The sequence below is a fragment of the Sapajus apella genome, unplaced genomic scaffold, assembly GCF_009761245.1.
Source record: "Sapajus apella isolate SASKATOON/1434 unplaced genomic scaffold, GSC_monkey_1.0 scaffold44, whole genome shotgun sequence".
Taxonomy (NCBI): domain Eukaryota; kingdom Metazoa; phylum Chordata; class Mammalia; order Primates; family Cebidae; genus Sapajus; species Sapajus apella.
The window spans coordinates 11,096,463-11,160,237 of NW_022436984.1; the positions used below are offsets into that span (position 1 = coordinate 11,096,463).

The window sequence follows — 63,775 nt, forward strand, 5'->3', positions numbered from 1 at the left end:
CTAAATGCTTTGATTCCTCTTTGTTGCTACATCTTGATTTGTTTTTTCACTGTGACTGCAGTGGAATCAGTCCTCATGGAGCTCTAGGTTATTAGGGCTATGTAACATATTTTTTAGGAGAGCCAGTATAATGTCGGGTGGCCCAATGGTTAATGCCTACTTGGTGGCAGTTTGAAGACCTGGCTGGTCACATCTACAAAGAATAAGATAGGCAAGATCCTAAAAACGAAAATCCTGTCTGGTTTCCTGCTACTGCCATAAGTTCCTGAGGAATATGCCAGGAAAAGAACATGCTACCCACTGACACCTCACATAAGTGCCTATTCCAGGTCACGAACCTGGGCCAATCTGTGGACAAGATGTAAGAAACCTTTGCCTCCTCTGAACTCAGAAGCAGTTGAGATGACATGTTCAGATGCTCTCTCCTGGACTCTACATGGTTTCTGCTTGGTTTTCTAAGAGAAGGAAAAAAGGATGCTGCTTTCCAACAATAAGAAGGCCTCCATCCAATATTATCCCATCAGCTACTAGGAAGGGAAAAGAGATAGCTGATCTCTGTTTTAAGAAAGTTGAGCTTTAAAGGAAGAGGTTCTGAATGAAGTACCCCACTCAGGCTGCTTATCTTCTTTCCTCTTACGATATGGTTTGGCTGTGTCCCCACTCAAATCTCATCTTGAATTGTAGTTCCCATAATCCCCATGTGTCATGGGAGGGACCCAATGGGAGGTAACTGAATCATGGGAGCAGTTACCTCCATGCTGTTATCTTGTTAGTAAGTTCTCATGAGATCTGATGGTTTTATAAGGGGCTTTTCACCTCCTTTTCTCTGCACTTCTCCTTGCTGCCACCATATGAAGAAGGATGTGTTTGCTTCCATTTCTGTCATAAGTTTTCTGAGACAGAAAACTCACAGCCCTGCAGAACTGTGAGTCAATTAAACCTCTTTCCTTTATGTTTAATAAATTACTCAGACTCTGTTATGTCTTTATTAGAAGCATGAGAACAGATTAGTACAGCTAACCCACTGTACCCTTAGCAGCATAGATCTAATTCTACCTTCTTGGTATGAATTGGGGTGTTGGGCAGAGTGAGTGTTCGACTTTCATTTATTCATTGGATTTTATGTTCAGGTTGTGCCACTAGCACAAAGAGTTCATGAAGGGCCTGGTATTACCAGCTTAGGAATTTGGGCTTTATATGGTAAAGGAGAGTTTCTGAAGCTTGTGAATTTGGGACTTTATGGGTTTAGATATTCAGTTAGAGAAGGTTAAAATATTTTTTAACATGGTATCTAAAAAATAGTTTTAGATCCCATCACCTACAAAATTAAAAAAAAAAAAAAAAAAAACGTTGGCAGGTGTCATACTAAAGACAGTGAAATAGTTAGGAATCTGTTGCTATATAATAGAAGCAAGGTATGATGAGGACCTGAATGAATTCAGTGGCAGTGGGACTGGTGAAAAGAGGCTGGACATGAGAAATACTTAGGAGGCAAAAGAAGAGGGTTGCATGAAAAAAGGACTCACCTCCCAGGATGGGTCCTGAAAAGCTGGCTGAACGGTATTGTCACTCACATGCACAGGAAGAGGAGGAGGGAAGCATATTGTTGGTGGTGGTGAACTCAATTTGAAATACGGCAAATTTGGGGTTCTGATAGGCCAGACGAGCAGAGATGTTCAGAGCTCATCTGAATATTCAGGTCTGAAGCCCAGTAGTTGTATCTGGGCAGGAGATAGAGATTCAGGAGTCATCAGTAAATAGCTTGCAGTTGAAGCTGTAAAACCAGACATCACCAAACAGAAGAATGAGAATGACCCCAGGGTGCATGGTAGCAATGGGGTCAGCAGCAGAAGAACCAGGAAGGATTCACAGTGGTGGTGTTGGGGAGAGAGAAGGAAAACCAGAAAGAAGGAAAGTGAGGAGGAGCAGTGCCCAGGAGAGTCAGGTGCTGCAGAGGAGGAAGGGAGGTGAGGTGGGGAACATCTGCGTCTTTAGGAAAGTGGCTCATTGGTGACTGCTGAGCACAGCTTCAGTGAATGGTGGCGGTAGATCCAGAGGAAAGTGACTTCAGTGAATGTGAGGTGAGCAAATGGAGACATTGTTATAAACGCCCCTCTTGAGGTTGTGGAAGTGGCTCACAGACTTGAGACAAAGCTGTGTTTGGTTTTCAGAGCGAGGGGCTTGAGCATATTCTCTGCAGAAGCCCCATCAGTCAGTGAGACTGGTAAAGACTGTTGTCATGGAGTCAAAGGCAGAGTCTCAGTTCTACTCCTTCTCTTATTTCTGTCACACTCAATACTTTCGCTCGCTCTTAAATCACCAGTTGGCTCCTGGGGCTCCCAGGCTTTCCTGGGTTTGCTCCAGGTTTGTTCACCTCTTGTGTTAGTCTGTTCTCATGCTGCTATGAAAAAATACTCAAGACTGGGTAATTTATAAAGGAAAGAAATTTAATTGACTCACAGTTCTGCAGGGCTGGAGAGGCCTCAGGAAACTTGCAGTCATGGCAGAAGGGGAAGCAAACATATTTTTCTTCACGTGTCAGCAGGAGAGAGAAGTGCAGAGCAAAGAGAGAAAACCCCTTATAAAACCATCAGATATTGTGAGAACTCACTATCATGAGAACAGCATGAGGGTAACCGCCCCATGATTCAATTACCTCCCACTGGCTCCCTCCCACGACACGTGGGGATTATGGGAACTTTAAATTCAAAATGAGATTTGGGTGGGGACACAGCCAAACCATATCTCTCCTGCTAGAGATAAACGATTTGCTGTGCTCCATCACTGCTACCCCTCACTGCCACTAGGGCAGTCATGCCTCACCTGGTGCGACATTTGGTATCCTGACTTCTTCACCCACTTGTGCCTTCAGAGAGGACTTGGAACCCTCAGGAGAGTTGCAGCATAGTCCCGTAAATAGGGGCCAGTGAGATGATGTGCTCTGAGGAGAGGCTTCCCATAATGCAAACCTTGGGTGTCAGATGTGCTATGAGGCCACAGAGGCACTTTACCCTCAGCACCTGTGGCAGGTAGGTGGGGCCTGGGCCAGCCACAACAGCTCTTTTATTTCCCCATAGTGCTGTCCCAATGTCATAATTTTCTTTGTGTTTCACGATGTGGGAAGCACTGCCTGGTGGGGCTTCACCTCCAGCATACTGGCTGTCTCTCTGTCACTTGGCTTCCTGAATGGTATTGAAATGCCCCTTGCATCACTGTTGGGTCTCAGCAAACCCTCTGGCCTCTTCTTCAATTTGCCCTCTGCATACTAGGAAGGCCTATTCAACTTTGCCTGGCATCTGTGTGGAAGAAACACTTCTTAGGCAAAGAGATCCTGGAAGACGATCTCCCTAAAAACAACCGAGCATCCTCTCTGCAGTCTTTCTGCTTCTCTTTCGTTGTTATCTGGATGACAGAGATTGAATCTGGCCTCTGCCCATATCAAATGCTGTCTAGGGCTGGAAACAAGCCTCAAAACCTGTTTAAAATACTTTATTTCCCTCCATCTGCCCTAAGTCTGCCCACTATGAATATGCTTGACTAAGGTTACCCCCAGCAATCAACTGTGAGTGACGGTGACCCTCCTAAAGGTAGTCGACTTAGCCTGTGGGCTCAGGTACCACACCTGTGTCTGATTAGACACTGTGTTACCCCGCCTGAACATGTGCCACATGAAAGCAGCTTTCTCTTGTGCTCTTGTAGCAGGAGATGCTTTCTGGTAATGTTAGTGCAGGGCCAGATTTTTCTCCTGCTGCTTCTGTCCCTGGAATGTTCTCTTCTTCCTTGTCACCAGCCAGAGCACCACTAAATCGGTGTAAACTCCTCATCTTACAAGGAAGACTAAGGTCCAGGGAGATGGGGTCACCCTGGCCTTATCTCCTTAAAGAAGCTAACTCTTCAAAGGGGTCTTCCCTGTTAACCCTCTGTATTAGTTCGCTAGGGCTGCAATTGCCAATACCATGAACTGGGTGACTTAAACAATGGAAACTGATTTTCTCACAGTTTTGGAGGTAGGAAGTCCAAGGTCAAGGTGCAAGCAGGTTTGGTTTCTCCTGAGACCTCTCTTTGGCTTACAGATGGCCACCTTCTTACTGTGTCCTCCCATGGCCTTTCCTCTAAGTGTGCATTCCTAGTGTCTCTTCCCCTTTTTATAACGACATGAGTCCTATCCTATTAGAGACCCGCTCTTATGAGCTCATTCAACCTCAATTACTTCTTCAAAGGCCCTAGCTGCAAATATAGTCCCACAAAGGGCTAGGGCTTCAACATATGAGTTTTAAGGGAACACAATTCAGTCTACCACATTATCCTTAACATTCTCCATTTTTCTGCATTTTAGTGCTTGAGTATTGCATGAGGTTCCTATAATTGCTTTAACAAATTACTAAAAACTCGGTGACTAAAAACAGTAGAAATTTATTGTCTCACAGTTCTAGAGGCCAGAAGTCTGAAATCAGTATCACTGGTCTGAAATCAAGCTGTCAGCAAAGCGGTACTCCCTCCAGAGGCTCTAGGTGGAAATCTGTCCCTTGCCTTTTGCACTTTTTGTGGCTGGCGGTATTCCTTGATTTCTGGATACATCATCACTCCATCCTCTGTAGTCACATTGTCTACTCCTTTTGTCAAATTTCCCTTTGCCACCCCACCTTTTTGTTGTTGTTGAGACAGAGTCTCACTGTGTTACCCAGGCTGGAGTGCAGTAGTGCAATCTTGGATCACTGCAACCTCCAGTTCCCGGGTTCAAGTGATTCTCCTGTCTCAGCCTCCCGAGTAGCTGGGACTACAGGCCCACACCACCATGTCCAGCTAATTTTTTGTATTTTTAGTAGAGGTGGGGTTTCATCATGTTAGCCAGGATGTTCTTGATTTCCTGACCTCGTGATCTGCCTGCCTCATTCTCCCAAAGTGCTGGGATTACAGGCATGAGCCACCTCACCCGGCCCTTTGCCTCTCTCTTATAGGGACAATAGTGATTAGATTTAGAGCCCACCCATATAATCCAGAATAATGCCCCATCTCAAGATCCTTAATCCTATCTGTAAGGTCCCTTTTACCAAGTAAGGTGATTTTATAGGTTCCAGACATTAGAATCTCCTATCTTTGGGGCCCATTATTCCACTGACCTCAAGAGTATTGTTCATAATATATCATTTGATGTTTTACACAGTGGAGTCGACCTACAAGAAGAGCACCTGTTGGATGGGCAGGAGACACAAAGGTGTTTTTGCTGGGCATGTTTGGCAGGATCACACCCTCCATGCCATAATCTAGACCCTTGGCTCTCTCCTCCCCCATGACCTTCGACTGAGGGGAGGAGCTGGGGACTAGCGGGCCAAGGAGTCTCCCTGGGGAGGTGAGGTTTCAGATGATCCGGGTAGGAAGAAAGAAGAGTTTCTCCCATGCATTTTAATCTCATGGCTGGTTAGAGGGGTGAGCACCCCACTCCTGGGAGCCATTTTACTTTGAATACTTTATTTGCTTCTGGTTAGAAGAGTCTCCAGGAGTGTGGGCTCTGGTAAGAAGGCCCTGCTTCCCCTGTCTTACACAACCAGGTCTGCTTCTTGTCTGTGCTTTGCTATCATGACACTTTCACAATTGTTCCTCTCCATTACCTAAGGTACCTGATGAATATTCAACATGTTTATGAAGTCCAAAGCACCAACTGTGTTGAAAATGAACAATTTTAATCAACGGTGAACCTACCATTTTATTTTATTTTTTTTTAAAAAAGGAAATTACTGCATAGTGGAGCTTCACAAACAGTGCTTTATTTAGTCATAGGAGCCATGGTCTGGTACTAGGATGGGAGAACTTTATTGGCTGCTAATCTAATATCTAAGATTGTGTTTGTCTGCCCTTCTTCTTGCCATTTATGGTGAAAAATCTGCCGGAACGCCACAAGTGTTTTGTTTCTTGTTTCTAGTCCTGTCCCAATTTAATTTTCATGCAATGGGAGTCAGGTTTGGAAGATAATTACCAATTACCTTCTCCTACTTTTAACAATGCCCCTGCTTACTGTACAAAGTTGTGTCTGAATATTACTGCTTATTCTGAAAAACTCAATATGTAATTTTTAATGTCGTTTCAAGCTTCCTGAAGTTTCATCTGTTTCTGGGCATTGCTATTGGTTTACCTTAGAATGCAGAAAGAACTTACAAAGGAGACTTCACGAGAAAATCATAATCTCCTCAATGAAATCATGTCACTAAGATGCTATTGTTAAGAGTGCGGGGTGTGAAGCAGAGGAAAGACCAGACAGTGACTTAGAAACATGAGCATTTGGTGTCAAAGGCATTACTGTCTTGAAGCCTTCTGTCCTATGGGATGATTGGAAACATGTCAGTCATTGAGAGTTTTATATTAATCTCCTGTACCATCTAATTTGCTTGATTCAAAATTAGGTATGATTGCAACAGTTGCATGTACTCTTCTGGCACTAGGGAGATCAGCCAACAATAACCTTCATTATATCTTGTGAAGGCCACATTTGCTCTCAAATAAATCTCTTAGAAAAGCTCATCACTGCTTCACTACCCTTTTTTTTTTTTTTTGTCCCAGGCAAAATTATGCCTTACATGAACTCACTCTTCATGCTTTTCCTGGTCTGTCTTGCTCCCTTGCCCCAGGCCAGTTGCTAGAGACTTGTGCTCCCACAGGGGGCATCTGATGAGTGAGTTCACAGTCGTTGTTGGTGGCCTGCAGATGCTGTTACTCCTGGAATTATTCTAGGGGGACTCCATGCCTAATAGGAAGCCTCACCCAAACAAGAACCCATCTCCAAAGGTGGATTTTCCAGCCCTGGGGAAGATGAGTGTAGAAGAAATTGTTTTGAGCAGTACTGTTTTTCTATGGCCATGCAGGTTCTGCCTATTTCACTTGTAACAAAGCTGGCCATGGGTATGAGAATGACATCCTTTGGAGTTTTAATGCACATTTCCTGGTACTTAAAGATGGGAATTTTCTTTATTGTACTTTAAGTTCTGGGGTACATGTGCAGAACATGCAGGTTTGTTACATAGGTATACACATGCCATGGTGGTTGGCTGCATCCATCACCCTGTTATCTACATTAGGTATTTCTCTTAATGCTATCCCTTCCCTAGCCCCCCACCCCCTGACAGTCCCCAGTGTCCTCCCTGTGTCCATATGTTCTCAATGTTCAACTCCCACTTATAAGTAAGAACATGCAGTATTTGGTTTTCTGTTCTTGTGTTAGTTTCTTGAGAATGATGGTTTCCAGCTTCATCGATGTCCCTACAAAGGACATGAACTCATCCTTTTTTATGGCTGCATAGTATTCCATGGTGTATATGTGCCACATTTTCTTTATCCAATCTATCATTGATGGGCATTTGGGTTGGTTCCAAGTCTTTGCTATTGTGAACAGTGCTGCAATAAACATACGTGTGCATGTGTCTTTATAATAGAATGATTTATAATTCTTTGGGTATATACCCAGTAATGGGATTGCTGGGTCAAATGATATTTCTAGTTCTACATCCTTGAGGAATCACCACACTGTCTTCCACAATAGCTGAACCAATTTACACTCAAAGATGGGAATTTTTCTATGGAAGCAGTACCTCAAAGTGTTTCTTTGTTGGGATTTTCAAGACCCAAATGTAATGGAAGAATCTTTTCACTGCAGATGATCCTTGAGTTATGATGGGGGCTACATCCCAATAAACCCATTGTAAGTTGAAAAATATAAGTAGAAAATGTGTTTTCAATTTAGAACCATCCTAAGTTGGGAACCATCTGTATTTTGGTGGCTATTTGTGGTGCCAAACGTTGGGGACTTTGTGCTATGCTAATTAGACCATCTTGCTGACATGCCTAATTGGGTAAGGACTCAAAGTGGGATTGAATGTGAGCTTCCCTGAGGGGTAGACAGTCCAGATATCACCTCTCTGAGGCAGGTCCTCAGAAGTCTGGGGCTTCTGCTCCTCTCTGAGCCTCAGTTTCCTGAGTATGGACTTCAAGGAGTTTGAGAGAACTTCGGGGCTGCTTGTTTCTACTCAATTGAATTTTTTCCTACGTTATATGCCAGAATTGGCCCTCTTGGGTTCTAATGACCCAGGAGACACTTTAATGACATTTGGATTTTCCTGTTTCCTGGGGAGCTTTCTTCCTTAATCCTGGGGACACTCAAAGTATAAGCCAGCCTAGGAAAATATGGGTTGAAAGAAGTTCTTGGGGCCAGGCGCAGTGGCTCATGCCTATAATCCCAGCATTTTGGGAGGCCAAGTTGGGTGGATCATTTGAGGTCAGGAGTTTGAGAGCAGCCTGGCCAACATGGTGAAATCCTGCCTCTACTAAAAATACAAAAATTAGCCAGGCATGGTGGTGGGCACCTGTAGTCCCAGCTGCTCAGGAAGCTGAGGCAGGAGAATCACTGGAACCCAGGAGGCAGAGGTTGCAGTGAGCCGTGATTGTGCTACTGCACTCCAGCCTGGTGACAGTGAGACCCGTCTCAAAAAAGTTTCTGGGGATACTGCTGGTGGGACAGCTATCCAGTGTGTTCAGCCCAGGGACTGTTAATGCCAACCTGCTTCATCTGGAGCTGTTTCAGAGACACTTAGCCCCTCTCACTTCCTTCATCTTCCTAAATGACTTTCCCTGAGCACCTCACATCAGCCTCACGATTGAGGTGTCCCTACTCTTGCCTTCAGGTCTCTGAATGGGCACTATAGACTGGGCATGAGCTTTCACAAAATGCTGGCTAATTTTATACAAACATCTACCCTGGGAACCACTTGTTCAGCAGTCTGATTCCAGGATCTTTTCTTCTTCCACTGGAGTCTTAGAAATGGGTCCCAATCTTTCAGACCTAGATGTGGGCATTTTTTTACTCCAATCCTATTCCTGGACTGTTTTGAGTAGAAACAGTACTAGGATGTGAGTCTATCCTTTGATTTGCTCATAATACTCTTTTCCTTCCAAGAATGTCCCCTCTCCCTAAAATGATCTCAGCAGCCCCTCAAGGTACCTTTTGGGTCCTTCTCTTCCATGAAACTGCTTAATGTTTCTCCCTCCCAACTCAAAGCTCTTTTTTCCCAATCCTTTTGGCAATGAATCATGTGCATACTTTGTGACATACTCCAATAATCACTTTATGGTGAGCATAATATCCACTTCACTTACTCAGCTTTGCTCATTTTGATGTATGGCAGACATCTCTGTCTGCATGATGAGTCTCTGGAATATTAACTATATTCTGCACAACGGCTTTGGTTTGGGCAGATGCTTTTATCTATCACCCGTGTCGATCTGCTTTCCATGAAAGAAATTTGGCTAACCTTCAGAGAGTGGATTTACTGACCTCCATTGGAAGCCAATGGAAGTGACATCATTAATGAATTTTTTTAAAGCAAAAATGGAAGATAATTAAATGCAGCACAGTAGTTGTAAAACAGATTTCATTGTGTTATACATCACTTCATAAAGTAAGCATAGTTTCCATTCTTCCACGTTTTTTGCAGCATTTTACCACAGAATAATGACTCCCTAACAACTCAGCTGAAAAATATTTAGATCTACTTGCTCTAAGAATAAGGTCAACGTTAAACATTCTCAGATGAAAAGCTTGCTGGATGAAATAGTGCACCATCAGAATAAAGCATGCAATATATTTACAGTCAGATGAAACAAGTGTGTCCATAAGTCTACCAGAAAGATCATCTCTTTTTTAGGAAATACATGTATTGCTTAGCCAGTACCAGTAAGTTAACGTGTGTGAATAATTTGGGGTATTCTGGCCTTCTTGAATCTCATACAGCCAAATCAACCAGAAGGTTTCCCCTCCGGGTTGATAGTGTTGAAGCTTCCATTTGGCATCTGGAAGCTTCCCTAATTTTTCTAGATAGGGCTCTGTAGTGGGTGGGGACACAGGGCAGCACCCAATAACCCTGATTCTATGATGTATTGACTTGTCTAAGAAAAAATAGGTCAATCATTCAGATTAATCTGGGAGGCTAATTCTAAAATCGGATTTTGTTTATGAGAATTGCTAGATTTGGGGCTAGGTTGTTAACCTAATTTCCAAAAGCAAAACTCTTACTGGAGTGAAAACCACGTTAGCTCATACTATTGTGTTTATATATTTCATGGTAAAATGATTGTCTCACCAGGTTTCATATTAACAGGAGGATTAGAGCTGTATCATTCAGTATTTTCTTTTGTCTGTTCTAAAATATTTATCAATTCATGGACTTAGGGATTTTTTTCCATTCCAGGACTTCATTTGCAGAGAACCTTTAGAAAAAACAGGTCACTTGCAGTAATATAGAAGGACTAAACTGTGGTTCTGGAGACCCGGGTTCTCTTTGCTGTTCAACCAGTGTAGTCTTTTGTGTGTGCTGTTAACAATGATTTCTGACTCACTGAAATGTATGAATGACTTCATGTTTGTGAAGAGCTAAGTATCCTGATATATTAATCTTTTTAAGCAGATAATTTCAGGTAGAAATAATACAGCTTGTCCTTTGTTAGCTCTCACTAAGGGGAAAAGAAAATCAACCACAAGAGCCTTGACTTCCCCAACAAGAAGGGTCTCTGTTTATACAAATGGCATGGTTTCTTTTCCGGTTATTGGGTCACAGGTGGCTTGCCATTTGCTTTCAGTTTGCAAATCAAGTACATCTTGGGTTTCCTTTTCTTTAAACAAGTAAATATAAATTACGTTAAAGTGGGAGAAGGTTCACAGGATGAGAACATCAATTCAGCTCACAGCAGGTGTGAGTCTAAAGTGCCTCTTTGCAGGAAAGAAAGGCACCACCAGCTGTCCATTTGCTCTCTGGGGAAGGGACTAGGCACTGGAAAGGCTGCCTTGGGAGAAGTGACTCAACAAAATCATTTGTAGGCCGGATGTAGCTTTGTTTCCTCTTTCTAATGGGGCATATTTATTGCCATCTCAATTACACCTAATTCAATTAATAGAAAAAATATATGAAAGGACTTCCAGAAACTAAAATGGCTAACTGTAGGCAGGATGTTCAATTATTTAGACTCCATCAAACAAACCCAGTACTGGCAGGGCTGTTCTCTCCCCAGTACTTACCAGAGAGGGAGAAGAGCTAATGCACAGCCGCGCTCTTCCTCCTCTCATGAAATAACATTTACCTTGAGGTCATGCTACAGATGAAGAGCAAAATGAAAGACTGAATATGGTCAATACTAATTAAAATGGGGGGAGATACTGAAAAAGTCTAAAATTGGCTACAAATAATGAGATACATTGGACTCTTCCTCATTAACAAGATTTAGAATAGACTGGGAAGTTTCTATTTGGAACTGTGAACTGTGATGGGTGTGGTCCAACAGAAAAAGAACACTGCAGAGTCATGGATAATGAAATACAACTGGGAAGTTAAGGAAGGCACGCTATGTCCAACCTGTGGCCCATAGGAAGCCTAACACAAATTTTTAAGCTTTCTTAAAACATTGGTTTTTTTTGTAGTTTTTTTTAAGCTCATCAACTATGGTTTGTGTTAGCGTATTTTACATGTGGCCCAAGAAAATTCTTCCACTGTGGCCCAGGGAACCCAAAATACTGGACACCCCTGCCTAGGGGAACTCGTTCTGTCTACCGGGTTAGTAATCCTAATTGCATTTCACCTGCAGTCCAAAGGTTATTTTAGACGATAGAATTGCAAGAACCCCAAACCCAAAGAAAGAATTGTTGAAGTGGTTGGGAGGAGGTCATTTCTAAGATACATTTCAAGGAGAAATATACGTTTAAGAGAAGTTGCTGGCAGTTATTGGGTGCAAGTGTTTTTCTTTGAGGGGGAAGGAGTGGTTGGCAAAGGGACAGGAATCTCTGTGTACATTTCCTGATCCTGTTTCCTTAACCAACATCCACCTTGGGGTGGGGTAAGTGCTCTCTACTGCCCCTGCTTTAGCTGCCTTAATCTTGTCTATATGGCATTTGCTGCATGAACAGACATTTGTCTTACAGGGATGAAACTGGACTTGCAAGAGTTTGCTGTAGGTGTTCAAGTTCGGAAGATGCTCAGAAATGGGCACTGAGAGGGTGGATCAGTATTGACATTAAAAAGAAAAAAATTTGACATGTTCATTTATCCTAAAGTAGAGAGGCCCAGTTTCTAGCCTCTCAAACCATAAGGAAGTAATCAAAATTAGAATAGAGGGAAATAATCATTTCTTATTTGAAAGGCTCATGTACATTTCAGAGAAGCAATTTCTCTAGCTAGACTTAGACTCTTATGGTCTTGTTTATTACTGTAAACAAGCAAGTTCACTTTATCATTTACTCTTTATTGTGTTGCTTGAAGTACCTATGTAATGCAAGTATGTACTGTACTAATATACCTATATTTCCAAATAACATTACGTGGTGTAGCCCACAGTCTCTGCAGAAGCATCATGAATAACCTGTGCCTTTATACTTTACAATCCATTATTGGTTGCTGTTAAAAGTATGATAACATAAAGAAAAAAACTAAGTATGAATACACTTTTCCAAACACACACATACACAGCTTACAATGGAATCCCAATGGAAACAAGTCAAGTGACAACATCTGATGTGGGATCTATAAAATGTAGACTCTGCAATAAAAAGCCAAAGGCACGTAAAAATATATTTTAACTTTAAAAATAACTTAGTTACAGTAATACTTCGCCTGTGTCTTACCAACAAGTAGCTGACAGTCAAAATTTGCAATATAGATATAATATATAGGGATATATAAGAACTACAAGAAAATCCCCAAAACCCATAAAGTTCAAATGTGAAAACAGAAAAGTTTTTAACACTGGAGAATTCGCTATGGTGAGCCCAAGCAATATATAGAAAAGAGTCTAGAAAAAAGGCTTAGGTGTTAAATAAATTTTGACTTCCTTTTTGCTCAGAAGATGTAGGAGTGCTGTAAAGTTCCTTAATGTGACTCGCCCAGCCCTTCATAGCTAGTGCCAATCCTGGCCAAGCCAGATTTCTTGTGTGTCTGCAAACAATACATGAGCCAAACATCACCAATGCCTGCTGAAAGTGGGCTCTGATTTGCCAACACAGGTTTTGCTTTGTTATTTTTTTCCTAAATTGTTTTTGCAAACAGAGCATAACAGGTAGAAAAATACTTTGTAAGAATATTATTTTAGAAAACCCATCACAAAACTGCAAATACAGCTCCGGAAGCCTTTCTCTTCAACTGCGGTTTATTTTTTGTACCTTTTACCCCACAGGAAAAAAGCTGGCATCCTATTACTTATTTTTATCCATGACATTCAGCACCTCATCCAAAAGTGAGGGCCCAAGATCAAGCTGCAGGGAGAGGAGGGAACCTGTAAGGTCAGAGAGGGACTCTTCTGACTTAGTCTTTCCCTTGATGAGCTCACAGGGGGCAGGATGGTCAAACATGTCCTCGGCCGGCCAGTCGGGGTACTGTTCGGACAGGCTCGAGGAGTGGCTGTCCCTGCCCTGGCTGGACTGAGAGGCAGAACCGCTGGAGCCCCACGAGGTGTCTCCCTGGTGGACTGTCCCGTTCTCCAACAGGCTGCTTTTCTCCTGAGCTTTTTCCTCCATGACGGGCTCACAGCTAAGCCTGGGCAGCTTTGCTGGCCCAAAGGACTCCTGTTTGGAATTAAATGTCACTGGTGACAACAAGGGCAACATGAGAGCTTGGGACCCTCCAATTGTTGGGAGGGAGATGGCATTTTTGAGCACTGGGGAGGGTGTTTCTGTGAACACAGAGTCTGAGGTGCTGTTGGCCCGGAAGAACTCGTTATGCCCAGGGAACTGGCCCAGGTGTGCTTTCTCCTGGTTTCCAGGTAAAAGCTCATAGTTCCCTTGAAGAAAGGAAATATCTCCAAAGACGTCGTGCTGGCCCTCTTTGCCGATGTGGATGGTGTGGCGAAAGTCTCCAAGCGGGGGACTGATCATATCAGGAGACAGAATGTCCCTCAGTTTAAATTTCTTTCCTTTCTTGTTATTGGCTGCTTTCAGGTAAATTGGGGTCTTGGCTGGCATTTTGGAATTTGAGGATGTCTATTTTGCAAGCAGGGAAAAAGGGCCACTTTCTTCTCAGATGGTATATATTTCTGAAAAATCCTTTTTGATAGGAACTGTCACATCATTTTTCTCAAGTGGCTTCAGAAGTCACTATGAATTGAGATGGGGTCAAAGAGAACCTTCCAGAGGCTACGGCCAAGTGAGGCTTCCTAGAGAGCCAGTTACATCATCCAGTCTTCACCACCACCAGGAAAAACCTGGAGAAGAAACCAAAGCAGGTTATAATCTGAAGACCCTAGGGCCTCCCTTTTTTACAAGAACCTGTAAATAATGGCAGGACCAGTTCCAGCTAAACCCAAACTTACCTTATTGTTTCCCCTCAACAACTGGATAAAAATTTTCATCTTAGTCTTATTTAAGGAGAAAGAAAAAGACTTAAAAATCCCAAATCTTTGACACCAGTACCGTTTAGATATGGCCATGAACACGTCTAAGGTTTTAGTCCTTTTCCTTTATTCTAAGAATTCCTGTAAGCATAGAATCAGTGATTTCAGCTCCCTAAATATAGCTGGGTTTGTTTTAAAATACATTTTCCTTTTGCTTTGATGTGTACACTGGCAAGATTAATGATATTTCATTGTTGGATTCCATATGTACATAAGTTAATGCAATAAAATGAACAGTCCTACAAGGAAAGGTGCTGGAATTATTTAGTAAGTGACAACTATTATATGCTACCATCCTGCAAAATCTTAGTGGAATACATTCTTACAGATAAGAAAATAGAGATTCAGGATAAGCCCTTCCCCCAGAAAGTCACCTTTTCTCAATAACATATAGCCAATAATCAAGAGAGCTAGAGTTGGAATCAGGTTGTGGCAGAGAGTACTGAGCTGTCGAGGATGTCGGGATTTGAAGGCATCCCGAGATGGGAGGAAAAGAATAAAACTGCTTGTGAGTAACCCCCAACATGGGCACCGAGGAAGGAGAGCTATGCAGACCCCAGGCACAATTATTGCCTGAAGTATAACTTATTGCTTACTTATATCTAGCTTATATATATAATCATAACGGATTGTAGTTGGAGCTGTACAGACATTTAGTGCTATTTATATAATCCTTATATATAACCATATAGTACTTTGTAGTAGGAAGAATGCCTATAGCAGTCACAGAGCAGAAGCAAGTACATGGGAAAAACAGCCAGACCAGAACCAATGACCCAGGACGTAGCACCCCTGCCTGAAAGGGCAGACGCTATATGGCAGGTCAGGACCTAGACGGCAGTGCTCAGTACCTGCTGCATTGCCGGCTTGGAGCAAGAGTTATTCCTCCTGAAAAGTAGTTGCAGTACCTTGCATCCAGTTCTTGTGGAAAGTAGGCCTCAGGCCTGAGATCCCACAAACAACTGAGGGAGAAGAACCCCTCTGGTGTAATTGTACCACGGCAGCTGTATACCCTGTCAGCTTTTCTCGCTACTGTGCTGGCTCATCATCCTCCTATAAAATACCTTAGAGGAGCACACTCTCAGCTCCCACTGCATTGGTTTACAGCATCCTTCTATAGGAATCCTTTGAAGTCTCCAGCCCCCAGATAAGAGGTGTTGTGCATGGCACTTGTTGCACACAACTCACCTCCTTGCCTTGGTGACCTAAGGGGGGTGGACCCCCCTTTTTTTGTGCACAGCCCCCACTACTGCACATGGCCTACCTCTCTGACTAGGTGACCTAATGGGGTGATCCCCTCGTTTGCTACTCACATGATTATGTATGCCCTATCATCCTAGATGATCTCACTCACTCTGTGGGTAGAACCTGTGACTGGCTTCTAACCAAGGGAGTGTGGGAAAGGTGATAGGTCACTCCCTGATTAGGTTACATTATAGCAGATTCCATCTGACAAGGGAAAGATTCCCTTTGCTGGCTGTGGAGAGGTGAGCAGTTACAATATGAAGGGCCTATGGAGATTAAATCTGCCAACAATGTTAGGGAGCTTGGAAGTGGATCTTTCCCCAGTTGAGCCTCTGATGAGACCACCACCCTGGCCCACATTGAATCACAACTCAGTGGGATCCTGGAACTCAGCCCTGCCCAGATTCCTGACCCACAGAACCTGTGAGATGGTAAATGTTGTTGTAAACGCTCAAGTTTATGGTGGTTTGTTACCACTGTGGAAAGCTAACACATCCTCCCTGCACATACTATATGATAAGATTAGGAGGGATGAACTGTAAGAAGGCACTGGGGATGTCAGGTCCTTTTACCCATGAGATGTTTTTATCTTTTGAAAATAATCCTTTACCTCTGATGCTGACATAGAGAAATTAAACCCTTCCCCATGGCAGGAACTCCCCAAATGGCTCTGCCATGACCTCTTCCCTCAGGAGCCTCTCCCCCTGGCTGCAGAGACTGCAAATAAATACTCCAAAGGCTGGGTGGGTTAGCTGATGTTTTGAAGGGAGTCACATTTGCTTTGTAGCAGCTGGAGGCTGTCTGCATCTGCCCCATATTTCTTTCCTTTCAGCAAGAGTTTTAAATTCATTTACCAGTGGCAGGTGACAAGGACTGTGCTCCACTGCCCACTGGCTTGATAACAGCTAACTCAGTTTGGGAAGCAGCTAGCTCAGTGTGTCAGCATTCTTGCCAGCAACCCAGGCCTAAGAAGGCTGAAAACAATAAGCTGGAGAGCGCCAGCCTCATTCTGGCTCTGGGTGTGGGGAGGCCGCAGAAAAGTGTGAGGAGGTTTATACTCACGCAGAGTAGGCTGACCTTGGAGCTGCCAACAGTGACATGATCATGGGTCCTGACACTCTCTCTCATGGTTTTCTAATTTAGGTCTTGTCTTGGTAACTAAAGTTGAAGCCCAGGTTCTTCCTGCTTAAACATCAGAACTTCCTTCCTGTATGAGTGTACAATGCCTAGTCCTGGCCTAGGGCCCCTGCTGTTCAGAGGTGGCCTTCCTGCCCTCTGGTCACAATGTGGCTGGCTGACTGCCTGCAGAAGCAGCTGGGTGGCGTGAGGAACAGTTGCCCACAGGAGTGGTGTCCTCAGCGCACATGGCCAGGAAGGCAGCTGCCATGGAAAGATAGTGTGTCCACCACAACTCACGGCATGCCAGGGCTGCCTGGGGTCAGCTGATGGATGCAGGGTTATGCAAGGCCAGGTCCCAGAGTAGGGTGTTGCAATTATTTAAAAAAAAGAAAAATGTTAATCACTTAAGGCCTGGAATTTGCAGTCAGCCTGGGCAACACAGCAAGACCCCATCTCTATGAAAAAAAAATTTAGCTGGGCATGGGGGCTCCCACTGATAGTCCAGCTACTCAGGAGGCTGAGACAGGAACATCATCTGGGCAGCCGAGTTTCTACAAAAACTTTTTTCTAAAAAGACTAGCTGAGTGTGGTAGCGCACACCTGTAGCTACTTGGGAGGCTGAGGTTGGAGGATTCGTTGAGTCCAGGCATTCAAGGGCTTCCCTATGTACCAAGCGCTGTTCCAACCCTTGACATGGACTACCTGAAGGAGACATGAGGCTATTACTATCCTCATTTTACAAATAGAATACTACTGCAGAGCTGATGTCCAGCCACTCTGCCAAGGCTGCATGGCTATCAAGCACGAAGCCAGGTGGCTGGGCTCAAAGCTTTGAGGTCTTGACATGACATTTGATGAGCGCCCTCCCTGGGAATTCTTTCTGCTCTCAAATTATGAAAGGGGTGCATCCCAAAGCCTGTTTAAAACACAAATGTGTGGCAATGTGCTGGGCTGATGAGGATTAGAAACAGGCCCCACACATCCACTGATAGTCGAAATAGGAACAGGTCCAAACTCAGGCAGTTGGGCAGTATCTATCAAAACTAAATCATATGCCCTTTGACCTTAGATTGCACTTACAGGGATTTACCCAATCGTATATATGAGAAATAACAAGGCTGTTGAAACCAGCACAGTTTATAACAGTTAAGAGATGGAAACAACCTAATTGTCTACCTATAGAGGACTGGTTCGAAAAATTAAAGTGCATCCATACAAATTAATACTATTCAGATCTAACAAAGGATGAAGAAGCATTTAATATGCTCATTCGAGAAGAGCCCTTAATATGCTCATCCGAGAAGAGCCCAAGGATGTATATCATATCAAAGGAAAAAAAGGTGCAAAATGTATATCTGTACTGGCTTATCTATAAAATATTTCTGGAAACACATAAGAAATGTATAATAGTGACTGCCCACAGAGAGGGGAAGTGGATGGAAGGGGGAACAGGGTGGAAAAGAAATTTTTCACTATATATCCTTTTATGATTTTGGATTTTCAAACCATGCGAATGAAATGCATCATGTGAATGAATGCATACGTAGGGCTCAGATCATGCTTTCTTGGAAAGTCAATTTTGAACATGGCTGTTAGGTCCTAAAAAGCCTTCTGAATCTATGAGTTACTGATCATAACACAAACATCAGGAAAATGTGTCCAAAGGCAGCATCTGCGATGGCAGTGTGCAGATATATGAAGACTTCACAAAAGGCCTGAACTGCGTCTCCCTGAGCTTGGCTATGGGACAGATCACTTTTTCCTTCTGTGATCAGGCCTTCACCAAAAAGGCAGCATGGATCTCTACTTTGCAAAAGGGAAGAAATTTCAGAAGAGAAACTTTTGTAGTTGGAAGGGAAAGAGAAAACTCAACAGGCGGGAGAGCGCAAGGATGCAGGAGGAGCTCCAGCCAGGGCATGAGTGAGGAGGGAAGTACAGGCAAGTGGAGTGGCCTGGGCCCGTGAGGACAGCTCCTTGAGCAGGGGTGACTAGTGACACACACACACAACCTCTCATGATAGAATGGCCCTATATGCCATGATATGAAATCCTATCCCCCTTCATCATTTTAAGACGACACCTGGGTTCTATGAGACCGGTGGTAGATGACCAATGCATCAGAACAGTCAGCGTGAGTCAGGGGAACCCCAGGGCTTTGTGTTCTGCCCAGAAGGAAGAAGAACCTGCTTGGAGGAAGGGATGTTAGGAAGAAAGAAAAGGAAGAGCTAAACAGGAAGCGCTTACAGGCCGGAAGCGAACCACCAGATACAACTAGGGAATGACCCCTCCTGGGTGTTCCACAACCCAGATGAGAGAATTGTAGCTTTATGTTTCTCAGCAGTCAAGACTCTAACACTGGCATTAACCTGTGGGCACTGAGCCATCCGAGGGTGCTGGGCACTCTCACTTGGGCCTCTCCTTTCCTCATCTTGAACCCCTTTCTTGAAACCAAGGGCTCACTTTGTCACCCCAGCTGGAGTGCAGTGGCATGATCACAGCTCAATGCAGCATTGAACCTTTGGGATTAAGCCATCCTCCTGCCCCAGCATCCTGAGTAGCTGAGACTACAAGTGTACAACACTATTCCCAGTTAATTAAAAAAACTTTTTAGGGACAGGGTCCTGCTATGTTGCCCAGGCTGCTTTTGAACCTCAAGTGATCCTCCTGCCTCAGCCTCCTGAGTAGCTAGGATTACAGATGAGTCACACCATGCCTGGCTCTCTAGTTTTCTTGCATTTCTTTCCCAAGTCTTAAAAGACAAATAGAAAGGTTCTTATACATAGCCCTTTCTCAAAAACCTTCCCTTGACCCTGAGATTTGAACTTTCCATGAACGTTCCTGGTTTCTTTTTAGTTCCACAAACTTTCTCCTAGTTCTTGGATCACGGTTTGCTCCTCTTTCCCCTCCTAGATGACGCTGGAGATAATATTCGTCTCTGAAATTAGTTTCCTTTAAAAACAAAGGTTCTAGTTCCTAAGGCAATAGAGAGAAAAGATTCAACAAAAGGGTCCAGCTCGCCAGTCAGCCTCTTGACCCTCTATCAAGGTCAGAGAGAACATGTGGCAGGCAGACAGGTGGGCACGGTGCTGCCGAGAATGGATATGCTTCCTTACAGGTTTTGTGAGAAATCCAAGGGCTTCAATACACAGAAGGACCTGAGAGGAAGCTACAGCCATCGTTTTGATAAGGAAGGGAGTCAGGCTGTATGAGGCTAGATAATTCTAGTTTCTTGTGACTGACTGAAGCGCAAATGACAGTGATGATAATAATAGAAATAATCACAGCAGTAATAAGTAATTAAGAAAAAAAAAAAAAAAAAAAACTGAAGCACTGCTTTGCTTCATTTCTTCCCATCCTTTTGGCAAACAGAATGATGCTGAAAATGCCAAAATGGGGCAGCAGCCAGGAGGAGCGGAAAATCAAGGGGTTATTAAAAAAATGACAGAAAACTCAGTTCCTGAATTACTCAGAGTTGATGCATTGGCAACTCACAGGACTCTGAAAAGAACAAAGGAGTTGGAATATTTTAAAAATTCCATTTAAAGATAGAAATGTTTGGTCTGCCTAATTGTTTTTAAATGAATTCTTAGACGAGAGAAAGGGTAAAAAAAATCATTTGCATCCTGCAAAACAGGTTGCAGTGTTAATTTAAAACACGCACGTATAAAAACGGGAAGGTGGGGTGAAGGGTGCTACTGTCCCCGGGGACCTGCAGCTCTGTTCTTTTCTCCTCCTTGCAGGAAGTGAGCCTGCATCCGACTTCCCATTTCTGGCTTAGTTGTCACATCCTTCAAGGACATTCCAGCTTGTGATCACTTTTCGCTTTGCCTCAGCACAGTCGCATCCATGCAGCCAGACACAGCACCACTGCACCATCTGAGCCCTATGCCAGAGTATCCAGTGACGATGCCTGCATGTTGGAACCAACAGTCCTAGGGGAGGAGGATGACTCGGCCAAGTACCCTCCACCACCTCCCTACCCCCAACCGTCTGTGGGCTATGTCTCTTTGCAGCCAACCAGGAGAAGATAATCATTCCACTGTGCCAAGCACCCGGAACTTGACACTGGGCTCCACATTTAGAAGGGATAAAGGCTACCTGGAACATGTCCCTGCATGCTCAGAGCGGCGCAAATGGGAGGAGGTGAAGGAGCTTGATTGGCACGTGAGAAGAGGCTGAAGGAATAGAGCAGCTTAAAGAAAACTCATAGAAAGGGAAAACTAATCTTAAGGGATCTGAAGGATTCATTTGATTGTAATGAAAAAGGAATTAACTTGTTCTGGGAGACCCTAGAGCTACCAAGCAGAAACTACAAAAAAAACAGATTTTGGCTTCTCCAAATAAGAACTCAGGTTTCTCAAAAGATGGAATGGGCTGGCGTGAGGAGGGGACAGCAAGTATGGCCATGGGATGAGGATCTCACAGAGGAGAAGGTGGTCACTCTGCGCCTCCCCAACAGTGTATGAAGGGAGGTGTTCACATTTCCTATATAGAAACCGATCACTGACAATTTCCTTATGGTCCCAAGTCACTTTCCCGTAGAAAAACAAATAGAGACTTTCCCTCGAAGAGGCATTGTTTGAACATGGCAGTCTTCTTACTAACACAGAAATGACCAGCCAATCTTTGGGATCAGAAACACTAAAATATTACTAAAATGTGGGCACTCATATAAATCCTTTTACAAACCTCTGTAGGAGTGCTTCTCCAAATCAAATAATTTTGAAATTCAAGGGGATAATAACCCACAGTATTAGATTTTCATTTAAGTTCAATGCTCAATTTCTAAGACAGAAATCAGTGTAACCAGAAGCACCCAGTAACCAGCATCCTAAAGAAGATGCTTTTCATATTTTCAGTCTGTCTAACTCCACCCATTTGAGAAGATAAGAAGATGCCTTTTCTATTTTTAGATTCTTATCCTCTCCCCATATCATCTAAACTGAGGACATAGCTCTAAGCTTCAAGACTATGAAACTCTTAGCTGGCTTCCCAGCTGCTGAGCTCTGTCATGCAAATGAATTTAGCCTGAATGAGCAGGCGGTATTTTACAGACCCACTCAGAAAGTCTGATACATCTCACCTTCCATTATAAAGGAACTTCACGTTTGTGGTTCAGCTACAGCTTGAATTTACTATTCTCTTACAAGCCTAATTATATAAAGACCCACAAATACTATATGGGAGACTCAGTGCTAATTTGTGTACATATCTCACTTTTATAGGATCTAATTTGAAAGATCTTTTAGAAGCAAGATTGGAAGACAGAAGGCCCACTTCACATAGTACCAAGTCTGCACTTTTGAAAAGAGGCCATTAGGGCCTTTTTCCCTATAAAAATGAGTTACTGGGGAAGACTCAATATGGACATTGATCTCTGGCAGTTACAACAAGGCAGGAGGAGGGCAAGTCCTCTCACGCCTGGTTATTTATCAAAACCAGTTTTACATGACACTGAGCCCGAGCTGGTCAGAAGCACCCAGGCAGGCACTCTGGTTTTGTGGATGTGAATCTCTGATAAGGCCATTGCTGTGAATTGCTCATATGCTTCCTTAACTAATGGATCTGACTTGGTCTGTGACGCTGCAAGGTCAGTATCAATACAGGAAGAGAACTTGAAGTTTTCAGCAATATTCAGCCAGGATATTCATTCTCATCTCTGTTCAAAAGCAAGGAACTTGCTTAGTTGCTCACAAAGTAACTGTTAAGCCAGCAATTATTCTAAGCAGTTCTCCAGTTCTGGTAATGGTCATTTCAAATGATCCCAATTACTAAGCTGACAACGTCCAGAAATTCAGATTATGATCACTTGACCCATGCTACCCTGGAGAGCAAAGTTCCTAGTCATTTGCCTTTATGCCACATTCTCAAATGGAGGGCCCTTGAATATTCTAGTTCTCTGATGGGGTAAAGGGACAAATACAGGATTTTCATGCTGTTCTGCCACCCTGCTAGGGCCCTCTACAATGATCCATGTTCCTTGGATGGGGTGAAACATGGCTTTTCTGTATCATACCAGCACTGGCTATATTTGGAATCTGGTGGTCATCATTCTACTCTCGATCTACTTCCACTGCAAACATCCCTGCGTTATTTGTATACATGTTAGTACACATTTATTTGTTGAATGCATGATTTCCCTCTAGGCTGAAAGCTCTTCTGTGAGCATGAGCTTATTCATCTTTTGCCTCCCACAACACATGGCCCACAGTGAACTTCAAATTCACAAGTGTTAAATCCATAACCCCTGCAAGACCTTCCATCATGAGAGCCAGGTTGATTTGCTCTTAGAGGCCAAACCCTAGAGCAAATCTACAGAGGGTCTCTGGAAAGTGACAAATCTGAAATGCTTTGTTCTCAAAAGACTAATAGCTAGCAGGAGTGCTTTCTGTGGGCCAGGCGTGTAATACTCAGGCTTCATCTAAGACTGCTTCCTAAGAGGTATGCTCAATGTCTGTGGCCAATCACCCAAAATGTGGAGGAGCTAGGATTCCAGCCATACCTGCATTCTTTAACCACTGCCGACATGAAGACTGTGTATCTTGAGGTCTGACAGCACCAAGAGCTCAACATTGATGAGAGGTGGGGATGCTAACCTGACCTTGTCAGAAACCAAGAACGAACAGAAAGGGTCATAGGCACTGGTCCCTCCATATCTAACTCACTAGGACTTTTCAGTATTTTTGCTATTGTCAAAAATAATCCCAAATGGGGTTTGACTTTGTGGTAAAAGTCAAAAGATTAGAATTGCAAAGTAACAAAGTCCCCCTGATCCTCAAGGAGAAAAAACAAACATCCTGTTCTTAGAAAATAGTGTTAAATGTTGTTCATTCTTTTCCCAGAAGTAGATCACTGCATGCGACCATGAACAATCCCACAGCTTTCACTGGGGACAATAGCGCCCTAGCTTCCTAACAAACACCTCATTTCCCTCCTAACCTGAAGCTGAGAACCTTGTGTTCCCGACATGGAGAGCTCTCCCACCTTCTTACCATCAGCCTTTATTCACAACATCCTCTGAGACCTGCTCCAGACTCACTTCCTTCCTGAAGGAAGTCTACACGAATGCACCTCACATAATCCAGCCTTGCTTCTGCTTTGCTTAGGGGTTTTCTTAGGGGTTGTGGACGGCCTGTATTACGTGATTTGTTATTTTCCTGTTTTCTGGTTTTGTGGTTTTAATGCCAGATATTTCCAGGTGGGTGGTGAGCTCAGAATAAGGTAAGCAAAAGGGCTATAAATGAGCACTACTGTTGAGAAAACTCTCCTCTTTATGCTGAATCGCTTACAGAGCCTTCTCTTGAGCTGGGGACACAGAAGGCTCTCAAATTTTACTGAATAAACTCTTCTGACCATCCCTTAAGTCAAGGGTCTACAAGCTACAGTAGGTGGGCCAAATCCGGCCTCCTACCTGTTTTTATAGATAAAGTTTTATTAGAACACACCTATGCCTATTCATTTATGTATTGTCTACAGCTCAGTGGGGTTCTCAACTGGGGGTGATATTTCGCAATGTCTGGGAGTACTGTGGATTTTCATCACTGGGGGTGGTATGCTCCTGGCATCTAGTGGGTAGAAGCCAGGAATGCTGCTAAAGAATTATCTGGCTTCAAATCTCAGTAGTGTCGAAGTTGCAAAATCCCTGTAAAGGTGCTTTTGCTCTATCAGGTCAGAGTTGAGTAGTTTGTGACAGATACTGTATCTAGCTCTCAAAGCCCAAAATATTAACTGAGCCCTTACAGAAGAAGTTTGAACCCGTCTTAAATGTTGGCATTTCCATAGGGTTGGATGGCGGCTGCCCATCCCCTGCTCCTCAACAATGCCCCAGCAATCACGTACCACCTCTAGGGATAACTTCCAAATCAGTACCTTCAACCCACATGCAGCTACTTAAGTCTAGAACAGTGCTACTCAAAGTGGATTCATGCAGTCCATGATGAGATATAAGTATAGAAGTTAAAAGCAAGCTCTCTTTGACATTGCCATAACATCAAGCATGTGACCAGGTTTTTTTCTCACTGAACAGGATACTGAAAAGTTTGGGAGCTGTATGTTGCTGAGCTTGCATGGGGGTTGTGTGTGGCCCAAGCTGCATATTCTTAATGCACAGTAGCATTGTATAATGGATTGGAAATGGAAACAAAAAGACCGTGGCTCTTCCTTGAGAGTTTTGAGAAGCACTGGCCTTTTCCTTCCCCTACATTCCAGACTTCTTTACTTTTCTTCTCTCAGATACTCATAAACCTTGTCCCAGATGTGATTTCCCCATCTTTCTTCTTCCTGCCTGCCCTAGGCATCTGCCTCCCACACTGTGTTTTCTTGGTAAATGGTAGAAGTTACTCAATTCCAAAACCTAGTTATTATCCCAACCCTTCTACCTGCCTCCCTCTCTACATCAAGTCCTGTAGTCCTGTCAGTCTGTCTGGACTGTCTCTCCTCATTCAACTCTGCTCCATCAGATCTTTCTCCTGCACAAGGACATTTACCCCTCACCTGCTTCCCTCCCTTCCTCCCTCCCCTATCCCTCCACCTTATCTTCCAATCTACACCAGAGTGAGTTACCTAGAATCCTCCTGTAACCCCTATCACTCTTTGCTTTAAACCCCTTTCAAGGGTTTTAAGGGCAGGCCTTCCCCTACAGCCTGGAGATAAGATAAAATAGCTGTGAAGCTCACCTCAGCAATCTGGGGGGCCTGCCCACACTTGCAGCTGGATCTCCTGCCAGTTCCCCATGGCCTCCTAAGGTCCCATAGTATCTTGTGTACACCTCAAACCTACCAACTATCACACTGGATTGTTATCACTACTTATTTAACTCTTCCCCCAACAGGCTGTCATCTGGGAGAAAGAAGGAGATCTTATTCATAGCAGGTACTAAAAAAAAGTTGTTGAATGGATAAACAAATGAAAAAGCTTGAAAGAGACTGCTGTGCCTCTTCCTCTTCAACCCTGCCTGCTCTGCTGAAAATGCAAGATGGAATCTTTTTATGACTTTTACAGAACAAAAAACATGCAACAAGAAGCTGTCTCCTCTCTTCTGTGGCAAAGGCTATCTTTCATTTTTCTATGTGTAAAGCATTTTACCCTTCCCGTATCCATGTAGGGTAATAATTTAACAGTGTATCAATTCAGGCTGGAATAATTCTACAGGACCATACGGATCTTTGCGATTAAGGCAAATATTTGTGGACATCCTGGACTCCTATCCCTGACTGCAATGTGTAAATAGTATCTTAGGTAAGACTCAAGGAAAGTTTGACAATACAGTCCCCTGAATTCAAACTCATTTGCTCTACTTAAAGAATGAGGCCCTAGAGAAACAAACTTGCTCTCCTCTCTTTTCAAAAGATGTGTTAAGGGAGAACTTGGCTCATTTGGCCTAAAATGTACAAGGGAGCCTCAAGAAACTATAATGGACAGCTGACAGAAAAGGGTCGTTTGGAAGATCAGTGTGTGACTAGCACAGATCAGATACGTAGAGCGGGAAGAAAAGCTATCAAAACATTTGCCAAACCAAACGAAACACCAATTGTATGAGCCAACCGAACAGCTATCTCACTGCTGTTCCTGGCCTTAGTGGGGAAAGAACTGGGCCAAAACTATGAGCCAGCCCTGTAAGAAGCCCCAATATACTGGGTGCCAGTTACCTTCATGTAAACTGGAGATAATCGTCCCAAACTTTATAATAACCACAGGTTATCAGAGTGGAGTGTGAAATCTACAGTGCTATGGAAACATGGGCATTATCTTTTCCCCAAATGAGAAACCAGATTACTGAAATATAGGGTGGAGGGGAAACTAATCCAATTGCCCAAATAACCACTTCTGTTTTCTCCTTAAATTTTGCCTGTTACCACTCAACAATAAAATTGTTGCAGATAAAGCTAAAATGCTTCCTATCTATCCTGAGGACAGCCTCCACAATTGGAAGGGATTCCTATCACCAGTTTGATCAGAGGTTAATTACCCTGTCAATGGGGCATAGGGCTGGGCTATCTTCTCATTCACATGTACATGCATCTGTTATCTCCCCTTGTGGCTCTTCCAGCCTTGGGAACAAATGGGAAGTCCCCGAGTAAGGAAAATTACAACTGCTATATAAGTGAGATTAAAGTGGTGTTTTAATACCAACTTGGGATATCTTATAGTAGCCCCCGACCTTAAGACATAAATACAATCTAACATTTTTTTCTCCTAAATTCTCTGGTGACCTACTTACTTTACCTTATGCATGATTTTAAGAGGAAAATCCTTTCACTTCCATTTAAAGTTCACTCTAAGTTCATTTGGTTTTACCTTTTATGGAAAAGAAAGCTGAGACCAAAGAGGACTTTTACCTTCTCTTATTCAACTTCAATTTTGTTTCTACCTTAAGGTTTAAAAAAAAAAAAAAAAAAAAAAAAAAGTAAATGGAATGAACCTCAAAGTGGCAGACCTGGAAGTGATGGGATCTGGAGGGTGTAGGGTTATCTGGAGGGTGCAGGGTTAGGGAGTGGGCACAGCTAACTCTGTCAAAGGGAAACGGAAGGCTAGGGAGGAGCAGTAATCATCGGAAAGGACTTCATACTGCCTGAGAGTCCAGATTTCCAGGCTTGCTGAGTAAGGAACAGCCTAAGGTCCTAAAAATCAATCACTTATCTCCTTCTGATCATGAAACCATTTATGAGAACCTTTGAAGAAACGACAGGGAGTAATTAATACGCACACATGCATGCTTGCAAATGAAATTTGATTTTCCAAAAAGAGACAATTACTTGGTAACTACTATCATATCGATCTTCAGTAAACGTCTGGGTTTTGAACACTTAGGCGATATATGCTCAGTAGGCACTGATAAAAAGTCCACTGGGACCTCACTCTGCTTACATACATGACACAGTTGATAGATGGGTCGATTACTTGTCATAGGCCGATTTTAGCCAAGACTTAAAGGAATATTATTGATAGGGCAAGTGACTTTGAAGACACAGGAGATGCACTTATCAAATCTATAGATTAACAGGAGACCCACAATTACCTGAACCCAGAGCTGGGGCCGGATGAAACCCACAGGAATGAACTGAATGATAAATAGAAAGTCCTGCTTTGGGGTTTAAATTATTATATATTAATATAATTATTATGTAATCGTATTTGCATAGAATGGAGCAGGCTCTGGCTGGTGGTGCTTATAAACTGGACCGCAAGCCTACTGTGAGCTGACAGCACAAGGTGGCTGAAAAGTCACAGCCATGTGAAGGTCTCTGGACAGGCCCCGCCAGAATTGGTGATGTGTAAGAGAAGACAAAAAACAAAAGGACACATTGTTATTTTCTTTAAATATTTGATAAGTAGGGCCAATCTCTCCTTTTAACCAAAGAAATTATGTTATTATCTGCTTATATATCAGGCTCTTTTCCTTGGCTTAAAAAAGTTTGGCAGAGAGCTGGGCCAAGGAGGAAGATTCATACTCTGTGTCACTTAAGCACTTAAGGCCTCGGTTTTATCATGTCAGAATGAGACTGGGGCTGAGATAAGGTCCCTTCCATCTATGAAATGGAAGGGCTCTGTGATTCTATTTGCAGAAACATCTAGCTTCTAGGAAGTTTCCAAAAAAGAAAAAAAAAGTAATAGACTACCCTCAGAATCAGAATACTTTTTACCAGCGAATACAATTTTCATCCTCCTTTCCCATCCCTCCTATTAAATTAAGGGTCTTGAGCAATGCTATCGACTCCCTTTGGGAGCTCCAGTCTCCCCATCTGTGAAGTGGAAACAGCAATGGTAGGAGTCTTCTTGGGTGACAATGAGCATAAAGTGCTTGGCAAAGCACCTGGCAGGCAATGAGCCCAATGGAAGGGGCAATGTTCATTTTTTATTACTTCAAAAAGCTAGAGCCGCATAAGGAAGATAAGCTGGAAGATCATGGTGGGATTCCTTCCAACCTTATTGCTTTCGGACCTTGGGATCTGGCTGCCTAAACTGATTGTTTTAAATAAAGTGTGAAAAGCTCCCAAATGTTCTGGATCCAATAGTCTAATTCCCCATTCTGAGAAAAAGGAATTTGAAAGAAGTCCTTGCTTTACTACCTGCACCGCCCTGAGAGACCTCTCCCTGAAGCTCGCCCCACAGGCTGGTAAGTAAAGCGACCCTGTCCCTGGGTGAGCCCATGGGGAATACAAAACAAAGCCCCATCACCAGCATAAACTTACACTAAACTTTATAGAAGGCCAAAAATCAACACTCTTTTTGAAGACATTTCATTCTGAAGCCAACTGAGAGCAAGAGAACAGGCTCCAGTTTGATGCTGTGACATGTACATGTGCCTCTCACCAGTTCAACACATGAGAAGCTGGCTTTAGAAAGCCTTCCACAGCTGGGCACAGTGGCTCACACCTGTAATCCCAGCACTTTGGGAGGCCAAGGTGGATGATCACCTGAGGTCAAGAGATCTAGACCAGCCTGGCCAACATGGTGAACCCCCCCCAACCCCGCCCCCATCTCTACTAAAAATACAAAAATTAGCTGGGCATGGTGGCAGACACCTGTAATCCCAGCTACTCGGGAGGCTGAGGCAGAACTGCTTGAACCCAGGAGGCAGAGGTTGCAGTGAGCTGAGATTGTGCCACTGTACTCCATCACCCTGGGCAACAAAGTGAGACTCTGTCTAAAAAAAAAAAAAAAAAGCCTTCCACATGTCTTCCTGGCCCCTGGCTGGTCCCTCATGTATTCAACAACAAATATCTATGGAGGGCCTACTAAGTGCCAGGCACTAGTCTAGAAATTGAGGCCACGGCAATGATGCAGTCCACTGTGGAGAGACTGACACAAATATAACAAATAAATAAATGTCTTACATTTATTTATTTGTTAACAGCTGGCGAGAGGTCTAGGTAGCACTAGGAAATATAAGGACCCTCACTCCATGCTGTAAGTGGACACATGGGTGCCAAGTTGCCTCAGTCACCCCTGAGGCATGAGAAAGTGTTGGTGGGGGTTGCCAACCTCTCCGCTGAGATCTTGAGATGGTTCCAGCAGGGGCTTGACCTGTTTCCACAGGGCCCTCAGATGATCTCTATCACCAGAACCAAATGACTGGGGGTGACTTCCCTTGCATGCTCTATAGCCTGGGAAGGAATAACTTTACTACAGCAGGACTTAAATAAGTTATTGTGATGGTTAATACTGTCAACTTGATTGAAGAATGCAAAGTATTGTTCCTCGGTGTGTCTGCAAGGGTGTTGCCAAAGGAAATTAACATTTGAGTCGGTGAACTGGGAGACACGGACCCCTCCTCAATCTGGCTGGGCACCAACTAATCAGCTGCCAGCGTGGCTGGGATAAAGGCAGACAGAGGAACATGGAAGGACAAGACTGGCTAAGTGTTCTGGCCTCCATCTTTCTCCCGTGCTGGAGGCTTCCTGCTCTCACATAGTAGACTCCAAGTTCTTCAGCTTTTGGACTCCTGGACCTACAGCAGTGGTTTGTTAGGGGGCTCCCAGCCCTTTGGCCACCGACTGAAGGCTGCACTGTTGGCTTCCCTACTTTTGAGGTTTCGGGACTCGGACTAATTTCCTTGCTCCTCAGCTTGCAGGTGATCTATTATGGGATTTCACCTTATGATCATGTGAGTCAACATTCCTTAATAAACTCCCCTTTATATATACATCTATCCTATTAGTCCTGTCTCTCTAGAGAACCCTGACTAACATAGCGAGGTAAGTGACAAAGATTTCTGGTTTGACAACTGAGAAGATATGCTACAGGAAGAATCAGATAGTATAACCAGGCTATACTGCCCACTTTGTCATTAAGTCCTATTGCAGAAAAGATGAATGATAAACTAGATTCAGTCCCTACCCTCAAGGAGCCAGTAGTCTAATTAGGGAGTCACTTGTTTCAATAAAGAACACAGATGGAGCTGGAGGCCATCATCCTTAGCAAACTTATGCAGGAGCAGAAAACCGAATACCACGTGTGCTCACTTATAAGTTGGAGCTAAATGAGAACAAACAGATACAAAGAGGGAAACAACAGACACTGGGGCCTACTTGAGGGGGAAGGGTGGGAGGAGGAAGAGGAGCAGAAAGAGTAATGATCAGGTACCATGCTTAGTTCCTGGGTGATGAAATAATCTGTACACCAAAACCCCATGACATGAGTCTACCTATACAACAAACTTGCACATGTAGCCCTGAACCTAGAAGTTTTTTAAAAAGACAATTTAAATGCAGTAAATGTTAACAACAGAGACCCTATGGAAATGCCTCTGATACAAGAACTTCCCATCCCCACCCTTCCACTCTGCCATTTCTTCACAGGTGATGGGACGGAGCCTGCCCAGAGAAGGGGAAGGATTTGTTTTGTGACTAGCCGGTCAGCCAAGGGCTTAGAGCCTCATCTCCCGCTATGTTAAAATCAATGTTTTAAGTCTGAACTGACCCTTGGCAAAACAAAAGTTTAAAAAAAAATAAATAAAAAGGTAAGGAAATCAAACACATTCTGAATGGCAAAGCCACGTTTCACCAAAAATGCCTCTGCTTGTTTTAAAAACTCTGTGTAGCCTAAATGATTATGATGTATTTGGACAGAAAAGCTTTTTCAACTAAACTCACGACAGTGATCTATCATTGGCAAGATGTGTCTACAAAGAGGACCTTCAGGTTGTTACTAGAACATGACGGATTCCCGAATGTGGAAACTGTCTAAACAGAGGCCTGTCTTTGAAGTTCCCTGCCTGCCTTTCACGCTTGCTCAGGCTGCTCTGCCAGAGATCTGCTCCGGTCTGGTTTTCAACCCAGAGTCTCACATTATTAGTAGTAAGATAGCTGAGCTAATAGGTGCCACTGATCCTGGCTCACTGATTCTAGAGCTAGAGATTATCTGAGATCATCTCCTGACAAATGGTGGCATTTTACAGATGAGAACAAGAAAACCTCAAGAGGTCAAAGTTATACAATTTGGGTCAGAGCTAAGACCAGAATCTGTATTTTTTTTTAATCTCTACTCACACACACACACACACACACACACACACACCCCTTTTGATTGCCCTCACTTAATTCTCCATTAGTTTTATCAGTGTTTTCCAGGATCTCCTGGTTCGTTCTCATGGCTCTCTTCCTGTAACGCCTGTGGTTCTCTAAAATGTCCCTGGGTTCCTCCAGCTCTTTAGGGCACATTGCAGTTATGTAGCTTCTGTTCTGTGTTTCCCAGAGTGTGTTTCCTGCCAGCCTAGTCCTGCAGCTGCTCAGTGGGCAAAACTATTTGAGAAACTCCAGACACTACCTCCCTGTGAAGATTCACTGTATACACGGGCTTTTTAAATGCTCTGAAAAGTCCTGCAGAAAGAGACTTTCATCAAAGTGGGGTCCCACAGAATATTCTTCTGATGCCATTCATGGCTCCAAGTACACTCTAGGTGGTGCCCTGTTATCTGATTGCAGGTGTGGGATCTCTGCAACACGGTTTAACAAAGGGCCAAAGGCCAGAAGGTTAATAACTTTATCTAACATGGAAATAAAACCCAATTCACTGAAAATCCTTTTTAAAGAGTTTTAAATTTGGGATTCTAGAATTCTATTAATTCATGATTTAGGCAAGCAGTAAGGAGTACGCAAACACTACTTTGGAACTCATCATCTTCCACACAGTTTACTTGGCCATTTAGAAATAGTAATCTTTTAAATATCAGTATCATGCTTTGTATTATAAAACTGTATGGTTAAAATTTGGAAACTGCTTTTCTAACAGAAGTATTGTCGAATTCAGTCCATCATCATGTGATTCTGATGAAACTTGGCACTGAAGTGTATTGAGGCCAACGAAAGCTTTTTTGTTGTTGTTGTCAAATAAACATACCTGACTATTGCTTTAGAACTACATGGCTACTTATTCTGGCTTGTGGGGTATTGTTTTGTTTTGTAGCCTTTGAGGGGTGGGGACAGGAGATTTCAAAAGGAACTGGACAGCTCCAACGTTGTAACCCTCGGCTTTGAGGCAACCTGAGTTATTTCGGGCTGTCCTTTCCAGAACCCTGTTTCAGTCTGAGAAGTCCTTGGAGCTGACCCCCACAGCTAGTCACAAACCCACAGCATCAAAGCAGCGGAGGCCAGGCAGGCCCTCTGGGTTTTCCAGGACATCTCTCGAGGTTTCAAAGGCTTTCTTGTTCTACCTTTCTTATCTAGCAGGGCCCAGGGCACATGCAGAACTGTAACAAGGCTTGACTTCTGCCATGGACAGAACCCCAGAGCCTTTCTGTCAGCCTTACGTGTAGCTCCCCTTCTGCTGAGTTCTTGCAGCAACATCATTGGCAAACATGGACTAAAGCACCCACTGAGTGCCAGGACTGAAGGCCCAGGTAGTGCAGTTCCTGCCTTCAAGGAGGGAATTGTCCAGACGTGGTTACTGGACCCTGCAACCCCTGACTTCCCAGAACTTTGAAGCAAGCACATGGTCTACACTAGAGCTCCACTACATCCCCAGCCCCCAGAATTCTTGTCCCTGGCTGTGGCTTGGCTTGCTTTCTCACTAGAGAGCCCCACATTTAGTAAATCTCTTCGTTTATGGCATAAATTAAACTGCTTTATGTTAACTGTAGGAGAAAGCTGTTGCCATATATGTGGGCTTGAACCATCTTTAATAATAAAATAATTTACATAGTATTCCGAAAGCTGGCAATTACTGTCATCTTCAACTGTGAGATACAGGGTGATATGAAATTATGTCCTTGCCAGAGGCCAAAAGTCGCAACAAAAATCAGATTTCACAACTTCTCTGCCCCTCCTCCCTGCTTGTGGGGGTGTGGGATTTAGTATAAGGTGAAAGAGACCTGAGTTCAAACCCTGCTTCTGCTATTGAGCTGTGTAATCTTGACCATGTCACTAAACCTTTCTGAGCCTGTATTCTCATCTGAAGAACAGCAATATAATAGTCTGCTTTATCCTCAAAACATATTTCCAAGACCCTTAGTTGATGCCTGAAACCTTGGACAGTACTGAACCCTATACTATTTATACACACACACACACACACACACACACACACACACACACACACACCTGTGATAAAGTTTAATTTGTAAAGTAGGCACAGTAAGAGACTAATAATAAAATAGAACGATTATAACAATGTAATAAAAATTATGTGACTACGGTCTCTTTCTCTCTCTCGAAATATCTTACTGTCCCGTATTCACCTATTTTCAGACTGTGGTTGACTGTGGGTAACTGACACCCAGAAAGGAAAACCATGGATAAGAGGGGACCACTGTAGTTATCTATCTTAAAGAATAGTTATGAATATTAAATGACGGAACCAGTATTAAGTACCTAGGGAAACAAGAGCAACACTGAAAACCTCAACCTTTTATCGTGCCTAGTCTAGGTCAGGCACTGTTCCGAGTACGTCATCTTTTTTTAACTCCTTTAATTGTCAGGGTAATGGTATTATCCCCATTTTACAATGGATAAACTGAGGTACAGGCTAAGTAACTCGCCCAAAATCACACAGGTGTTAAGTGGCAGAAGTAGGACACGTGCCCAGGCAGTCTGACTCAGGGAGGCTTCAGAAGTTCAAAGTGTTTTTTTTCCCCATCCCCTTAACCCAAAGAGCTGCTGACTTTCACACAGGACTAGCCACTTATGCCTGCACATATTGTGTTGATAAACTGCACATGCATGTTTAGGTGTTTTGCTTATTGCAACGTTGGGTAAGTTATACAACTGGTCTGTCCTAAGTCTCTACGCCAGTAAAATGGGGATACAAATAGTTCTTTCATAAGATGATTGGTAGAAACAAATAATCAAGACGAAGGGCTAAGAAGAGTGCTTGACACGTAGGACAGGTTCCACTTAGGAAGTGCTTATAACATCCAAAGTAATGAGCGATGTAATATATGAGGAGAATTCTTGGTCTTCTCTGCCTGGCGAGACATACAGATTTTGTGGCTGGCTGAATCCAGTACTTTAAAATGGCTATACTTGTTCTCTGGCAAACATACTGCATTTAAAAATAGATTCATTCAATCAATGAAAAGAAAAACAGGTTCAAAGAATTCTGGTAAGGAATGAGACTGGGCCTAGATAAAATCAGACTGAAGGCAAGAATCTTCATAATAATAATACAACCAGAGTAGTCTTCTTGGAGGTCTCTAGGTTATGAATTATATTCCACCCACTGGATAAATGTTACAGGTAATGGGCAAAGAATTTGTGAAAAATCTATGGCCTGGTTAAAAAAAATATTTGGGTGACATAGGTTAAAGCAATTTTATCCCCAACACTGTTGAATACCAGAAACTTTGTAAGTGAAAAAGCACAGCTTTTGTGAGCGTGCTGGACATAAAACAAAATACCACATTAAAGGAAAGGCTGGAGCACAGAAAGAGCAAATGAACTCATGTGAGCTCTTTTGCAATCACTGTTACAGCTTTGTATCATTCATCGTGCACCACACTTAAATGTACACTAAAAAGCAGAAAGTGTGCCACACTTATTACTCTAGCTGCTTTTACTTGTTACATAGAGATATGCGAGACAATTTCACTGCTCAGATGGAGGGAAAGAGGAGCTCATCTTATTTCAAGCCTGTAGCTGCTGCCACAGCCTCAGCACCATGTTCTAATCATTGAATTCATCATGTAAATCTCTAGCAGATGATACCACTGGAAAACAGAAACTGCCTTGGATCCAGAAACGCTTCCAAATTTTTCCTTTAAAGTTCTTATCCGTGAGCCCAGGGACGGGTTGTTTTATTCAATGGGTGAGGCCCACTGGGAAAGCAGCATTCTTCGGGAGACTTCGTGAAGAACTTTCAACCATTCCTTGACTATATAAATGACCTTTATCATTTATTTCACGTGAAAGTGCTAAATATTTCACAACTACTCCAACTTATTTCTGAGTGTCTAAATCTATTCTGAAAAGGATATGCATCACACACATACCTGTGTAGCTTATTAACTGCCAATAAGAGCTTATACAAATTGCAGGGGGTATGAAAGAATAGACTTCTGGAACTGTCCAGAAAGGAAGAGAAGGTACATTTCCTGGTTTTAAGATGAAAGATCTTGTATAAGTTAGAACATTACAGGAGCCTTTTAAATTGTCTTAGGGACAAGACCCTTAGGGCATCATCAGTGGTTCCTGGCGAGTCTTTTTTTCTCCCTGTGATGTTAAGGGGAAGTCCCTAAGACTGGCTTTGCTATTAAAATACAGACATCTGCTGCTCTTCTAATTTTGTTCCGTTTAAAAGGCAGTACTCCCAAGAAACTCCTGGATATTGTGAGAACTAAGATCTGGGGGGGATGGGGACGGAATCTTTGTCTCCCTAACGCATTTATCAGTTCCCTCCCTAGAGCCCCCCTACACCCTCAGCACACACCGGCAGCCCACTCTTCCAAATACTCCCGGGCTGGAAAGATTCATGTTGCAATACCCTCCTCACAATCCTATTCCCGCTCTCATTTTAATTCGCTCCCCCCTCCCCCCCACCTTTTTTTTTTTTTAACAAAATGTAATTACTTGACTGTCAGCCTGGGCTGCACTCTGGGGCTTTTACTCCTTTCAACACAGCTGCGCTCCCGGCTTTGATGCTGCTGTCCATGCAGCTTGTCCCAGCCACAGCCTGGCTCTCGGTAATGTAACATTCAAGTGCGTATTTATTTTTAAACTGACCTCTCCTAGACTGTACAGTATGAAGGAGATCCTGCCAAAAAATATGCTACTTTCTATTTATAAGATGAAACACATGCCTCCCAAAGTCGAGAGGGGGATAGAGCATAATAATTCATAAAGAAAAAATGGCCAGAGTCATTCGTCCTCACATGTCTGATATTTGTCTGTGTCAAGGCACTTAGTTTCAAGGAGAAAGGTCGGGGGAACCCCACAACCCTGTAAACGTTTCAGCTGTCACGGTCAAAAGACAAAAAACAAAAAAAGTCAATAGCCAGATCTGCAGTTGTCGCCCCACTAACAATGCTCTCCGTTATGAAAGGAGAGGGTACCAGGGGAGCGATGCCACAGCAGAGCTGTGCGATGTACCCATGTGCGGCCCTGGTACCAATCCACGACGCGAGGGGCGCGGTAGCGAAGTGAGGCTTGTTCTCCTATGGAAAATTCTACAAGCGCCCAGAATGGCTCAGTCAGTAGCTCAGAGGGTGCAATGCGGTCGCGCAGCCCCACCCTTAAAAGTGGTGGGCGCAAATGGAGGAGCTCTACGTTCCGGCCTGGCCGCCCGACCCCCTCCTGGCTTGCTTTACGTCCCCTTCGGTCCTCTGAACACGAGGTGGGAAAGCGATGCCCTCAGTATCCTGGCTCTCTGCTGGTTTCCCAGCCTAACACCAGCGCACGCCGGAAAGCAGTCGCGGGCGGGACAGACTCACAGACAGGTACAGAGGAAGGAGCCCTGGGCTCTCCCGACTCACCGGCCGCTGCCGAGGATCTCAACCGCTGCCCCGAGCCCCCCGCGGGCACACGCAGAACCAGCCTGCCCGTGCGTGCAGAACCAGCTAGGTCTGCCGGCGCGGCGCCTGCTCACCGCATTCTCCGCTCCGAGACGGCGTGAAGGCTCCCCAGGCCCGCGGCCCGGTCTCCGGGCTGGCCCCGCGCCGCAGCCCCTCGGCCGCGAGAGAAGGTGCGCGCGACTGAGCGCTAGGCGGCCGGACGCGAGGACTGAACCTGCGGAGGGCGGGGCGGCGCGGGGCGGGGCCGGCGGCGCGGGGCCGGACAGGGGCGGGGCGGGGCGGAGGGCGCGGGCGGCGGGGCCGACCCTCCCGGACGCGGTACCTGTGCCCTGGCCTGGGGCCAACAGGCGGCCGGGCGCGCGCAGGGGGGGTCAACGGCGGACCCTCGGAGGACAATGGGCGCCCATTGTTACCTCCCCAGCGCCATCTCCAAGTAGGCGACTTCCCTTAGAGAAGAACCCGCGTTCGGCTCCCTTAGCACAAAGAAAGGTCGCCACACGCTCGGTTTAAAGAGGGACCCCGAGGTGCTGCCGCCCGGGTGCATGGGGACAATAGGACTCCGCCCGCACCCCGGACTCCCGCAGTAAACCTCGTGCGCCCACCTCTCCTGATCCCAACAGGCAGACCTAGCTGTGCGAGGTTCCGGCGTGGGGGGCGGTGACCCGCAGGGAAGCGAAGCCACCTGAGCGCGCCGCCCCGGCCCGGCCGCAGCTCCCCAGGTCCCTCGCAGCCCGGGCTCGGGTGAGCGCGGAGGGGGAGGGTCGCGTTCTGTCAGTTTCCAGCTCGCTCCCCTCGGAGCTGCAGCCAAAACCCGGAGAGTGGACTTAGCGCCCTGGAGATGCCGGGGCTACCGGCTAAGCAGCCGGACAGGCGACGAACTGCAGACGCTACAGGTTCTCCAGTCCAGGGGGAGGCGTGTCTTCTCCCTCGGGGTCTTTTAAAGGGATTTGCCTAAAGTAGGGGCAAGCTGTTGGCGGCTGCCCCAGACTCGCGACGAGGCGCAAGTCTCGTGGTGCAGCTGCCGGCCCGGGAGCGTAAAATTCCGCCTGGGGCGGCACCTGCGCCCGCCGGTCACCCTGACGCCGCCGCCTGGCGCGCCCCTCCCCTCCGCGGGGGCCTGAGCTCGAACCGGGTTAATGAATGCTAATTTTCTTAATCGGTCTCCGTCTCCTCCTCCTCTGAGAGTCATCGGCCTGTGGAAGGAGTAGGCGACAGGAAAGGGCAGTGTTTTCCGGCTGGGAGGTCCCAGCCCGCAGGATCAGCCTGGGGAAGGGGCTGGGACCCTGGGGAGTCAGACGCTCGGGGTCTGGCCTATGCCCCGAGACTCCCAGGTTGGATGGAAATCCTGGCACAACGCGAAGAACCTCCCAGGCACCTTGACTTTGCCGAGAGATACCAGCTTCAGGTCATCACCGCAGTGCCCTGGGTCTATCTGAAACCTTAGAGGGTGTACCTTAAGCCGACGTTGTAAAACCAGGCTGACGTTAAGGTGAAGTGAAAAGGAAACGGACACAACTGTTCTGGAAGCAAAATACTTGGGTGGAGAGTTAAAAGCCTCAAAGAAAAATAATAGTTGGCAGGTCAAATGGCCATGAGGTTAGAAGTCAAATACGAAACTCGGCTGAAGTGATGCTAGAAGTTTGACGAGCAAAACAGTCCGTGAAGATAAGAGACCCAGAATTGTTTCCCTTCTTCAAAAGACAACTGGTCCAAAGTTTCCTTTGGCAGATACCTGATTCTACCTTAGATTCCTGAGCATTTTACTTGGGGCTCATATTTCAAAATATATGTTCCATTTGGCACTAATGTATATATTTTATATATTAATTTATTGGAAAATTTTTAATGTTTCTGGCCTACTTAGAAAATGGTTTTTAAAATAAATATTTATGCATAGTTTTCATTACATATAGTATTTTATAAGTCCAAATAATGTGTGTGTATATATTTATAAAATACCACATGAAAAATTCCTTTTGAACACATAAAGACATTCCTTACACGTCTTATATGTAACTTTTTTTCACGTGATCTATTGTTAGCTGCTGTTAAAAGCACTTTATTTCCACATGGCCCAATAAATAACTTCTTTTATAGTTTGTGCAAATATAGAGTGGCAGGTTGTTTGAGGTGGCAGTTTTATTCCAAAACCCTAATTTTACTTTTCTACATTATTCCTTGCCTTTCTGAGGTTTTCTCTCCCTCTGCAGTTTTGAAATGAGACTTCACTGCTGGGCTCTAAACAGTTATCTAGGATCTGCTCATTCAAGGGCCTGGTGGTTTGATTTATCCTGGTTCCTTTGATGCCCTATGTTATTTCTTCTCTCTCTCTTTTTGACATTGAGCCTTACTCTGTCGGCCAGGCTGGAGTGCAGTGGCACGATCTGGGCTCAGCGAAACCTCTGCCGCCTGGGTTCAAGCAATTCTCTTGCCTCAGCCTCCTGAGTAGCGCCTGCCACCCCACCTGGCTAATTTTTGTATTTTTTTAGTAGAGACGGGGTTCCGCCATCTTGGCCAGCCTGGTCTTGAACTCATGGCCTCGTGATCCACCTGCCTCAGCCTCCCAAAGTGCTGGATTACAGGTGTGAGCCACTGTGCCTGGCCTCTTTCTTTCTTTTCAGGGTATCCAACTCCTGGCCTCAAGTGATCCTTCTGTCTCAGCCTCCCAAAGTGCTGGGATTACAGGCATGAGCCACCATGCCCTGTGCCTTATGTTATTTCTTTGTGTTGAACATCTTCAGTGAGTAAACCATGCCCTCATATAGTGAATTGTTCTTCCAAATGAGTTCATTTCCTGTGCTAACTACCATCGCTTGTAGAGTTGATGGATATAGGTTTCAATATGTTATGGGACTCTATTACTGGAAGAGAAGAAAAAGCTGCACTTCAGGAAGATTTAAGGGTTTTGAGATTCTGCTGTGCATTTTGGAAAGGTTTAGCCTTAAACATTTGGTGATAACCTTAGAAGCCTAGTTGACACTAATATCTGTAGAACACCTGTCAGGCCCAACAGTGGGCTGTTTTTCTATTAGTCCCTACTTGGGAGAAAAGCCAAGTAGTATTGGCAGTGACCTTGCTGTCCAGAAACCTGTGATCTACCTAAGTGCAGAGAGCACCTTGCCAGTGTACACAAGCATGTGCTGACCACATTCTAGTTTCTTGCTACGAAGTACAGTCCCAGGACCAGCAGCATCAAGCCTCACTCCAGGGCTATCGAATTGGAATCTTCAGTCTAATGAAACATGGATAGTTTGCGTGCACATTTAATGTTTCAAAAAGGACTGGCCATGAGTGCTTGGTGGTCCTCCACCTTTTAAAGTTACAAACTGATTTGAAAATCTCGTGGCATTCATGAACACCCTTGGAAAAACATACAGAATGATCCACAAAATTTTTTGTATACAGTTTCAGAGTTCCTGTAAAGATCTATCTATGGCAAGGAAGTCCTAGGCTAAGACCCTCTCAGTCACAAAGAAGACTGACTCAATGTCAGCTGGAGGAGTTAAGAGAGGATTCTTACAGGGAACAGAGCTTAAATTAAACCTGGGGGAGTTTGATAGGAAGAGGAGTAAGGAAGAGCATTTCAAGCTGTTGAAATGTAAAAGCCAATGGTCCTGAGAGGGGAAACAGAGAATGTCCATTTTTGTGTGTGTTCATGTGAAACTCAATGAGGAGACTGTAGTTTGATAGCAGACTTTCCTTGCAATTATCATAGCTTGAACATCCAGAAAATGACATGGGGCTTTCACGTAAGATCCCATTTTGTTCCACTTTGCTCATCTCTCACCCTGTCCAAGCCACATTGGCCTTCAGGCTATTCCAGGGACTCCCGACAACAAAGCCTGGCCCACTCTGTCTGCCTGGGGCATTTCCCCAAATCAGTAAAAGGCTCATTAAGATCTTTATTCAAATGAGACTTCAAGGGAGAGGTTTTTCTCTAAAAAAGTAGTCCCTCCCACATTCCCTTTCCCTAAATGAAACGGGAAGAACAATTGCTTCACTACCTGCCATTATATTTATTTATAAATTCATTTATGGTCTGTTTCCTTTAACATATGAACTTTATTTGCTGCTGTATCTCCTGTACGTAGAACGGGGCCTGGCATACAGTAGGTACTCAATAAATGTTTATTGAATAAATGACCTTTTAACTATAACCAGTAATGAGTATAAAAGTCATGTTTACAAACTATAGCTGCAGAAATCGTAATATATCAAACATTCTTGGAATATACCACACGTTTGCTGAGACTGAATTTTCAACCACTTCTCTTTAGTCTAATAGAACAAGAAATGCTAAACACATGGAACATTTTAACTTTGAAAATTCAAACATTTTAAAGTAAGGCTTACAAAAAATGTCTGTATGGTCCATGTATAATGCATAACTATTTTTCTTCTGGCAAAGCTGAAACACACTCGTGTACTTAGCTGGGGTTTTCCTCCAAAATCCAGGCTGAATTCTTGTGTGTATGGTCTCGATTATCCCTCTAAGTTAGATTTAAGGAAAACGTAGGAGAAGCTGGAAGGTTAGAACATTTTGAATGAGAATTTCCTTAAAGCTTGAGTATTCCCCTCCTTGCTACCCAATTAAAATTTCACCAGTCCTGGAAATATGTCAACCTGTGCTAATGAACTTGATTGACTAATTGCCAAGGCTAAGGAATTTTCTAACCAGTGATTTCCTTGTAAATAAAGAAATTTAGATCACATCTTGGTTGGAAGACTTCAGCTTTCCCTAATTGAATGCAGCAGGAAATGGTATACTATGAGATATAGTATGAGAGGCTATATTTGCATGGGGACTACAGGCCTAAGATACAGTTCTAAGCAGGTTACACAGTTACTCACCATAATCACTGAATACGATTTTGGCATTTGTATTGGCTCCTGAACTTGGGACAGCACCAATTTAATTTGTGCATAAGACCTGCAAATATAGATGCATACTTGATTCTGATTGTTAATGCAAACCAGTGACAAATAGCATTACTGTATATTTATATAGTCTTCTATGCTCCTAAAAACACTTTCTCATTTCATCCTCATTTTAGGTGGTTTTGTTCATGCTGGGTAGGTAAGGCATTTATGGTTTATTTACACACTTATTTCCAGAAGGGATTTGAGGCAACTTAGAAGGCTTTTGTATATAATGAGTCATTCCTTTTTTCCAGCTTTACTGAGGTATAATTGATTGAGTCATGCCTATTGTACTCTTCGTTATGTGCTCTTTTCCCACATACCTGTATGTCTCCTTCCTTATCTTTCTTCCCATGTTGCTTAAATCTGAACTCCCAGATGCCTGCCTTCCAAGACATCTTTTTTTTTTTTTTGAGACAGAGTCTTGCTCTGTTGCCAGGCGCCAGGCTGTAGTACAGTGGCACGATCTCGGCTCACTGCAACCTCCGTCTCCTGGGTTCAAGCAATTCTCCTGCCTCAGCCTCCCAAGTAGCTGGGACTACAGGCGCATGCCACCATGCCCAGCTAATTTTTGTATTTTAGTAGAGATGGGGTTTCACCAGGTTGGCCAGAGTGGTCTCGATCTCTTGACCTCGTGATCTGTCCGCCTCAGCCTCCCGAAGTGCTGGGATTACAGGTGTGAGCCACTGTGCCCGGCAAGACATCTTATATAAAGTATCAACCATGGCCTTCTTCATCCCATTACCCTCTTTATTTTTCTACATAGTACTTAACACCTGACATGTTGATTGTATATTTATTTGTTTATTGCCTCTCCGCTCCCCATACCACCAGAATATAAACTCCACAAGGGCAGAAATATTACCTATTTTATTCATGGCTGTATCCCAACCCCTTGATCAGTGCTTGGCACATAATAGGGATTTAATAAGTATTTGTTGAATGAATAAATGAATGAAGCCACCGTGCTTAGTGAAGGCACCTGGCATGTGATAAATATTTGTTGAATTAAACAAAGCTTTAATCAATGAGCTAGTGAAAGGTCTGTGATTCATTCAAGGTTATGCCGATAGTGATAACTTGCTTTATCAAGATTCAAATCCCCACTAATTCTTTCTCCGAGCCTTCTTCATTTGTATGCCTGGTAGACTGTTGTAATGCCAGAGTTTCTTTGTTCATCCTTTTTGGTACCTGACAAAAATTGAACATTATAGAGCTTTGATAGTGATTATAAATTGAGCAAGAAAAATGATTATTTCAATTAATGCTCTGGATTAGTGAGAAACAATAAAAGAGAGAGGTCTGCAATGATACTCCCCTCTCTCACTTCTCCTGCTTCCCTGCATGCATTCACACACAGATAGAAGAACACATACTCATATACCATCCCCCAAACACACACACATAACACACACCTACACCTACCAGTGTGCACCAAGGACGGATCATCTTCTGAGGGGTAATTACAGATCACTTCTTTTGGACTCCCATAAAGAGAACCAGGAAGTGTGCAGTAGAGGACACCCAGGATTTTTCTTGCATTTCCTTCACAAAGAACAACTTGCAGGGATATTTATAAACCTCATCTGACAATTGTCTCCTCCTTCTTTTAGGGCCCCAAGGTGGCTTACACTTAGGGCCAGCATCCTTCCCTGTGGCTCATGCCTCTGATGTGCTGGGCTGTAGAGCATGCCTCTTCAACCTGGTACTGTGGATGCTCTGAAGGCCCCTTCTTGTCCATGCCTGATTTTCAGAAATGTTCTACTGGTCATTAACTCTGTAGAAACAATGCTTGTGGTATTTTTCTCAACAGAGATAACAGATAGGTAGATGCGTGGCCTTGACAGTGCTTGGAGCTCCCTGACTACTGACTGAACAGGTTGGAGCCAGAGGGGAGGTGAGCCATTCCACCCACTTAACATGTATTTATTGGGTGTCTACTTTGTGCCAAGGAATTGGGCCAACAAGGCTGGCACTCTTCTTGGGCTGACCTATATTTCTCTTATTTTTCAAGGCTGTTGACTAGATGCGGAAACTATTGTTGTCAAAAGCCTCCATCTGAACACTCCAGAGACATCTAGATGTCCCTGACTGTAGTCAGGTCACTTGTCTGAGCATCAGGACATGCACCCATACAAGAGTCAACACTTGGTAATCCTGTGCTTTGCACCTCAGTCTGGAAATGCTGTTAGACTGACACAAGTGCACACTGAATGCCAAGCTGCTTCTTTCAACGTGGTCATCTCTTCTGTTACTCTATATTAAAATCTTTGTGCCTAAGAGTGGTCTAGGTCTTCCTTTTTGGTTTGTAAAGTCTTGTTTTTAAATTGTTTCTAATTATGGGCTTGCCTAGAAAAGAAAGGCAGGAATTTTGCACGTTCATTCCATTATATTGTAGCCCTTAGAACCTGCTGCATAGATCTGTTTGCTAGTGAATATGACCTAACGCTCTTATTGTCATTCAGCTTATATTTATTGAACAACAGTGTAAGGCACTGTGACAGGTACTCTAAAAGGTACAAAGATGAATGTGCTTCCTACACCTAAGCAGGTTAAACTTGTACAGATGATAAAACAACCACACAAGTAACTATGATACCAGATAATATATCATAAATGTTATCAATTCCATGATCTTTTCCAAATGCCAAATAGGAACCCATATTCTGATATGTTATCTGACAATGGGACAATATGTATTGCACTTGGGATTATCTGGGATGTGTGGTCCACTAATGCTGATATTTCACTATACACTGGTGGTTTTGAAGTTTTCTCCCTTCAAATGGAATTGTAAGCAAGACCTCAATGCTTATTACAGGTGAATGTGCAGCTGCCCTGGTTGAGCTATAGTGAATGAGGAGTCCTTCTCTGTCTTTCTACCCCCATTCTCTTGCCAAGGGGTTCTTGAAACTCCTTCTTGATTCTCATTGGCTCTCTTATGGGCTGAATATTTGTATTTCCATAAAGTTCATATGTTAAAATCCTAACCCCTGAGGTGATGGTATTAGGAGGATGGGTCTTCAGTAGGTGATTAGATTGAAGCTCTTATGATGGGATTGATGCCCTTATAAAAGAGATCCTAGAGAGTTCCCTTGCTGTTTATGCCAGGTGAAGACATAGCAAGAAAGGTTGCCTATGACGCAGTAAGCAGACCCTCATCTGACACGAATCTTAGCCTTGATCTTGGATTTCCCAGCCTCCAGAACTGTGAGAGATAAATGTTTTTTCTTTAAGCCACCCAATTTATGGTGTTTTTCTCGCACTGGCTTAAACAAACTGAGACAGACTCCAAGAAACAGCTGAAACCACAGAGAGATGATCAGTAAATAGAATACTTCTGGGTAGAGTATCCAGGATGGCCTGATTAACAATGGGTGATTATTGGGCTTTCCACTGTACAGGGCTGGGGCATGTGGTCTGAATGCACCTGTTTGTGTTACAGATCTTTATGACTCAAGTAAATGGCCTCCATAGAGGGTGTCAGTGAGGATCCAGGACTTGACTGGTGAGTTTCATGGCCATGTCGGTTTCAGGTAAAGTGAGGCTCATTTCCAGCCTCCTATGACCTCTTCTTCCTCAGTCCTCTTTCTTCCTTCCACTACAGGTGACTTCCCTCCATCCATTTTTCAGGCCAGAGCTCTGGCTCCTTTGGATATTTGTTTTTAGCAGTACTCATAGTGGAGCCTAACATTTCTTTCTTTAGCAATGGACCCCAGAAGCACACACCTCAGGCATTGCAATGTTGGATGAATAGTGCCATCCTCAAGGAATGCTGTGTTTGCTTCCAAAGAGGGCTGGCTTGGGAGGCATGAACTCTAGAGCCATAGACCAATAAACTAGAACCCTAGCCCTTTGGCATAGCATTCTGGCTAATCAAAGTTTTATATCATCTTGTAGTAGAGTTAATGAGCTTCACACATTGCTTGGGAGGGAGGTTGCATTTGAGAATTATGATGGAGGAATGATGAAGTCTTAAATGCCATTCTCTTTTTAAATTGCTTTATTATTCCTTGACAGTGACCTGGTTAGCTATAAAGGAAGGCAAGGCTTATGGGAAACCCAAAGACGGAAGCCATACCCATGTTTTCAAAAACGTGAGGGCTGTGCAGAAAATTCAATATAATTAGAAACTGTATTTTTGAGGGTTTTTCCTTTAAGTAAACTCTATTTTTTTAGATCAGTTTTAGAGTCACAGCGAAATTAAGCAGAAGGAACAGAGTCTCTATAATCTTCCCACCCCCACATATGCAAACCCTCCCCTCTATAAAACCCCACACCAGGGTGGTACCTTTGTTACAACTGATGCACCTACATTAACACGTCATTATCCCCCAAAGTCCATCATTTCCATTGGGTCTCATTTGTTATGTTGTGCATTCTATGCATTTTGTCAAATGTAAAATGATATATATCCACCATTGTAGTATTATACAGAACAGTTCTAATGCCCTGAAAATCCTCTGTGCTCCACCAATTCATTCCTCCTTTCCTCCCCCAATTCCACCCCAGTGGCCCTGACAATCACTCATTTCTTGACTGTCTCCATAGTTTTGACTTCTCCAGTATGTCATATAGTTGGAATCATACAGTATGTAACCTTTTCAGATTGGTTTCTTTTACTTAGTAATATGCATTTAAGGTTCCTCCATACCTTTTCATGGGTTGACAACCCATTTCTCTTTAGCAATGAATAATATTTCATTGTATGGAAGTACCACAATTTTTTATTTGTTTACTTATTGAATATTTGTTAAGTTCTTATTCTGAATGAAGTATTACACTATATGCCATTGGGAGACATAATAATGTAAGACATTATTTCTCAGACAAGGCATTGTTCTGTCATTCAAGGAACTTACACTCCTCGGGCCTTTGTTAAGTGGCAGAGTGGAGAAATGGGGTCTCAAGGAAGGAGAGATTCCAGCTGGCTGAGTTTCATGCTTCCACAAAGGAAAATGCATCTGAAGAGAGATTAGGATGGGTAGGATTCCAACACTGCATGGACTGAATTGTGTCTCCCCCAGCAAATTCATACATTGAAGTCCTAACCACCAGTACCTTATAATGACTATATTTGGAGATACGGCCTTTAAAGAGGTTTAAGGTTAAATGAGGTCATATAGGTGGACCCTGATCCAATCTGACTGCTGTCCTTATAAGGAAAGGAGATTTGGACACACACAGAAAACCCAGGGGTATGTGTGAGGGGCACAGCGGGAAGATGGTTGTCTGCAAGCCAAGGAGAGAGGACTCAGGAGAAGCCAGTGCTGCTGGCGTTTTGATCTTGGACTTCCAGTCTCCAGAACTATGAGGAAAGAAATTGCTGCTGTTTAAGCAATCTAAAAATATGTCTAGTGGTATTTCATTTTTTCTTTCTTTTTCCTAATTTTAGACTCATACCAAATAGTGGTATTTTGTTATGGCAGCCCTAGTAAACAAATAACACTGTGAAGACAAGAAGGAGAGCGATGCAACAGTGAGAAGGGCATGAAGGATGCTCCGAGGCTAGAACACACACCTGCGTTCAAGAGGGAGCCCAGGTTGGCTGGTAGTTTGAGCTGTTTCACCAGGCTCTTGTTGGCCTTGGGGATGCCGGCAGAAAGGTGTCTGTGAGGGTGCTGGGACGGAATGGACCCTAGGATTGCCCTTGTGAGTTCAGTCAGCCATGGGGGTGGTGGCTTCGTAATAGATGATGTTTGAATTTTTCAAGTCAATTAAAGTCAGTCTTTAAAATGCCTTGGCTTACTACTGTTTTATTCCTGTTAGTATACAATGGTTTCAGTAGGCTAAGTTTGCAACACTGAAGGACATATTTTGTTAGAGAAACCAGCTAAAAATATTTCAAGATGTTTCTTATCAGCAAGTGAGCTCCATGCCATCCTTGGCTTTCCTTCTGTATTTCTGAACCTCAAAACTAAGTGGTATTTAAAATAGAAGTACAGCTGTATCTGATCAATTAAAAGAATATCAGTGCTTAATGTGATCTTAGAGGTCATCTAGCTCTGCCCTCTCATTTGACAGCAGAGGAAACAAAACTAAAGAAAGTTAGTGATTTTCTCAAGATCATCCAGTTAGTTAGCAGTAGAGGCACCTAGTGTAGACAGGCTGTTTTGCTAAATAATTTTGTTTCTATATAAAAAAGGAGGTTTATCCTTGCAAGGATTACAATGGGAAAGTGCTCTGAGTTATGTCTGCGGGAGGGTCATGGCATCCATATGAAAATCCGATGCGCTGGGGTCAGGCACCTGGGTTTGGAACCCTGATCTCCATCGGCTAGTCCTGAGACCTTGGGTCATTAAGCTCACTAGCCTGAGTTCTTATTTGTAAGAATGGTGGTAGTACAGGGTGGTTATCACAGAACCCACCTTGAGAGTGATGTGAAGATTAAGTGAAACAATTCTTACACACATGTGACTGACACATTATCAGGCCTCAAAACATATGCTCTTATCTATTCTTCCCACCACACAAGGATACCATATTTGTCTCTGTCCCTGGGCCCTGGCACAATTCCTGTCCCCATCTGTGTGTCACAAATATGTGTTGGATGAATGAAGCATCAGGAGTGACCCAGAGGGAAGGCTAGTACATGCCACTGGGAACAAAAAAAGGAAGCAGAATACAAGGTGATACATGGATAAGGGAGATCTGTAAATATTTAGATTCTTAGGCAAATGGAAAGATGTGAGAAGTGTTAAAGAGCAATAAAAGTAAAAGATGAATTCTCCACCTTCGGGGGGTGTGGTCACAGGGGTCAGACAACAGGTGTACTTGACATGCTTTGCAAAACATGAAGTGTAAAACAGGTATACAGGAGCCATCCATACCAGAAGCAAACACACCTTACTATAATTTCAAGAAGACAATGTTATCTCAAGCATCTGGAGAGGCTTACACTGCTCAGATCTCAGGAAGCAGTGAGGTCAAGGGGGAAGAGACAGAGGACAGTCTCAGGTAGCTTCAACAAAAATAGATCTGACAATAAAAATGATGCAAGAAGTGTATTAAGTATGTCTGTTTATTCTGATGCTTAAACATCTAGCCGGCATTGAAAGGGACTGCTCCCTCCCAGGGTTTTGAAATTCCTAGAGATAGCAACTTGCCTGGGAGCCTATCTTTCATATGCAAACCAGCCACTCCAAAGCCCACACCTCTACCACCTCCTTTATCTAGCTGTCATATGCAGACCCACTATTCCCCTGCCCTAATCACCCTAGGCCAGGACAGGATACTAGATGACTAAAGACAGCCCCTATGCCCCAGATCTTGCTGAAATTATTCAAACTAGCCAATCCTAAACCTGCTTACTCTGCCTTGCCCTTCTCAACAAAGGCTCTTGTCCATGTTTCTCCCTCACTCACTCTTTCTCTTGACTCTTCCTTCTCCATGTGGCCCTACCTAGGGTGCTATTCCTCCTGTTATTAGGGATCTGTAAGTATAAAAACTTCTTCCTTCATGACTGTCTTTTCTGCATGTCTTACCATACCTGATTAAAACAAATCCCAGATACTCTTATATTAATAAAAAGGAAACACCAGGGTTTCTAGCATCATCTCCTCTATCCAGATGACAGCCCTCTCTTCTCTTTTTGGCCATGTTTTTCATTTTGATTTGGAAAGGACAATCTCTTCTGTGTTCCAAAAAGTTACTTTCTGCATTTCTCTCCTCTCTTTCTCATTTATTTTATGTAAAGCATTATTAGCTCCCACAACATTTTTGCTCTCTTATTTGATAATGGAGAACATGAGCTGAAGTCAAGTGGAGGAAACAAGTTGGTGGTTTCTACATCCCGTTTCTTGTAGGAACCCGAAGAGGAGCACCTCATAGCCTGAGCTGTCTCAACAACTCCGTGGCTCATGCTGGTAACTCAGATTTCTTGTTTAGTTTTTAAGTTTTACTCCCCACTCCTGACAAACTTTTAATATGTTTTAAAGCATTCAAACAACAGTGACGCACTATTATACACCTGTAAGAATGGCTAAAATCCAAAAAATAACTGATAATACCCTTTGCTGGCAAGGATCAACAGAACTTTGTGGAACAATAGGAACTCTCATTCATTGCTGGTGTGAATTTAAAAATGTTAACAGACACTTTGGAAGACAGTTTGGCAGTTTCTTACAGAGTTAAACATAGTCTTACCATAGGACCCAGCAATCATGCTGATAAGTATTTACTTAACTGAGTTGAGAACTTATGTTTACACAAAAATCAGCATAAGAATTTTATAGCAGTTTTATTTACAACTGCCAAAAACTAGAAGTAAACTGCAGTAGGCGAATGGCTAAACAAAGTGTGGCACATCCGTACAATGGCATGAGCTGTCAAACCACAGAAAGACACAGATGAATCTTAAATGCATGTTGCTAAGTGAAAAAAGCCAGTCTTAAAAGGCTACATAATGGATAATTCCATTTAAGGGATATCCTGGAAAAGGCAAAACTCTTATAGAGATGGCAAATAGACCAGTAGTTTCCAGAAACACATGGTGAAAGGAGAAGTTGAACAGGTTAACCACTGGGGATTTTTAAAAGGGTGGTAAAACTGTTTTTTATGATATTGTGATAATGATAGACGCATGACACTGTGCACTTGTCAAAACCCATCGAACTTTACAGCATAAGTAACAGAAAATGTAAAACATATTTAGAAGGTTGGAGGATTCCAGGATGAAATGCAAAATTGACAAAATAATCTAACTGTATTACAAATTTATGAAACAAGCTTACTGAAGGGGATGTGACAAAAAGTGCTTATCTAAGTAAGTTTGGCAATGAATTGAGTATAAGATTAAAGGCAAAAAGAGCTCTATATAAGCACTCAAATTTATAAAGTTATTTCTATGTGGATATGGCTTAATAATTATGGAAGTACTAGAGGACACTGGATTTAAACAATGAAATAAATGAATGGCTGATGGCAGAAGCCAGGTTCTTCATTATAGGAGGGAGAGGAAACAAGCAAGGGGAGAAGGCTAGAATTATCTACATGCTACTGGGTTGGGGTTGGGACATCAGTATCAATTAATATTTAGCTTAACATAGATACAGATAAAAATAAGGATTTATAGATCTATGTGTATAAACATGGGTTAATTTACACACATGTATATTATTTCTCTGTCAGCTGAACCTAGAAGCAAAAACAACTCTGCAATAAGGAAGCACGCCCAGGTCTTGGTTTCTTTTACCATTTTCCAATAAAAGAACCAAGCTCCTTGGAGACACGGACTCGAGGATGGGGCAGGAAATATACAAGATGAGCCTGGAACAATTTGTGCCTCCTGAAAGTAAGAAAGAGTTCAACAAAACCCCACAATGACAGGGCTATGTTACAGGGACACAGGAGCCAACTGAACGTATTCTCCTGGAACAACTTGAGCAACAAAATAAAATAGGACTAAGCTATAACCCAAAATGCAAAATAAACATCCATGAGACCATACTGATATGAATAAGTAATTGAATATATAAATCAATGGGGCACCATAGACAAATCTCCTGGGCAGAAAAATTTCAAATAACGTATGTAGATATTTTGCCATTAAAGAGTGGAGTATAAATTGCTGCTCCTTACTTGTGGGCTATACATTGTGACTTCCTTCCAAAGAGTATAATATAAAAATGTGAGGAGGTGTGGGTAGGGCAGAAGGGCTGTAATCCCAGTGCTTGTGAAGGAGAAGGTAGGAGGATCACTTGAGCCCAGGAGTTCAAGGTTGCAGTGAGCTATGATCACACCACTGTCCTCTTGGGTGACAGAGTGAACTCTATCTCTAAAATAATAATAAATAGTAATAGTAATCTAAAATACAAATAAATGATGAAGGGAGTAACTTTACTGTGGAGAAAACTAACAAACACTACCCCAGGCGGGTAGTTAAGGTCAATATTAGCAGTTATAAATCTCGTTGATAGTATGCAGTTTTGATATACGATGAGAATGACATTTTACCTCTGTGGTCTTCATCTCATAGATACATAACTCCAGCCTAATCATAAGAAAGCCAACATATAATACCCAAGGGAGGGACATTCTAAAAATACGTGACCAGAAATGACAGGAGTACTCTTCAAAACTGTCAAGGTCATGAAAAACAAGGGAAGTCTTAACAGTCATGGCAAACAAAGGCCTAAAGAGATATGACAGCCAAATTTAATGAGGTATGTTGGATGGGATCCTGGAACAGAAAAAGAACATTAGCTAAAACTAAGGAAATCTTAATAAATTATAGACTTTAATCAAAAACTATATATCAATATTGGTTAATTATCATGAATAGACAATATTAATATAAGAGGTTAATAATAAGTGAGAATGAGTATAGGGTATATGGGAACTCTGCATTATCCTTATAATTTTTCTGTCAAGTCTAGAAATATTTAAAAATAAAAACTTTTTTAAAAAAAGTGCTGGGAAGAGGATATGCACTTAGTTATTTTGCTTAAAGCTGATTTATGTCTTTAATCATTTTGTAATTTATTTAGAAATTTAACTTTAAAAAAAGTAATAAAATCATTACATTTTAACTCAGCATAAAGAGCTAAAATATCTTAAATAAATAATAAACAAAGTGCAGAAAGCTGGAAATAAATGATTAAACCAGTAAGAACGTGGGTTAGGACTAGATATTTTCTTCTATACTGATGATAAGGATTGATCATAGCACTGTTGTGGTTTGCATTACTGAAATGAAAATATGAAAGTTCATGACAAAGACAAACATTACATTCAGCTAGTCTATATTTCAAGATAGTTTTTGTATACAAAATACTGCTGGCCTTAAAACATGTTTGCAGATGAATGACTTTAGAGAATCCTGGTGAACCTGAATCCTTAGATATCAATAATTAGGTCAGTGGGTATCTCGAAACTTTGGCATAAGGTCCTGTTGACTTTGGCCCTGTCACTGACAAGCATATAGCTCTTGTGGGTGACTGATTCATAAATCATATCATTTTCTAATGCCTGGTAGTTTACTTTGGAATCTTCTAGAAATTATGTAGACTCCAGTACCCACCGTCTCCAAGAAGATGGTCAGCAGGGATGTTATGAAACCTTCTCTGAAGGTCTCTGGTAGCCTGTAAATATCTTGTGGATGTGCATTATGGGAGAATGAGTAACTTCTCTGCAAAGGGGGTAGTTAAAGGGCTTTCTCTTGGTTTAAATACTGACTCTGGGACCACCACTACCCCCATACACAAATTCTGTGTTTCTGTTTCTTTAATATATACTTACAAAATGGTTGATATGTCAAGATGTGTACTGGAAAGTGTGGGCAACACAAACATGAATTAGACACAGATCTCTCTGATTTTCCTTCAAGGACCTGATGATTGAATAGGGGCAATAAAATTTGTATAAATAATGAGAAAAGGTACTGAGTTATCACTGGAGAATAATATTAGTGATAGGAGAATTATTCTATTTTCTTCTGCTGGCTAGTAAAACCTATGGGATCATATGAGGCCATTTATTTGTCAATTATATCTTTGGTTGAGGCTCTCATTATGTCTCACCTGGATCCTTTACATCTTCTCCCCAGATCCCATTAGTCACCAAGTAAAATAGATTGGACCACCTCTTGTGGCTTCTCATAGCCATAAGGATAAAATACAAAGTACTCAGCTGACTACAAAAATATTCTGTCATGCCCTAGCTGTGCCTACTTCTCTAACCTCATCTTCCACCATTCCCTGTGTATTACTCCATTTTCATGCTGCTAATAATAATATATCTATACAGATTTATAAAGGAAAGACATTTAATTGACTCACAGTTCAGCGTGGCTTGGGGGGCCTCAGGAAACTTACAATCATGGCAGAAGGGGAAGCAAACATGTCCTTCTGCACATCGTGGCAGCAAGGAGAAGTGTTGAGCAAAAGGAGGGGGAAGCCCCTTATGAAGCCATCAGATCTCGTGGGAACTCATTCACTATCATGAGAACAGCATGAGGTTAATTGCCCTCACGATTTGATTACCTCCTACTGGGTCCCTCCCACAACACATGGGGGATTATGGGAACTACAATCCAAGATGAGATTTGGGTGGGGACAGCCAAACCACATCACATGGCATCCCACACTGCCATGTTCTTTCACCTCACTTTGTACAGCGCTGCTTCCTCTTTCTAGAATGCCCTTCCTCTGCTCTCCATTTGACTATCTGCCACCTCCACATCCTCCAAGTCTCAACAGAAGCATCACTTTCTCTGTGAAGTGCTCTGGGGTCCTTGCCACTGGGCGATTTTCCCTCTTTGTCCATGACTGTCCAATTTCATGTCTCTTGGGATGTACACCCCAGCCCCTTCCTTCATATAGTATCGCTCATTCTTTAAGATTTCCCTTGGTCAGCCCACTTTTCCTTAGTCAGAGTTAATTATCCTCTGCTCTGGCCAGTCATTAATACTTTGTTTATTCCTTCATTATAGTACTGAGTTGCATCTGACTTGCGATAGTTGTTAACATTTTTGTCTGGCATTTTCACGTGATCACAGACCATTTTAGAATAGGCACTTATCTTCATCTTTTATTTTCACACAATGCCTGGCACAAAACACCTGTTGATTAAGTTAATTGCCTTTTCTGTAGTTACTTGGTTACTTGCTATGTCTAATCAACTAGACATAGCATACCAGACACAGAGACTCCCCCAGCTAGCCTCATTTCTGAACATTCTAACCGGCAGGCTATGCCAGTCTGTATGGGACTTAATGAGCCTCCAGCACCCAAGAAATGGAATATACAGCATGTTTATTTCTTCTCCCTGGATATGTATTCTGCAATCATAACCAAACAGAAAGACTAAATCTGGATCAGAATCTGAAATGTAAAAAGGCTGCTTGTCAACCACACCATTGTTTTCTGTTGGAACTAGCAGAGCAGCCTCGGCTGCACATTCCTGGGACATGAATAATATCAGTTGTGATTACACTTCAGTATCTCATCCATTACCAGCCCTGTGAACACTGAATATAACCTAATTAGGAAATGTGAAGGGCCCTTTGCTAGGGATGAGTGCTGGGGCAGCAGAGGTCCACATGCCTTCCTGACACAGAGATTCACTGGGGTTGACACACAGGTTTGGATCCTGCAGGGCTCAAGGACAATTTTGCTGGCCTAGTCCACATTCCTTGTACAATCACCAGTAAGCCGAGAATGTGACACCTTGGATTCCATCCTATGCTACGCTCCTTTTTAAATGCATTGCAAAGGAGGTATGTCAAGACTGATAAGTCAGTCGATTTTAAATAGGTATTAAAGTATTAATGAAGTGATTAACTCTCTCTCTGCCTAACACATTTTTTTGTTTACTAGTTTCTACTGGCCTTGAATAGGAACTTCGAATTTGTTATTGACAATTGGCTTCTTATCTTTCACTGAATTCTTCTAAGCTTGTTTGTCTTTTCCTATACTGCTCTTAAAATGCTTTCAGAGAACTGCATTCTGTCTTCCAGAGTGCAGAGAGCAGAGCACTAAGGATGTCTGCAGGCTTAATTACAAAGGATGTAATTCTGTTCTTGATAGTAGAAGCTGCTGCATTCATTTATTTAATCCTATGTTCCTACATTCATCTGGTACTTGTTGAGTACCTGCTATAGTACAGATTTACCTCATGCCCGTGGTGCTCTGGCATCCAGGATTTATAGGGTAACTGGCAGGAGAAAAGAAAAGGCCTGTGGCCATGAGGCAGTGAGGCGGAGTCACCTGCTCTGGGAGTCAGCATCCTGCCACTCACACAGACCCCAGCCAACTGAGCTAACTGATAAGTCAACCTTAATTCTGCTCTAAAATATTTTTCATCAAACCACCCTCTGCTGAATCAATATACATTCCTATAAGCTGTATCTTGCTCTGGTAATGTGTGAGCTTCAATGTCATGGTCCAAGGTTTTGCTGCTGGGACACGTGGTCTTGGGATGATCACCAGAATCCTTCACTAGATGCTCTAGACCATCACTAGAATTTGCCACCTGTTTCCAAGTGTCCTATGTCCACCTCATTTTATAGAACTGGGCTTCCCTTGAGTTTTCATTCTGGGTCCCTAGTCTATTTCCCTGCAATTCTTATTGCTGGGTTCTTTCCCCAGCAAGTGGAGGCTGGCTTTGGTATAGATCTCCATGAAGTACTGGAATTCCAAATGGCACCCACTCAATTTTGTTCAACCAGCTCTGACCATGAGTGAGCCATTCTGCTACTTCTGCCTTCTAACCTGGAGTTTGTCTGCATTGCATCTGGACATTGCTCAATTGCCTTACTTGCTATGCCCCACCTGCTTGTCTGAATTTCTGTTGTTACTCCAGTCCCCACCTGTCCTTGCAGCTTCATACCCGCTCCCACCCCTATTTATCTTGATGTCATGCATTACTGAAAAATCTTGAAATTTGATAGGGAGGATAGTGGTGGAATTATTACTACTGTTGCCTTACTGTTTGGAATACTGAGGCTCAGAGGATTAAGTGACTTGGCCAGTAACATGTCTAATAAGTAGCAGACCCCTATCTCTAATAGTTTGCTCTTTGCCCAAATCCATGCTGTTTGCTCTGAAAAGTCTTATGAGTAGTTTTGAAAATTAGATGCTTTACAAAGGTAAAAATATACAGGATATAAAGGTTTCATTGTTATTATGAGCAGCAAGAGGGCTTTCTCCAGTATGTAGCAATACATTTCTTCTGTTGCTAACCAGGTCTTTGAAACATAAAAGCTCCTGCCTCCTGCATCAGATGAAGCTTGCATGTGGGTGGGAAATTATGGGTGCCAGTATGAACAAGCCTAAAAGTTTATTTCTGGTTATTTAGAATAGGAGCCTCATTCTAACCACTATAAATGGTGGTTAGATTCTTGGGCTAGCCCACAAAAGCAGTTTAACAAATAATGCAGCTGGAGTACATTTCTAATTAATAAGGTAGCTAAAATAATGTATATATTATGCTCTTGCAACATAATAATCAAGGCTCTGATCAATTAAGGAATTTCAAGTCCTGGTCTCTGCAGAACTGTTCCTGACAGCAGTAGTGATTTCACCGCTCTTGGCTCCAGAGTGTTTAAGGATTGCTGGGAAATTTTCTTGAAGTTTCATAGCCCAGAGAGCTAGTTTGTTAGGTGGGAAGTTAGGAGTTTTAGGGGCAGGGGGAAAGTGTAGATGCGGAGTAGAAAAAGGGCAAGAGAGGAGGAATACTGGGGAAAATGGCGTAAACAGAGGAGTTGGAGGAAAGGAGAGAGAAAAAATTGGTAGGGTCACAGTCAGCTGAGGATGAGAAGTAAACTCTGACATGGAACTGGGAACTAATAAAGGGACTTAGACAATGTGGAGTTAGAAGAGTAGAAATTGAAAATGCAAGAGACAAAAGGTGAGTTTTGGCAGAAGATGATCTTGAATGACTTTGGATAGAGAAAGCTCAGTTTTAGAGAGATGTTTTAAATAAAATGCTATACTGGTAAAGTTTATGTAACTTTAATTAGGCATACATAATGAGCTGCCAGATTAGTCAGGGATTCTCACTGATAGGGAAGAGGGTGCAACCCAGGAAGAACATGAGACCTGAGGACCCATGGAAAAGATAGACTTACAGGGAAGCTAAGCACTCCTCCATGGCCAGTGAAATAGAAAAAAAGGCAATCCTGCAGAGAAGGAATGAATAGTTTTGGTGAAATATGTACCCTTATGTTTCTCTTTGCCCTCTTACAAGACTAGGATGGGGAAGAAGTCTTGACTAGAATAGGATGTAGTCTAAAGGACAAAAAAGCTAAGAATGGCAATTAAGGGAATGGCACTGACGTTTTCAAAGATATGGGAAGGGGTTTCTTTGTTGGTGGGTTTACATGAGGAAAAGCCTGGACAAGATTGGAAACAGAAGAATAGGAAAAAAGAATTGAAGTGTCTTTGCCAAGAATTTTAAAATGCTATCTTCATTGTGACCTAAGGCAAGTTCTGCAGATAATGCTCCTTTAGGTCAATGTTTCTCTCTTTTGTATTTGTAGAGGGATTTTTTTACTATATTTGTTCTGGAGAGATGAGTATGTATTGTTTGGCTGAAGGTCCATAGTGTTGTCCCAGACTGAACTACTCAGTCTCTGGGGAGACACTGTAATAAGCTATCTCATGGCTGTCCTAGCAGGGACTAGATGATTATGTTTTAGGATAAGACCAACCACCTTAAGTAGGGGAATAAAGTTTTCTAGAGGAAGGTAGAAGCTTGCAACATGATAGATTTAAGAATGTTTTTTTCTCAGCCTGGGCAACATGGAGAGAACCCATCTCTACAGACAATACAAAAAGTATCTGGATGTGGTAGCATAAGCCCGTAGTCCCAGCTACTTGGGAGGCTGAGGTGGGAGGATCACTTAGCCTGGGTGGTTGAGGCTGCAATAAGCTGAGATCGTGCCACTGTACTTCAGCCTGGGTGACAGAGCAAAACACTAAAAAAAAAGTTATTTTTATAGTTCTGAGGAAGGACAGGGGAGCAAGGATAGGAAAGTAGGGAACTCTTGAGAGCATCTATGCAAAGGATTTAACTTGCTAGTTGATTTTTTTCATAGATCCTGGGAACAGAGTCATTTTTAGGGTCATTAGTGATGATTAAGATTAACTGAATATTAAAATTTTAATATTAAAAATTATAATTACATGTATCTCCAAATCCTGTTAAGTCCACAACAGCCTTGTGTTATTGACAGACTGGGATGAATGAAGAAATGTGGCAATAGAGGGAGGTGTCACCTTTTGCTGAGGTCAGCGTGGCAGCAGCAGAGTTCTATGGAGGGGATAGTACCCTGGAGGTCCGGGGGGTGGACTAGTAATCAGGAGTCAGAGGCTCAAGGCAGAGCTGGGAGAAGCAAGCCGTGGTGCTGGACTACTTCAAAAGCACATGAATTGGAATACACAAATCAAATCGAACAATGAAGACTTTTCTGCCTACTCTTCCATTAATATGTTGGAGAGGCAGATTTCTCAGGATCCCACATAGCTAAGTACATATTTGAGGCTGTCTCAGGAACTCTATGCATGGATTCGAGAAGGGCTGGAGAGGCATGGAGAGGGTGAGAGCCAGGAGGGACCCATCAGAAGCCAGCGGGGAAGCCAAGCCAGAAAGTCATTCTACCTCATCAGTCACTATGGTGCAATGGAAAAATGCATATATAAAGATTTAGGATTTTGGCAGGATTAGGAATTGCTTTTTCCATTCCCCATTTACTGATACTATTTATTAAGTGTTGCTTCCTGTTAATTAAACTTCTATTAAAATAATCTTGTAGTGAGAGTGCTGGCAAGAGAAACACCTGATCTTTATTTTAGATATTACTAGGCAAGTTGGGGCTGTTGGCAGAATATTCCAGCAAAAGCAATATTTTATGAAACTAATTATCTAGGGAACTTGTGGAAGGGTTTGCTATGGCAGAGTTACACATAGATGAGGAATTTTTTAGTAGCTGCGGAGGTCTCAGAGAATTTATTTTTGAGATGGTATGGCTGCAGAAGTGGGAGTTAGCGGTTTGGGATGTGGGAAAAGAAAACAGCCTGAGATAGTGTTGTTGCTGCAGAATTAAAACAAAGCTTTGGTAATGCCTCCAACCATATCATAGAATTAGTCTGGAGATTTGGTGAGGGGAAAGATTGGGAATTTGGCCTTCATTGTACTGCAATTTTGCTAATTATTTTAGATATAATGTCTAAAAGATGTTATGTCTAAAAGAATTAACCTAATTCAGATTAACCTAATTCAGGTCTTCATTAACCCTAATTACAATTTTAGTTTTTAAATAAAATTCACATTTTTTAGAGTGAAATAAACTATACAAAATTGATTTTCTTCACTGAAAAGAACAGCAATATTTTCCGTATTATTTCTAAACTACAAAACACTTATTTTTGTTGGTTTTTCAGATTTTGCTTATAAATCAAGCTGAGGTAGTAGATACAGTCATGGAAAAATACAGAAAAAACAGACAGGTGAACTGTCAGTATCCATTGCCTCTGATTCTGTCTTAACCATGAAGCAGAAGTAAAAACTAAATTTTTATGTTTTCTGTCTTAGCCTTATGTGTTACATCCTATAGTCGGCAGTTAATTGAATCATCTTCAAATATCATTTTCTAGTTTCATCTACATATCCCATCTCTGACTTCAGTTCATTCATTCATTAAGTTTTTGTTTTCAATATTAATTGCTTACCTACTTTATGCCAGTAGGTAAGTAGCCACTTGGAAATAAAGAAATACAACATCTTGTATGAATACATTTCTGTAATAGAAGTTAGCTTACATATGAGAGGTAAATAGAAGAATGATATAAGAATCTTGGAAAAGTAATGTTGGTTTATGTGTTTCCCATATGTTAACATTTTGTGCCACTAAGTAATAGGATTGAACACTTTTAAATGGCTTTTCATGTCTTTTGCCCATTTTCTAATTGAGTTATTTTTAAACCATTGGGTTTTGAGAATCCTTTATATATTCTAGATTCTAGCACTTTTGTTATATATGTGATTTGCAAAGATATCATCCTTTCCTATACTTTGTCTTTTCATCCTCTCAACAGTCTTTTGCAAAGCAGACATTTTTAATTTTAATGAGGTCTAATTAATCACTTTTAAAATGAATTGTGCATTTGAAGTCAAGTCTGACAACTCTTTTCCTAGCTCTAGACCCCACAGATTTTCTTTTTTTTAAAACAAACTTTTACAGTTTTTTATTTGACATTTGAGTCTGTGATTCTTTATGAGTTAATTTTTATATAAGGTCTGAGTTTATGTCAAGTATTAATTTTTTGTTCTTGGTTGTTCAATTGCTCCAGTGCCATTTGTTGAAAAGGCTAACCTTCCTTCATTGACTTGTTTTTGCAACTTTGTCAAAAATCAGTCGGGTGTATTTGTGTGAGTCTATTTCTGGGCTCTCCACTCTGTTGCATTGATCTATGTGTCCAACCCTCTGTCAATATCACACAGTCTTGATTACATTGCTTGAAATTGGGCAGACTGATTCCTCTCATTTTATTCTTTTTCAAAATTGTTTTAGCTCTTTTAGTTACTTTGCTTTTCCATATAATTTTGGAGCAATCTTGTCTACATCTAAAAAAAAAACTTGCTGGGATTTAAAAACTGTGTTAAAACCATTAATTAACTTGGGGAGAATTGACGTCTTTAGTACATTGCATCTTCCAGTCTATGAACACAGTGTATCTCTCCATTTATTTAGATATTCTTTGATTTATTTTATCAGCATTGTGTAGTTTCCAGCATACATGTGCTTTACAGGTTTTGTCATATTTACACCAAAGCATTCCAGTTTTTGAAAAATTGTAAAAAGTATTGTATTTTCAATTTCCATGTTTCTAGACTTTCCCTTTCTTGGTTCTTTGGCTAAAAAAAGCAGGCATTTTAGGGGTACCTTTTTGTCTGTACCTGTCAATTTTTCTAGGATTACTGGCTTCTTCAGTCTGACGTATACGAAGTAAAAAGAAAACCTGAGATAGACAATTCAAGATGGCTGAATAGGAACAGCTCTGGAGTGCAGCTCCCAGTGAGAACAACGCAGAGGGTGAGTGATCACCGCATTTCCAAACCACATTTTACTGCCCACAGACCAGGAGATTCCTGACAGAAAACTGCCATGAATCTCCAGCACGGCTGCTTCAGCCAGCGCAGCAGGTCTCCACACAAAAACTCACACAACTCTGGGCAGACTTTTCAACTGGTGCCTGGAACACCTGGGAGACAGAGTCACCCATTCAACTGAAAAAAAGGGGGCTGAAACAGGGAGCCAGGTGATCTGGCTTGGAGGGTCCCACCCCTACAAAGACCAGCAATCTGAAAAGCTCTGGATCGAGAGTTTCACAGCAAGCACAGCTGGACCTGGGACAGATCACAGCTGGCAGACTGTGACAAGGCTACCTCCTTGCTGGGCAGGGCATCTCTGAAAAAAGGCAGCAGCACATCAGGAACTTAAAAAGAAAGCCCCACCTTTCCAGGACAGAGCACCTGGGAAAAAAAGAGGTTATGAGTTTTGCTGTAGCAGACTTAAAGGTACCTGCCCAGCAGGTCTGAACGGAACAATAGAGCTTCCAGCTCAACATTTGAGCTCCTAGAAGGGACAGACTGCTTCCCCAAGCAGCTCATTGACCCCTGTATATACAAAGGGACAGCTCACAAAGGACAGCTCTGGCTGAAACCTGGCAGGTATCCTTCGGGGACAAAGATAACAGAAGAAGAAACTGGCAGCAACCCTTACTGTTCTGCAGCCACTTCAGGTGATCCCCATGCAAGCAGGATCTGGAGTGGACCACCAGCAGTCCTACAGCAGAGGGGCCTGACTGTTAGAAGGAAAACTAAAAGACAGAAAGAAATAACTTCTTCATCAACAAAAAGGACGTCATTCAGAGACCCAATCCGAAAGTCACCAACTACAAAGACAACAGTAGATAAATCCACAAAGATGGGAAGAAACCAGAGCAAAAAGGATGAAAACACCCAAACAGAATGCCTCTCCCCCTCCAAGGGATCACAACTCATCACCAGCAAGGGAACAAAGCTGGATGGAGAATGAATCTAATGAACTGACAGAAACAGGCTTCAGAAGGTGGGTAATAACAAACTTCTCTGAGCTAAAAGAACATGTTCTAACCCAATGCAAAGAAACTAAGAAACTCAAGAAAAGGATTGATGAAATGCTAACGAGAATAAACAGCTTAGAGAAGAATAAAAATGACTTGATGGAGCTGAAAAAGACAGCACGAGAACTTTGCAAAGCATACACAAGTTTCAATAGCCGAATCAACCAAGCAGAAGAAAGGATATCAGAGATTGAAGATCAACTCAATGAAATAAAACAAGAAGGCAAGATTAAAGAAAAAAGATTGAAAAGAAATGAACAAAGCCTCCAAGAAATATGGGATTATGTGAAAAGACCTAATCTATGTTTGATAGGTGTACCTGAATGTGATGGACAGAATGAATCCAAGCTGGAAAACACTCATCAGGATATTATCCAGAAGAACTTCCCCAACCTGGCAAGGCAGGCCAACATTCAAGTCCAGAAAATACAGAGAACACTACAAAGATATTCCTCAAGAAGAGCAATCCCAAGGCACATAATCGTCAGATTCACCAGGGTAGAAATGAAGGAAAAAAATGCTAAGGGCAGCCAGAGAGCAAGGTCAGGTTACCCACAGAGGGAAGCCCATCAGACTCACAGCGGATCTCTTGGCAGAAACCCTACAAGCCAGAAGAGAGTGGGGCCAATATTCAACAACCTTAAAGAAAAGGACTTTCAACCTAGAATTTCGTATCCAGCCAAATTAAGCTTCATAAGTGGAGGATAAATAAAACTCTTTATGAACAAGCAATTGCTCAGAGATTTCATCACCGCCAGGCCTGCCTTACAAGAGCTCCTGAAGAAGCACTAAACATAGAAAGGAACAACCAGTACTAGCCTCTCCAAAAATGTACCAAATGGTAAAGAGTATAGACATAATGAAGAAACTGCGTCACCTAATGGGCAAAACAACCAGCTGGCATCAAAATGACAGGATCAAATTCACACATAACAATATTAACCCTAAAAGTAAATGGGCTAAATGCCCCAATCAAAAGACACAGACTGGCAAATTGGATAAAAAGTCAAAACCCATCTGTGTGCTGTAT

At 42.7% G+C, this 63,775-nt stretch overlaps 1 protein-coding gene across 3 annotated transcripts; it reads right to left on the reverse strand.

Annotated features, from left to right (window-relative positions):
• Positions 1-11,456: 11,456 nt before the first annotated feature.
• On the reverse strand, positions 11,457-38,498 carry CDC42EP3 (CDC42 effector protein 3). Of its 3 annotated transcripts, none has more exons than XM_032239336.1 (2): positions 37,846-38,498; positions 11,457-14,223 (listed from the first exon to the last, which is right to left on the reverse strand). In XM_032239336.1, exon 2 carries the CDS (start codon positions 13,982-13,984, stop codon positions 13,220-13,222), a length of 765 nt encoding a protein of 254 aa, XP_032095227.1. In that variant the 5' UTR covers positions 13,985-14,223; positions 37,846-38,498; the 3' UTR covers positions 11,457-13,219. The 3 variants fall into 3 exon arrangements, with proteins under 3 accessions (XP_032095227.1, XP_032095225.1, XP_032095228.1); XM_032239334.1 differs by having other exon boundaries at positions 37,181-38,498; XM_032239337.1 differs by lacking the exon at positions 37,846-38,498 and adding an exon at positions 37,294-37,420.
• Positions 38,499-63,775: the final 25,277 nt, after the last annotated feature.

What these genes read in the sequence shown, in the direction of transcription:
- CDC42EP3 (XM_032239336.1), bottom strand. Translation starts at nt 13,984, where the DNA reads ATGCCAGCCAAGACCCCAATTTACCTGAAAGCAGCCAATAACAAGAAA.